This window comes from Alligator mississippiensis, chromosome 6 (assembly GCF_030867095.1).
Source record: "Alligator mississippiensis isolate rAllMis1 chromosome 6, rAllMis1, whole genome shotgun sequence".
NCBI classification, from domain to species: Eukaryota; Metazoa; Chordata; order Crocodylia; family Alligatoridae; genus Alligator; species Alligator mississippiensis.
Window position 1 is genome coordinate 88,731,516 of NC_081829.1, and position 72,089 is coordinate 88,803,604.

General features: G+C 38.8%; 1 protein-coding gene across 2 annotated transcripts; it reads left to right on the plus strand.

The window, feature by feature from the left end:
- The first annotated feature begins 6,630 nt into the window (after nt 1–6,630).
- On the plus strand, nt 6,631–52,527 carry RAB11FIP2 (RAB11 family interacting protein 2). 2 transcript variants are annotated; one of them, XM_059730088.1, is made up of 5 exons: nt 6,631–7,211; nt 19,778–20,220; nt 20,977–21,445; nt 43,627–43,672; nt 43,857–47,287. In XM_059730088.1, the coding sequence occupies exons 1-5, from the start codon at nt 6,862–6,864 to the stop codon at nt 43,968–43,970; spliced, it is 1,422 nt and encodes a 473-aa protein (XP_059586071.1). In that variant the 5' UTR covers nt 6,631–6,861; the 3' UTR covers nt 43,971–47,287. The 2 variants fall into 2 exon arrangements, with proteins under 2 accessions (XP_059586071.1, XP_006262764.1); XM_006262702.4 differs by lacking the exon at nt 43,857–47,287 and adding an exon at nt 47,557–52,527 and having other exon boundaries at nt 6,633–7,211.
- The last annotated feature ends 19,562 nt before the right edge of the window (nt 52,528–72,089 follow it).

Here is a 72,089-nt window from a genome sequence, read left to right on the forward strand (position 1 = left end):
AATTTATCCGATGAGCTAATTTTTCCATTTCTTGTGTTTGTAAATTGAGAACTTCGTGCTATTTTGGAAATGTATTCATTATTTGGAATTATTTGCCACATAATTCCGATGAATAATTCTTGTCTGGCAGAGCGCTCGTAACCTGTTTGTTTTCAACATTTTATAGTTGGCAAGCATTGGTTGACCAAACATGTATGTCATTCAGTATGTTTCTGCTTCCTGATTGGATAGTCATAAATCTTGGTAACGGTTGCAAAAACTCACATTGGAAATTCTGTTTCTGTAATGAATACTCAAATTTGAGGCTGATAATTGCCTTCTGTAAATATTAGTGTGACACTCATTGTTAGTGAGCTATTCAGTCAACTGTTTTCAGATGAGAATGTTACAACTCTGACTAACCAACCCTATCCCTGCCCTCCATCACCCATGGCACTATTGTAGCCCTGGTGCACACTTACCAGGTTGCTGCACTGGACTTAGACCTTGGGTCCAACATGCTCATGCCTTTCTGGGGGTAGGATGAGTTAGAAACATAAGACTGGAAGGGACTTCCTGAGTCATCAGACCCAATCTGTTGTTGCAATCATGGTGTCATATAATAAGGTTGAACATGAGATCCTTTTCTTAAGCTCATCTAGTTCCATTTTAAGAAGATTTAAGTCTTTGACCCATTTCTCTGAATTGGAAGGCTATTCTAGAACCTAATTGCACAAATTATTCTAATTTCTTATTCTAATTTTTCTAATGTTTAGCCTTAATTCATTTACAATCAATTTACACACTTTTAGTTAATGTGCTTATATTGTCCTGTTAGATTAAAATTGTCCTAATAGGTTAAAATGTTCTTTCCTGGTGTTCACTGCATAATGCGTTTAGAGCAGGGGTATTATACTCATCTGGCCCTGTAGGCAGAATGAGTGGCAGGGGCCTGGTCTGTGGGCTGGATTGGACCCATGAATTCCCTCTTCTCCTAGAATACCTGCTCCAGCAGCCACTCTGGCTGGATTGGAACCTGCCCCACATGGGGCGCAGATCCTGCAGTGGCTGGAATGGGCACCACGTGTAGCACAGTCCAGCTGAAGTGGGCACCACACTGGACACAGTGGCCACCCCAGCTGAACAGCACTATGTGTGGCTCCTGCCCTGGCAGGTCCAGGACTGCACTGCACATGGTCCCTGCTCCAACCAGTGTAGGATCCTTGCATGTAGTGTTTGTGAGCACCACATGCAGCACATGTCCTAGAGTAGGTGCCACATGTAGCATGGTCCAGCCAGGGTAACCAACCATGGCTACTGCTTTGGTTGGACTGTGCCACACTTGGTGTCCATTCCAGCCACTCCAAATCAGGTAGGATGGAGGAAGGGGAGGAGGTCCACGAGCCCAATCTAGGCTGCAGACCGGCCCCTCACCACAGGTGTACACCATGCCCTGTGTGGGTCTGATCAGACCCAGGAACAGCACTGGGGACTGGATGGTGGAGTTTGAAAGGTTGGATATGGTCTGTGAGCCGTATGTTTGAACTCCTGATTTAGAGGGAGCAATCCTATTTTCGCTTTCTTTTTGCTAGGATAAGAAAACCATGCTTTTTAAATTGCCTCTCATATGACAGACTCTTCATTTCTCTGATCAGAGGAGTCCTTCTCAGTACCTGTTTCAGCTTGAGTTCATCTTTTTTTAAAAAGGGTGACCAGAATTCAGAGGCAATGTCTCTGGTTCTGTCCTCTAAGGCTCACATCCAGAGTGCAGTCTCTGTCTATAGTACCCTCTTAGAAGTCTGAACCTACAGGCCAGTCGACCTAGGCCTCAGCACCAGTCCTGAATCATGACTCTTCCACAGCATAATTATACCTTCCCTTCATTGACACTCCTGCTTACACTTTGAACCTTACGAAACAGTTACAACAGTTGCAACAGGAATTGCAGACTTTGGAAAGTTAACATAAATGCATGCATACACACTGGAAATCTTTTGAGTTTTAGAGAAAATCCATGCAAAAAAATAAACTGTACATAAAATCCCTCTCTACTGGCCTCACCATTCCAAGATCGCTTTGGATTTTGGTTATGTAAGAACAGATTTTAACATTTGAGACTTTCAGTCCAGTCAGTCATGTGAGTTTCTAGCTAGCATCAAAGACCCCATTAGGTGATCTGTTCCTTGATTACTACTCACTAGAAGTCCAAACTGGAAAAACTGGTTTCTTGTAGTTTAGCCATTCTCATTAACATTCCCATTGTATTGCTAGGGCAAAGTTATTCCATATTAATGACCTTGCCTCATTCTGCATTGTTTGCCCTGTGTCAACAACACAGGTCTCAAGGAGGGGGCAGGGGAGGCTATAGGGAATGCCCTTGTATTGCCTCGCAACCAAAGTGGTGCACACACAACAAAATGTTCACATACATACATATATGCATGAAATCATCACAGACAGCAACAAGAGAAACTGTGACATGTAGATTTTGATCACATCCTGTTGGTAATTTAGAAAACAGGAGTGGGAATCACACTTAGATTAATGATCCAACCTAGTGCAAGGAGGCACACTTGCTGGAGATGGCATTCTGAGGGGAGAGGTCTTATAATAACCTATATTGTACAGTAAGACCCCTATTCCAAAGAGGACACAATCAAAGGGCACAATTGTAACCTGACCATAAACAGGTGTAAGAAGGAATAAGATGTGTGTGCAGATTCACCAGTTTCTTTGGGTGTAGACATGGAAGAAGTAGGGGTTGTATAGCCAATAACTTCCCAACCACATCATATAAGTCGGAAACTGGAAAACAAAAATGTGGAACAGGTATAACCTCAGGTGAGGTGCTGGAGGTGTTGGGAAGCAAGACTAATATTCTGCTACAGGTTTGAGAAGGTAGAGATGTGCCAGTCTAATGCACAATAATTTCCATGGGCTCTTTCTATGTTGCTTCTTATTCACGGGACATAACAGTTTACATTAGATACATCAGTATAGTGAGAAGTGATAGCATACCATGGGGGATTGAGGATGGGAAAACTACAAAAGAGCAGGGAAAAACAAAGGTTTTAACTATATGTTAAAAATGTTCGTGGCACTTTCCCCAAGAGATAGCAAGCAATTCCTGATGTCTACCTTAAATGTCAAATGAGTAAATATAGTCGATCTAAAAATCCCCTGTAGTTATGGTTGGAGAAGGTGTTCTTCATGCTTGTTTCAGAAGTAATGCAATGTAGAATGTGTCCTTTAAACAGAATTTGTATATGGTAAAATTAATTTTAAGGAATAAGCCAACTATATGTTCCTTGCTAAAGATATAATCAAGGTTTCCAGTGAACTGCCTCACTAAGCCAAGCCTTCTGCAAAACACCATTGTCAAGTCCCTATAATGCTTCCAAAAATTATCTATCATTCCCACTTTTTATAAAGATCCTGGCTAACTCTCCCTTCCTCAGTCATGGCCATTCATCCTTCCATGATGCTATGCTCTCACTATTCCCCCCTCCCAAGCCCCAGATATTCACACACATCTGGGGCAAGAAAATTGAGGAAGCTGGAAGGGATATGAAAGAGGCAAGGGATATGCATGTGTGCTTATTTGAGAAATGGGGTGTAGGTTGTAGCCGTGTCGGTCTAAGGACATATTTGAGAACTGGTTGCCCATCCTGCACGATGAATGTACAACCTTAACTCTGACCATAACCATAGTATGTCCGTGCAAGCACACATGCAAACTTACAATGATAGTTTATGCATAAAATGCTGAATGTGTAACAATCTTTTAATACAGATCATTCATTCAGGTAAGTTTTCTCAACCTTACTAGGAAAACAATTTGCAGTCTGACACCATTTCAAAGCACATACCAACACAAAGCTACATCCATTGTAACTGATGAAAGTCACACTGCCGCTATATTAATCAGCAAAATACATGAACAAATCACCAGCCCACAGTCAAAGCTTGAGGGCTCCTGGAACTTTTTTGAGATAACTGTGACAATGCAGAAGCTGTGGGCGTAAGAAATGAAGCTAAGGTTACAAAGAGGAACTGATGACTAAAATGTGGACAAAGCATCAAATGACTTAGCTGCTGATTCCCTTGCTTGTTGTGGTTTCTTTGGTGGAATGTGCAGTACTGCAACATTAAATGTGTCATTTTTTTTATAGAATAACAGTTAATACTGTGCATTAGTCTACACCCTCTCCCAAGCTTCCAGAGATCCTTTAAAACACGTTATGTTTTAAATTATTTTTTTATTTAAAATGAAAGTTATCAAGCCAGGATGACATGCAAAAAAAAAAAAAAAAATTAAAAAAACCCTTAAGAAATGGCGTTTCTCTAAACTAACATTGCAAAACCCTTAATCACAAGATGGAAATGATTTGGAAAACTTCCTTTAAAGCAGCAGAAAGGAGTGACAAGTTTGGGGTGGCTCAGACCCTCAGATTAGCTGCATGAGCCTGTGGACAGCCAGGACCCATTCCTAAACAGACACTCAGACCCCACCGTCGAAGACTGTTTTAAAATGGGACTGACTAAGTGAAACATACTGGTACTACAGGAAGACAGAAGAGGATGATGGGAAAGAAATGGCAGACCTCAACTGGTGGAAAGGGGTCTGGCATAGACTTTTACAGGAGTAGACCCTCTTAGCAGGGTAGTGGGTGGTGGGGGTATGGGTATGCAGATGGGTACATGGGTGTGCGGTTGCACGGTGTGAACTGTGTAACAGGTTTTTAGTGTGCTTTGAGCTGCCAAGTCAACCACAAGGGCCACCTGGGAGAGCGTTGGAGGTGGAGTTATATATGTATCTATCTCTATCTAGATATCTATCTCTATTTCTATATATAGAGATAGATCTATATTTAGATCTATCTATATATTTGCAAAAAAACAAAGAGCAGACAAAAAAAAACTAGCTGCCTGAGCCTTGATATGGCCTTTTAATACAGAAGTGCAGTGACTGGGTGGGGGGGAAAGTTTCACAACAGGAGCTGCTGAAGGATGCGAACGGGGGCAAACTGGGGGAACATGTTCAGTGTCTTGTTTAACCCGTGCTGCTGGATTTTTGGTTGTAGCCATGTTGGTCCAAAGCAGCTGTTCCCAAACTCTGACAGATGGCATGCTGCAAATTTAAAACAACACAACCTTATGTACCACCAGCAAATTTTTCAGTTCAACCTTAAGTACCAGCTGCAAATATTTATCATATAAAGTAATTCTAATAAATCTGTTACCTGACCAGTGGCCTGCGTACGACTGGTTTAGGGTGGTCATCAGAGAACAGTCCGGTTGCCCTCTGTCCTCTATTGATACAAAACCAGATACCTTGATGTGTATCAATAGTGGACGGATCCTCTATTGATACGAAACCAGGCACCTTTATGTGCATCGGTAGCAGATGGATCCTCTATTGATACAAAACTAGAAGTCTTTGTGTGCATCGATAGTGGACGTTTCCTCTATTGATATGAAACTGGACGCATTTATGTGTATCAATAGAGGATATATCCTCTATTGATACGAAACCAGACGCCTTTACATGTATCGATAGCAGATGTATCCTCTATTGATATGAAACCGGGCGCCTTTACATGTATCGATAGCAGACGTATCCTCTATTGATAGGAAACCAGATGCCTTTACATGTATTGATAGCAGACGTATCCTCTATTGATAGGAAACCAGACGCTTTTAAGTTTATCGATAGCAGACGTATCCTCTATTGATAGGAAACCAAACGCTTTTACGTTTATCGATAGCAGACGTATCCTCTATTGATAGGAAACCAGACGCTTTTACGTTTATCGATAGCAGACGTATCCTCTATTGATAGGAAACCAAACGCTTTTACGTTTATCGATAGCAGACGTATCCTCTATTGATAGGAAACCAGACACCTTTACATGTATCGATAACAGGCATATCCTCTATTGATAGGAAACCAGACACCTTTACATGTATCGATAACAGGCATATCCTCTATTGATAGGAAACCAGACGCTTTTACGTGTATCGATAGCAGACATATCTTCTATCGATACAAAACTGGATGCCTTCATGTGTATCGATAGCGGACGTATCCTCCATTGATACGAACCCGGACGCCTTTATTTCCTCTATTGTTCTCTTCAAGAAAAAGAGCCATCTCTATTCTTCTCTTCATCAAACATCAAGGCATCCAGTTTCGTATCAAGAGGCCAGAATAGCAGAAAACCACGATGGCCACCCTCCCGGTGGTACCCGTGCCGCACACCGGGACACGGCCGCCGCGTGCCCCCGGCACTCGGTGACCACCGCAGACGGCGCCTTTCCGCAGGGGGTGCACGCGCAGACCCCAACACGTTGCCCATGTCCTCTACGACGCCCCCTACAGACGGGGCAGCGCGGCTGTTCAAGTTCTCGACCCTCATAAAAGATGACCCAAGAGCCCGGCTGCCACCTTGTTCCCCCCCAAGGGGTGAAGATCCCACACTGTGGGGGGAATTTTCCCCTTGCCTTGGCTGTCACCTCCCCCTCCCAGGCGGTCTCCGCAGCCCGCGAGCGCGGGGCGCCCCCTGCCACGTGCGTCCGCGCTCGCCCCGCCCCCTGCCCGCAGCCCCGCCCCCTGCCCTCTGCCCCCTGCCCCCTGCCCCTGCCCGGCGCGGCGGCCTGAGGGACTGGGAAGGCGGAAGTGGCGGCGCGGTGCGGCGCGGTGAAGCGCCGGCCCCGGCGGGCGGGCGGGCGGAGGCCTCTGCACATCATCCCCGCGGCTGCTGATTTGGGAGAACCCCCCCTCAGGGTATGAGCAGCGGCTCCTCGTCTGCTCCGGGGCCCCGGGTTTAAAGCCCCCCGCGCCGGTTTGTATTTGCCCCCCGCCCCGCGCCGGCCGAGAGGATGCTGTCCGAGCAAGCCCAGCGGTGGTTCCCCACCCACGTGCAGGTCACGGTGCTGCAAGCCAAAGCCCTGAAGCCCAAAGGCAAGAACGGCACCAACGACACGTACACCATCATCCAGCTGGGCAAGGAGAAGTACTCCACCTCGGTGGCCGAGAAGACGCTGGATCCGGTGTGGAAAGAAGAGGCCTCGTTTGAGCTGCCGGGATTACTGGTGCAAGGCAGCCCCGAGAAGTACATCCTCTGCCTGGTGGTCATGCACAGGTCGCTGGTGGGGCTGGACAAGTTTTTGGGGCAGGTGGCTATCAATTTGAACGCAATCTTTGAGGACAAGCAACGGAGGAAAACGGAGTAAGTGCCCTTTTCGTCTTGTTGGGCTGGCTCGCGTTGATCCGGCTCCGTGCCCCAAATTAAACCGAGCAGGTGCATAACGCGCTGTCCTGCCGGCGGGACCCGGGTGCGGGCGTAGCTGCCCCGAAGTCAGCGGGGCTTTCGGACATCTCCGTCCTTTAAAAAAAAAATGTTATTTTTAATATACGCTGTGAATGTTATGTTTTTAATTTTTCTCTTGCTTCTGAATAGTGCCGCTGTTATCAAGGTGGGCGGCAAAGTTTGAACCGGGGTCGCAACTCGGATTCGTTCAAACTCCGTCATGCGTGTCGCATCGCTTTGCCTAATATAATATCCGTATTGGATTCGTTCAAACTTTGTCGTGTGTCGCATCACTTTGCCTAATATAGTCTCTGTTTTGGATTCGTTCAAACTGCATCATGTGGGTCACATCAATTTGAATAAATCTAGTACAGGCGTTATATTCGGCAAGCTCCATCACGTGTGTCGCATCACTTTGCCTAATACAGTGTCTGTTTTGGATTCGTTCAAACTTTGTCGTGTGTAGCATTACTTGGCGTAATATAGTGTCCGTATTGGGTTAGTTCAAACTCCATCATGTGTGTAGCATCACTTTGAATAAATCTAGTACAGGCATTATATTAGGCAAGCTCCATCATGCATGTCACATCACTTTGCCTAATATAGTGTCTGTATTGGATTCGTTCAAACTTTGTCGTGTGTAGCATCACTTTGCCTAATATAATGTCCGTATTGGATTCGTTCAAACTCTGTCATGTGTGTCACATCACTTTGCCTAATATAGTCTCCGTTTTGGATTCGTTCAAACTCCGTCATGTGTGTCACATCACTTTGAATAAATCTAGTACGGGCATTATATTAGGCAAGCTCCATCATGCGTGTTGCATCACTTTGCCTAATGTAGTGTCCGTATTGGATTCGTTCAAACTTTGTCGTGTGTAGCATCACTTTGCCTAATATAATGTCCGTATTGGATTCGTTCAAACTCCATCATGTGTGTCGCATCACTTTGAATAAATCTAGTACGGGCATTATATTAGGCAAGCTCCATCATGCGTGTCACATCACTGCCTAATATAGTGTCTGTATTGGATTCGTTCAAACTCCATCATGTGTGTAGCATCACTTTGCCTAATATAACGTCTGTATTGGGTTTGTTCAAACTCTGTCACGTGTTTAAACTCCATCATGTTCAAACTCATATAGTGTCCATATTAACATCTGTTGCAAACAGCGTGATTCTAGTTTGTCCAAGCTTATTCATTTGGTCGTCTTTGAACTCTGGTTCAAGCTTGCCGTGGTAGCCTCGTACTTTTCTGATGCTCAGTAGATCTTGGGCCTTAATCTTGCTTGCTACTTTATGCTGCAGGCCCATGCAGAGTAACTGGTAGAGAAGTTTCTGCTCTAGCAGGAACTTCCATGAGTTTTGTTAAATCAAATTGTGATTTTTTTTTTTCCCTTAACAAATTCTGAATGCCAAATGGAAATAATGGCTCTTTTAGGTTTATAAATAGCATTTTGTGCAGTAAGGGTGCTTAATCAAGCACAGCAATGTAAAGACTGATCAACACTCAGATCTTTGTTTTGTAATACTAATTTAAATTGTGCTGTTAGGGCTCTGTGTCTTTTTTTTCCCCTTTTTTACTAATTAACTGTTATGGCCCCTAATGTGGCCACAGTTACATTGGCATAAAGGTACCAGCATAGGTTATTCCTGTGCATTTATGTTAAAAACTTGTATACGTATGCAGAGCTTTATAGCAGAGTAGCTGTCTACATTAGAGACGTATTGTTTTAACTGTACTGGCCCCAAACACAATATAGTTAAAGCTCTAAGTCACTAGTTTCTACATTTTTAGACGAGAGGAATGCCTTGTTCGACTCAAGGCACCCCTCCATAACTTCAGAATTGAGCAGCATCCCATTTCAAAACCTGGTTAGATGGGGACGAACCTGAGCCTGCACTTACCTTCTCACACCTGCTTTTCTCCTTGCGGCATCCTTCAAAAGATCTTGCTGCACCCCAAGGTGCCCTGGCACCCTGGTTGAAAATTACTGCTTTAAGTTAAAAATATGGTTTTGAAACTCTGGGCCTGCTTGCATGCTTTCTACTCCAATGAATCAATGGTAGGAGTGTGTTAGGGTGGCATGGGTACTAAGGTGCACGGTTAACAGCCCAGAGGTCTCAAGTTTGAGGCTGCCCGTAGCATGGTCTGTCTGATGCCAATGAATCTGAGTTATGCTAAATACCTTGTCACAAAGGCACAGGAAAGGAAATTTGCAAAAGCAAGGTGTAACTTTATAGATTGAATGTACTCTTTTTTTTTTTTTAACATAAACTATAACAAAAATTGTTCCTTGTCTCACTGTCTTGACTTCACAAACTGAGGTAATTAACAGGGTTTTTATGATAACTGAATTAAACTTTAGGTCTTTTTCACTGTTTCTTTTTTGTGTATTTGTGGCTGTCACAAGTTTCCATATCCCCTATATCTTAGAGCTCTTACTGTCAAAGTCTGATGGAGAGACCCTTGTACTGCATTTCATAGCACGTGAGTGGCCTACTGCAGTCCTGCAGAGCCTCACTGAAGTCAGAGCAGTTCCACAAGAGTACCAGAGTCCACTGCTATTTACCCATTTTAAGACTGGGTCTATGGGATAAATTATTGCCCCATTTTCCAAGTCACTTAGGTACCTAGGAGGCTCAGCTCTTTAAAAATCACTGAGACTTTGGCTTTTAGGTGCCCAAGGGCCAGATAGACTCCTGGGTGTATTTTTCAGTAGCCCCTAGGCATCTAACTCCCATTTGAAATCCGTGGGAAAAGGTATTTAGGTGTTTTTGAAAATCCCACTGTATACCTCTCTGCATCTTCAGGTGTTTCAACTGCATTGAAACATCTGGCAATAAACCATTTTTTGGAATAGGACTTATGCTTCTTATGAACATATGTGCTTTTGAAAATTTTACTCTGAATGTGTGCATACATGTTAATGCTGTTTCCTGTTACTCCTGATTTGGAGATCTATGCATGTTTCAAAGAGGACAGATCTGTGCATGTGTGTGTGAGAGGTATGTAGATGTGTGTGTGTATAATATGAATTTAGCCTTTCAAATAAAATGAGTGTTGTTTACATTCTTTTCTTTCTTGACTTTCCTTTTATTAAATGCCTATCTTCATATAATATTCTGTTAACTTTGTAATTGCCACTTGACGTGGGTATGGTATTTTCAGACATGAACTTCAATTCCAGTTATGCCAGTGGGAACCAAAGCTGCCTAGTGTCTCAATATCAGGTCCATTGTTCTTAGCTGCGTAGAAACCTCATACCTAAACGCTATTTTCTTTGTTTCAGAAACACTAATCTGTTTTATTAAACAATGTTTCTGCTTTCAAATATGTTCAACAGGCTTGTGGTATTATTACATCCAGAGTGATTTTTCTTGTGTTGATGTAACCTTAACATTTCTTGCTTTGTTTGGGGATAAATGAGATCCAGTTATTTGATGAAGTGTCTATTGGTAATATTTCTACTTTTTAATATATTTAATAGCTTCCTCTTTCCAACACAGCTGTACATATGGTGCTGCAACAGACAGACTCAAGAGTCACTAGAGTATTACAAAAAAGATATTTAATATTCTGCACAATGCTGAACCTTGTCAGCAATTCCCCAGTGCTTTTTAGAAAATAGGTATGAGAAGTGAAGGCTACCAGCTGATTTTGAATTCCTAGGAAAACGGCAGGGTATGTGACATGCAGGTCCTATTTTATTAGACAGAAGTATGTTTACAGATTCTCTTCAGCTTCAAAAACACATTATGATAGGAAAAATGGGCTTTTTTCATTAAGGTTTTTTTTATGTGCTGCCTGTGACACCTTAGGAAAAACATGCAAGTTTTTCAAAATACTCCAAGCAATAAAGTTTTCAAGCAGAGGCATAGCGATAGGGCTTGTGCATCATTCTGGCTCTAGACTTAAGAAAATAAAGCAACATAATTTGATGGAAAAAATCTTACATAATATCACACAGTGTATTTTCTCTTTCTTTCCGCAACTGATGATTTTTCAAACTCATGAAAGTGTTAGTTATAGGAGTGGCTGGATCCAAATATGACTCAGTCACTTTCCAACTTTATTTCAGACACCTCAGCCAATGCACCTGCAGTACTGTTATTTTAGCACTTCCTTGGTAAGAGAGTGCCAGTCGTGTAGTGGCAGCGTGATGATTTGTGTATTGGTCCTTTGGGACCTCTAATATGATCATCAACTCCTTTTACGTGTTCATTTTGAATCCACATCTCCACAGGTGAAAACCTAGAATATTGATCCACTGCATTGTCCAGGCTTCATATGCAAAGTTGTTGTTTTTATATTTTAATATTCTCACAGTATTGAAAAATGCTCAGATTTATTTAGAAGACATCTTTGGAATAGGACTTCTCATTAAGATTTCTGCTATCCATATTAAAGGAGCTATTTTAGCAACTGGTAATTTTGTTTCTTTTTTCCATTCCTATATACAATAAAATTTTAAAGCCAGGTGTAAGTTCTTATCAATGCTTCTGTTTATCTATAGGTCACTTCTGCCCAAAAGCTTTTGGCACCCAACAAAGCATGACATAAATGCTGATAATTTGATGTTGCCATATTTTTGTACAGTAGTAACTTTTAAAAATGTTTGCATTTAGTTCTTATTCTTGTGTGCCGAATTGATAGAGCTGTCTAAGAATAAATTTTGACTCAGTTTTGCTTTTGATGTTACTTGTTCCGTTAGCAACTTCTTCTTTCTTGTCACCATCTACCTCCATGCCGTTTATTACCAATTCCTTTACTGCTTTTCCTGGAGAATTAATTTATTACACAGAGTTATACTTCAAAATGCAACATTTATCTGAATTGTTATAACTTGGGCTTCTCTGTTTCTCACTGCAGTTTTGAGGATGATTGATGCTTTATTTCCTTTTTGTGACCTAACCAGCAACAAATCTTTGCTTGACACTTGAAAAAAATTATTTAGATTCATAGTTTTAAAAAAGTATGTATCCCAAGCCTGTGCCATTGATATAAAATAGTCAGATGAGAGAGTCACTGGTAGATTTTGCTTATTTGAAACCAATAGAGTATTTAAAGATGAAATCAAACCCAGTCAATATATCCTGTTGTGCAAAAGGTTGTCATTTTATTGGGCTCGCGTGTCCTTAGTAGCCTTTGTAAAAGTTCTTGTGGTGGGGCCTAATTCTTTTATCGATAGAAGAAGGCTGTTTCAAACCAGTGGTTCTCCCAAGGTTAATAACTGCTTTTGGTGAACGTCCCTTTGAACAGACACCTTACTTTTATCCTGGGGGGAGTTAGGCTATGGGGTCTTGACTGTAGTTGTGTCTGGATGACATGGGAAAGAGGCAATTTCTGAAAGAGGTATCTTCCAAAAGCAACCTTAAATTCAACCCTGAAACTAATTACCAGTGCATATCACTGTGAATGGTTGCCCTGAGCTTTCTGTTCAGCTTCTCAGAATTTTTTTGTGGTTGGTGCCTTTTCTGTTTTTAAAAAGTGAAAAAAATAAAACACAACAATTTTTACCAAGTTTAACCCCTTTGACATTACATAACACTTTGGCTGCAAGAGGTAACAATCATAATATTGTGATGGGGTGAAGAGTGGGGAGGTGGGGGCCGGACTGTCTTAGAAGCAATAACTTTGATCATCCAGTAGTATCCCCAGAATGAAAACTTGAACAATGAATGGGAACATATTCTCTTTTTAGGCGAAGCAAAGGTAATTCCTGCCACATCTGTAGAGACTCAATCCTCACATTTATAACCAGAGTTATCTGGATTGGATTCTATCCAGTCTTCAATTTCAGTGACATGTTAGGGGCTGGTGTGCATAGAAATTCAACCTGAAATGATTATGTTGGTCTCTGTTTGCACTTTTAGTTATTTTAGTTCTACAGCAAGTCTACTTGTGCAGTCTTGAACCAAAATAAGTAGTAGTGTAAATTAAGGGCAAATCAGGTTTTTAGATTCTGGCTGGTGTTAAATCCAGAGTCAAACATTCTGGTTTGTCTCTATTAATATGGCTTTTGTAATGGTGCGATACTGCTGTTGTATAATTTATTTTTAAATTCTACATAGTAGTATTCCACACATTGAATTTGCGTCCAGAAATAATGGCATTCATTTCTCAAAATTTCATCATAAATCTAATTTTAATAATCCATTTTCCCTTCTATTTAATATACTTAGTGATGTACAACACTCTCCTTTTTTGTCCTCGGTGTATACTTATAAAAGTGGTCTAACACACTGGTACGCTTTTTGTTTTAAATTTCTAGATTATTATGTAGAATCAAAAGCTTTGGAACCACAGGGACTACGGTTATTGTATTTTGGTGTTAAGCTCACTTTTGCAAATCAGCTTGCATATTTAAAATCAAACTCAGGATTCATGCACCTGATTTTAGACTCCAGTTTTTAAACTCCTTTAAATTTTGTCCTTAAAAACAAAGTAAAACGAACTGAAATCTTTAACTATTTCACTGGTAGAGAGGAGGTAGAGAGAGATTTTACGAAGTAGTGTGCTCATGGGACAAACCTCCCCACTCCTATTCAGGTCTGGTAGTAATAAGAAACTGATACAGAAGACCAAATTTCACTTTCAGCCACATGGTGAGCATGCTGGTCAACAAGGACCCAATCCATCTTTAGTAGAAATGCTCTCATTGCCTCTTCTGGGAATGGTATTAGCCTTGATGTGTAACCAAATTTCCACAGGGATTTCCTCTACCCATAGCTTTATTCGAATAGCAAACAGAGTATTTTCAGTTAAACTCCTTCCACCAGAGAACAGGACTCATAGTTGGAACTAAACAGTCCTGTGGCTTGGAAGAGAGAGATAAAGACAGAAGGAAGCACAGAGGCAGTAATGGGACCTGCCACCAAGAGCGGAATAGAGATAAAGTCTAGCAAAAGAGGTTGTGTGCGAGGGAATTAGAATTGAGCACGCAAAACGAGTTGGAAAACACAACAGAATTAGAGAAATGTGCAATCAAAGAAAGGGGGGAGAGAGAGAGAAAGGAGCAGTTTGAGAATCCTGTCGAAAGCACAAATGCACTTGTAGATCCGTGATGCATTAGGTTAAGGTTTGAATTGCTGTTTCACTATTGCTGCGTTTTGTACACAATGTGCTGGTTGCTGGAGTGTGCATTAGAGAAATAACTGACACCTTTCAAATGGTCAGAAACTCGAGGGGAAAATCTTAAGAAATGGAGATGAAAAGATAACAAGGGCTGTTCTGATGGAGGTATGAAAGGAAAGGAAGAAGAGGGGAAAAATAGGAGGAGGTAGGAAAGGACATCTTTCTCCAAAGAATGCAAGGAGTTTTGGATTGGATTTAGAAGGTGAGGGGTCTGCCTTTGAAGTTGAGAAAATTTGCCAGGCTTTATGTTAAATCTATTTTTAAAAAGAATGTAATATAATTGTTAAATAGAAGGGCAACTGCTCTCATAAAAATGCCCCTTTTGTTTATGTAGATTGTTGGCTCTTTTCCTACCTTGTGTAAGCTTTCTATGGAGTCAGTTCATGGCAGTCTGACAATTGCAACATTTACTGTGGTTGAAAGTGCTGTAAACAAAACCAAAACAACAAGTTTAATAGTGTTTCCTAATACGTTATCATTTAAAAATTTGCAGTAGGGTAATGGAATTTAGTATTTGAAGATCAATATAGCGTTTTCAAAAAGCAGCATTCTTTATTTTCCAGCTCTTTCTCTTGGATACAGTGCAGTTTTTCTGCTCCTTCCCCTTTTATACTATAGGAACAGGATCTAATGAGAAACATTCATAGTCTCAGTATTATTGCTTGTTCACATTCAGCTTCTCACAAGACTTATTACTTTACATTGACTCTCATCATTGTAAAAATTATATATTTCACTCTGAATAAAAAAAATATCAGTTGAGTTTACTTCTCATATTCTCTTGTTTGAGCTAGAGCATATGGAAGTTTCATTATAACTAAAACGTAATATCCAGTCTCCAAGGTAACCAAAATAGCTTTGTAATGACCATAAAAGTTAAATATGTGTGTGTGGGGGGGTGGGGGGGTTAATACTAAAAAAGGTCTGATCTTGCAGTTATTACTCAGGCAAAAAATTCCATTGAAGTTAATGGACATTTTGCTTGAGTAAAGTGTGCAGGTTCAGGCTCCACTGGCCTGAACACTGACATAGACCTCAGGGGTGGAGGAGCAAACCCAGGTAAGCATCAGTTGTTTTGCAAGGGTGAGAGGTGTTTTGGTTTGTATTTCCACCTGAACTCGTTTCTGGTGAGTTCTTCAGGGCTCCTACACACGTGTGTCAAGCCTGCTCTGGAAATCCGGTGCATCGGAGCAGACTCGATTAATCTGCAAACTGATTAATCACGTCTGCTGGAGATAGACATGCTCCAGCAGCCTTCCACGTCACGCGCATCAACATCTCTGCACTGAAAAACTGACAGTAGGGTGCTTTGAAAATAAAACACACTTGATGAGCTTTAGTTCAAAGCACCCCGCTGCCACTTTTTTGGCACGGGGACACTGATACACGTGACGCGTGGGCACTTTTAATTAGCATGGCTTGCTAATTAAGTCGCCTGGCGCAGTGTCCCAAACCGCATGTGAAAATGCCTTCAGTGTCTATTTTAAATACGGGCTATGCAGGCTCTAAAAGCAAGTTGTGAACACGCTACAATGAAATTCTCTCCTTCAGGTTTAATGAATGTCAAATTAGTTTGCTCTATGTATGCTATTAGCAGGTGAATACTGATAGTGATACAGATTAATTGTTAACTCATGATAAAAATGTCAACAGTTGGGTTACCTTAAACTATAAAAAGAAAAGGGCAGGCCTGTAGAAGTACACCAACACTTCTGTTTTTACAATGCATTTATTGCTGCTATTACAAAACAAGTTAATGAGCAACTAATATCAATTTAAATAAAAAAAATGACATTCTTTTAATCCCTCAGTTTAAACATAATAACATTTTAAAATCCCTTTCCAGGAATTTTGTCAGAGATAACAGTCTTCCCATTTGAATTCTACTGGGACGTTAGACTTTCCTCACTGATAGGACTATTAAACTAAAAGGTGGAAAACCCAGCTCTATGTCAGGAACGTAGCATACCTCTTTCCCATTTAGAGGGGCCATAATCCCATACTAAATTTGGGGCATCTGTGCAAATTTTGGGGAATGGTTATCTCATCTTCAGCTTGCATTTGTTACAGAAGCAGGATTTCCTTTCATTTGTAATGTATAACTTAAGCTTTATGGGAAAACGACCTTTTCCCCCTCCAAAAAAACATCAATAGTTGTTCTGGGGGAAAAAAATGCAATGTACTGGGAGTGAGCAAGCTTCCTTTTAAAAATGACCTGTAAATGGTGAGTTGAATTAATTCCTTCTTTTGCTGATTTAATAGAGTGCTGGACAGGGTTTTTTTTTTTGTTGTTTTTTTTTTAATTGTGTTGTTTATACTAATTCTTGCTTATCCTGATTTTTCCTAATGGCTGTGGATAAACTAGTGGGTTAGTGACATCACAGATATTCAGGGAGCAAACTTTGATTAATTGAAAGGGGAATTGTTGCTTTCCTTCAGGTGGTTAATATATCACCCCTTTTTGCTTTTAACAGAAACGTAGATAAAATGTAAACCGAACAGAAGAAAAGCTGTTCTGTTAAAGATTTAATTCCCTTAGCCCTTTTACTAAGGGATAAGAGAATTCTCAGTCCATTTCTCTGGGCCCTCACGTGTAAACCTTCAATAAAAATAGAGAAGAAAAGACTGGGTATATCTGATATCACTAAACTGTATAAAACCTTTTGGCCCTTTATACATCACAAAGAAGCAAAAAGCCATAATTCCTCCTTTCCCTTTTATTTTTTCTTTTAGCAGGTAACTTTTAAACTTAAAAGTCATATTCCTATCTGAAAGCTTTATTTACCTGTTGCTTTAAAAAAAAAAAAGAGGGGGTGAGGAATAAAGGAAACAGAGAACTTAGTTTCGTCTTTTTTTAGGCTGTTTGCTCTGTGTCTTTGACAGTACTGTGTGCATAATCAATTCCCATCTGTGTTGATCATAGAAGAATAAGGCTGGAAAGGACTTCAGGATGTCATTGAGTCCAACCCCTTGGTCAAGGCAGGATTATCCTTGATAGAGCTATCCTAGTCAAACGTTTAGTCCATAGTCCATCTGACTTCTCAGTACCCTGTTCTAAAAAGGTTTTATTTTGTGGGAGTATGTTTGTGTTTTTCTCCTGATTCTCCATGAGTGCATGGTGAGCCTCCTGGCAGTTCCCAATAATAGAGATGAATGTTGCTAGCTTATCTAAACATATAGGCTGCTTACAGATGGTAAAAAAAAAATTTAAAAAGAGCTTTACTGGAAGAAGCAGCACATTACTTCGGCTTGGTTCTGCAGTGTTGGTATAGATAGGACACTTAAGAGGGGCTTTTTGGTGCTTTTATATAAAGCTATTCGATAAAAGTGCCAAACATGCCCCACTAAAGCCACCCAATCTATACAGACATTGAATGAGCTGGGTCCAGCTAATGTGCTGCCTCTTCTGGGCATGCGTTGGGCTTGGTGAGGGAGGACGCAGAGTTTAAAGTAAGTGCCTTTTATTTATTTATTTTTTTTAATATCTGCAAGCAGCTATATATAGTTTAATTCAGGGCTGTCCCATTGTCAGAGGATGTCAGGCTGCTCACAGTATGCATGTAGCAAGTAGGAGGCAACTGCGCTGCCTGCAGGCAGGTAGGGGGGCGGGGGAGTGGGGGGGTTTATAGCCCATGTAGCACGTAGATCTGGGGTCTGCTGGCCACATGGCATGTGGCCTCCTGCTACCACCCTTAAGTTGAACAGCCCTTATTTAATTCTTTCAAGTTTGTCATAGAAATGGATTTGATGTTGCAGGAATCATGGGGTAGCATCTCTTGCAAGTCAACTGCAAGAACCATGGGTGGCTGGTGTCACCTGAGTCTGGGGGTCACCAGTGGGGCATGACTGGGGGGCAGGGGTCAGCCAGCAGGCAATCGGAGCAACCAGTGGAGCCCATTTCAGGGGGGACACTCTGTACCCCCCTACCAGCAAGAGTGCTTGCTGTCAGGGGGAGCACCAATGCTCGCAGGGGGGCACATGCCCCGATGTGCCAACCCCCCCTCTGTATCCTCTCCTATGCATCACGTTGCCTATGGCAAGAGCCAAGAATGGGGGAACAGCCAGATGATTTTCTTCTCTTCCTTAGACTCCTTCTGAATACAGGTGGACAGTTGTTTTACTGAATCTAGTCCCAGCTCAGCAAGTGAGTGAGTCTCTGTACACTCCTTTTATACTTCTCAGTTGGCTTGATGAAGCAGTGGGGATTAGAGGAAATCTCAGACCTTCCACAGGGTGGGAGAAGAGGGGTAAAGAGGTAGGAACATCCTCATGCCGGTGATAGTCTGCCACTCTCCTTGGTTCAGGGATGCTCCCCAGAACCCTGCTCAAACCAGGAGAAAGTAGCGTTTGAAGGATGAGATACTCATCTTCACTGATCACTGCATACAGGTGGAGTTAGACTTGAAATGTAAAGGTAGTTTTTACTCCAAAGTCTTCCATGGGACTAGGGAACACAACCAGAGAGCAATAAGGTGCATATAAAAAGCCAGGGAAACTTGACGAGGAAGCACCATTGGGCTGGTGGTGTATGACAGGAGGTGATATTTTTTTCCCTGTTCCTGGAACAAGCTAGGGCTACACCATAAATCCAAAGCCAGGCAAAAAAGGTGGACTATGTTTATAGTTTTACTGATGACCCTTTAGAAAAAGGATTAAGGCCTTTGATATGGAGGTGCATCTATTTGGGCCCATTTATGCTTATGCAGTGACCATTAAAGTTATTGGATTTACACTTGTATAACTGACAGAATGATTGGCAGGAAAACGCCTTCAAAGACTGTCCACAAACACTTCTTTACCAGTACATCCGTATAAACCTCATCAGAGAAATGAAAAAGGAAATGTATTTACTGGCATAAAAACTTAAGCAAAACCAAAAAAAGGAAATGGTATTAGGTCAGCTACTTGGCATGCGATATGTACTCAGGTAATGTATTATTTACACACAAAGCCATTTAGAAAAAAACAGTGTTCTTTTAAGACGCAAAATAAATTTTATTTGTAGCTTTCATTAATTTTGGATACCAAGTTTAGCTTTATAAGCAGGAGCAGCACCATTTACTTCAGTGAAATTCAGTACATTTCCATCAATTCTGACTTCTGGTCCTTGAAATGTGAGAGTAGTTAAAAGTATTTTTTTTTAAGTTTTTCCCTTCCCAGAACTTATATAGAAAAGGAAGGTTTGTCAGTTGACATCTTAAGCATACAGTAAACCTTACATTTTATTTATGGAATTTCTGGTTTCCATATTACCAATGTTCAGTTTTGAGTAATGGGATTAACTGAACTGTAAAAAATGTGTAGTTTAATGAAACACAATATAACATATTTTCTTTTTCCTTTAAGGTGGTTTAGCCTAGAATCCAAACAAGGCAAAAGGACTAAAGACAGAGGAGAAATAAAAGTCAGTATTCAGTTTATGAGGAATAATATGACAGCAAGCATGTTTGACCTGTCGATGAAAGATAAAACAAAATCTCCTTTTGCTAAACTAAAGGACAAAATGAAAGGTCGAAAAAGCGACGGGACGTTTTCGGACACATCTTCTGCAATCATTCCAAGTACTCATACACCTGATGCAAACATTGAAGCATCTGGTAGTGAAATGCAAATGAAATCAAAACCAAAAAAACCTTTCCTTTTGGGACCTCAGCGACTATCTTCAGCCCATTCGATGTCTGATTTAACTGGGTCGCATGTGTCTTCAGAAAAATTGAAATCCAGTGCAATTGGTCACACTCAACTTTTCCGACGTCAGCTAGAATCCTTTAGTTCTGTTGATGAAACAGGTAAGTAAAGCCTGCTTTTCTGAATTGTGGCTGCTATAGTTGCAACTTAATTGTTATTTATTTGGGAGAACTTTTAAGAACCTGTTGTTTTTTAGCACGTTTTAACCTGAAAACCAAAAAGTTAAGTATGAATTTTCTTTAAAATCTTGCCTTTTCATTTTGATCAGCAGGTGATCCCTATTTCTTGTTCATGCTGTTGCCAAGAAATAAGGAATATTCTGCACCTGTCGCACTTTATGATTATTTTTCATCATCCTTTTTTTTCCAACATGCTGGTAATAAAACACTACATTTTATGTTGCAAAAAGTATGCGAGTAATTTTACCCCTCAGAAATATTTAAGAAAAAACAAACTTAATTATGTTTCATTTTTTGAAAATTCAGAATTGGATAAACCTGAGATAAGTGAACAATTGAAAAGTCTTTAAGTTGTTCAAAGTTTTCTTGTATACCAATACATTTTTTGTAATTTTTCTAAAACTCCATATTAGTTGTAGCCACTTTCTTTGTGAAGCCTAATTTTCCTACAAAGCATGTTTTACTGTGGTGCCTGTATATACTTGAAATGTTTCTTAACCAAAAATTTCAGACCACAGCTCTCTTGCATTTTTTTTAAATCAGTAAATTATTCAACCTCACATCTTTTGAAAGAAATCCAGCTAATACTAAATCTGAACTAATATGAGCTCTCCACTTGTCATGAAGTATGATGATAATGTCTTATTGATTATATACTAACAGCAAAATTGTTTGCAGGAAGTATAAAATCTCCACATAGGAGGACATTGAGTGCTGATACTTCTAAAGTGAATCAGGATGACAGCACAGTTGGCGAAAGAGAATCAGCTTTTGAAGCACAAAATGATCCATTTACAAATGTGAGTGCTTCATTACCCCAAAAGTTTGCTACTTTGCCAAGACAAAAAAATCCATTTGAAGAAACTCCTTCATCATGGGATCAGAACATAAATCTGTTTTCTAAACCTGTTGAAATCAAAAAAGAAACCAGAAAAGAGAAAAAGGAGAAAGTTAGTCTTTTTGAAAGAGTGACTGGTAAAAAAGATAGCAAGAGGTCGGATAAACTTAGCAATGGGGCATCAGAAAGTTCTACTGACTTGAAATCACCTAGTGCATTTGGTGAAAATCATCAGGAGAGTTTTAATTATGATTCAACTAATCCGTTTACAACAAACTTCAAGCCTACAAGCGTGTTGCCATCGTCTAGGTAGGTTTTACTTTATTTGGATCTGATATGTTGAGCATCTTACATAAATGATAACATGAAGTGTTCAAGAATATCATCTTTTTTCTTTATATATGTTTATACCATTGCTTATCTGTTTGTAAGTAAAATATGAACTTTATGTATAAATTTGATATCTTCTCTTTCCAGTTTTCAAGGTCTTTTTGAAGTTATAAATAGTAATATACTGCGTGAACCTTTTAGTGTTTGGGTTTCTAAAGGTATTCTGCATGTGTTATCATGGATTGTCCCCAGAAGTCTTGACTTTAGCTGGATGCTGGTTTACCACTGAGTTTTGGAGAGCGATCACTTTTAAAAAGTCACTTTCAAATTATTATAACATTCAGATACATCTACATGGGTAATTTGGGAAAGTTAAGAGATATCAATGAATAACATGAAGAAATATGCTTAAGTTAGTTTGCTGGAACCTCCCAAGGGGGCTCCCATTCAGGGGCAGAGAAGCAGAGGTTCTCAACTCCCAGGCTGCTGCCCAGTATCAGACTATGAAGGGTTGGCTGCCGGTCCACAGGAGGGTTGACTGCTGGACGTCCAGAACTGACTGGCATACTGCAGACTGGCAGTATAAAAAGGGCAGTATAAAAAAACCAACCCTTTTTTATACTTAGTATAAAAGAGGGTTGGCTGCCAGTCCGCAGTATGCCAGTCACTTCCAGTCTGCAGTATGCTGGTCCGCAGTTTGTTACTTCTGGTCCATGGTTTTCCAGTCTGCGGTCTAAAAAGGTTGGGAACCACTGCCTTTGTTTGTAATGACATAATTCATAGCAATCTCTCTCTTCTGAGAAAATTCTTCTCTTTTCAAAGGGAGCATCTGCATGAGATTTAATTCTCCATAAGTTATGCATATGTTTTCCCACCTTTCCTGATTTGCTGTAACTTTTCTGAGAGTCCACTGTAATCAAGTCATGAGTAATAAAGCATCTGTTTCCTATGCTAGTGCTGTCCAACTTCTAACTCCTCCAGGTGCTGCTTTCATCACGGGCTGCACCAGTCAAGCCACAGGCCACATAGCCATGGGGACACTTGCCTCCTTGCACAGTGTGGTCATGCAAGCACAATTGGTTGCCACCATGACTCCCAACAGATGCCCTTTTGGACACCTTTCCCGCTGCTTTGCAGACTGCCGCTCCCTACCCCTCCGTTGCACCACCCAGGCATGATCTACCACACATGGCCATGTACTTGCCCTCAGTTTCCTGTGCCACTTGTCGCATTGTCCTGTCCTGACCCTTGGGGCAGAGGCAGGAAGCAGCAGCCAGAGAAGGGTGGGGGGCCCAGAGACTTCAGCTGCTGTTGCAAGCTAGAGCGAGGGTGGGAATCAGCAGCCAGGCAGGAGTCCAGGAGCCACAGCTTAATTCCTTGTGGGTTGCATACGAACCATGGGCCACCAGTTTGAAACCCCTGTCCTATGCTCAGCAAGTTGGAATGGTTTTAAAGCAGCCAGTGGGAAATCTTGATGTCACTCATATCTTTTATGTTTTGGATTTGTACTACTTTTTAAGTATTTTCTTCAAGAAAAATTGTTTCTCCTTGCTTGCTATAAATTGGTTCTATTTTTTGCATACCAGGAGGATGCACTGTATACAGGTGCCTGGCTGTGTGTAATTGTATGTCTAAAATGATATGTATAATGTATCCTTCCCTTGAGAAAAGTGTGTGTGTATGTATTATATCAACCAGAGAAAGAATATGTACGTATATTTTATATATTATACTGCATGCATGTGTATATATATGATTTTATGTATTTATATTAATCTATCATTACAATGTAGCTGCTTATTTAAGTAGTTATACAGTTTAACCTCCATTTATACAGTTTTGACATTTTGCATAGAAAAGGCTAGACAACAGTTTAAAATACGGTTCTTATGTGTAAAATATGATCAATTATGTCTCCAGAAATGCATTAATCTTGGAAATTGAAATATAAAGCAGCATTTTAAGATTTATTGAACAAAAAGTTAGTTTTAAATGCAAAACATAATCTTGATGATCTTTGTTACTTTTTGATATATATCCAGTACGTTTAAGGAAGTTTTATATTATTTAACTGATAAATACATTTCTGTTTTACTTAATATTTAAAGTTAGTGAATAGAATTAATTTGTTCTAATCATCATGTCCTTTTAGATTTTAGAACTAGTAGGTCTCATTCTCTCACAGGACAATTTGAATCACAGATAAGAAGAGAAAAACAAATCTTCCCGTTTTCATTTCGGTGGTGGGTTTTTTTGGTTTGTTTTTTTCTTTCCCACCCCATTTCTGGTCATTTTACTGAATTAGTTGAAAAAACTGAAATGCTTCCACTAACTTCCATTATTTCAGTGTGTTTTTTCTCATTAAAATATTGATAACGGACTACTTGAATATTATCTATTAATCTAAATTATTTTGATAAGAGTGGATACATCTAGATGTGAAATGAATGCAATGCAATAAACTCTGGAGCAATTCACACCAGAATCACTTGTTCCCATGTGCAGCAACTACACATGCACCTAAGATAGCAGCAATTTGAACGTGGGCAGGACAAGCCCCCGGCCGACTAGGCCCAATTTATGCCCCTGGTCACAGTTTACACATGAGTTTCGGCATATGAAAGTACTCGGCTAAAAGATAGTACTATGCCCGACACTGCTATCCTACAGCAGAGTTAATTAGTTTAAGGCACCCTAATACTGGTGCATGTGTAGACAGTGACTCTTTACTGCAGAGTTAATTAGTCAACTCCACAGTAAAGCGCATGTGTAGATGTATCTGGTAAGTTAAGATACTGACCTAGGTTGTAATAAATTAAAGTTGAATTTTGAGTAGGTTTGTTTTTTAAAAGTGGAAACATTGAATTTGAGTAAAAATCCAATTTATATTTCAAATACCAGAATGCTGCAGGTTTTCATAAATGTTAATCTTGAGTGGCAGTGGCTACAAGGCTATAGAATAATGCTTAATTTCTTCAAATTTATTGTCACAGCACATCACAGTACCCATTTAGTAGATATTCTTACTTATTCCACTCTTCGCCAAAAAATGCTGTCATTTTTAGAAAAAAATGTTTTTCACTTTTATTGCTTATATACATTTTACTAAAAAGGCTCTTGGATGACTTCATTTAAACTTTAATATGCATTCTATTATTTTTACAAAGCCAAAATATAAATGTTGATCACATTTTATGATAAGACGATTGCTATAAGGAAATATCCATCATGTATTAGATATAAATGAGAATCTCTATTTTTACACATTCCATTCTTAGAAGCATATAAACATCTTTATAATCTCTTTGTTGACATGTATGTTATGCATGTTTCCTTTTGAAATTAAGTCAAAATGTTACTATTTAAGTTTCCGGTTTGCATATTCTGACTGTGGAAAGTAAGAAAAATGTTCATTTTTAGAGTTGGTGATTATATTAGGGAGCTCAGATGTATACACCTATGGACAAAATATAAATTAGGTTGAGTAAACATCAGCATTATTAATATGCATGTTCATCTTTGAATTGGGATGCATACACTGAGAATTTAGATACGGAGTTGTGTTGCTTATTTGCTCGTTTCCTTATGCCCCAGATTTTAAGCTCTGTATGGCAGGGACCTTTTCTCCCTTTATCAGTAAAGCAACTGGCATGCTTTTTTATTCAAATTATGAACTACTATTATTTACGTAGAAGTCTTTTCCAGTGTAAGTTGTAGTACCTTCTGAAATATTCTGAATTTTAATTTCCCAAATAGTATTTCTCATAGCTGCTGCGTATACTATTTGCCACTCATGCAATGTAAATGGGTACCATGCTACAGAAGTAAAAATATTGTGAAAAGACCTATTCTGATTTTGAAAGAGATGCCTCACTGTACTTCAGTGCAGCCAGTTCTGAAATTAGCCAATTCAACTAGACAGATAGCACTCATTCTCCACTCTAAGCATTATTGGCTTATTTTATTTCTAAAGCAGCTTAGTGATTTAAACATCTGCCTGTTGATTGTGTTGACAACATATCTCCAATATACACTAATGGGGTAGAGTCTACTTTCCATGCATCAGAATGGTTGGCCTTAGACAACTCTAAAATTTAAAATGCTGAAAAGAACATACATCCTTTTCTAAGACCAAAGGTTTCCTGACAGCTGAGAATGGTGGCTTTGGTTTTGATACTGGTTCTAGATCAGTGGTTCTCAGCCTATTTGCCATAGTGGGCCACACTTGCAGCTCTCAATGTGTTTCATGGGCTGCCCCCCTGCAACTTCCGGTGTATCCATTTAACGTGATGTCACATGGGCTGGAGCAGTGTACTGATTGGGCCGCATGTGGCCTGCAGGCCACGGGTTGAGAACCACTGCTGTAGATCATCGGAAATAAGAACAATGCAGTTTTTTTCATCTAAATCCAGTTGACTATGAAGAAGATTGGCAATGAAATTTGGGATTATGCTTTTTATGTTGACTTCTAAAAATATATATTTATTACTGGAGGTACCTGGGTACTGAATTTGTTGTCACAGCTTTGAGCACAGAAGCACTGTGTAGGCATTAAAAATATAACTTGATGTTGGTGTCGAAAGTAGGCATGGCTTGCGTTGAGTGTTTGAAGGATCTTGTGACATCAGCTTGCCCTTTTGCTATGCTCATCTTTGCATTTGTTTGTTAATTTAGGTGTGATAATAAAGACTGTTATCAATCTCATGTAAAATATTCAAAGAGAAAAGTTATGCCAGTGTCGCTGAAAAAAGTTAATGAAGTCAAGTAAATCAGTGCTATGACAGCAAAATTTGATTTTAATTTTTCATGTAAATGACCATGCCCTCCCTCTTGGTTGAAATAGCAGGAATCCAATTGTCCTGCTTACATAAATTGGGAAAGGAGTATGTTTAAGACTGCTTGCAGACATTAAAAAACACAAAAAATGGTGCTTTAAATTAAACTTGGCACATTCCCATGCCGAGCCCTGTACATGACCAGAATAGGCAGCATGTTACTTATAACCTGGCTGTGCAGCGTCTGTAAAGATGGGGTACTTTTATCTAATAACTGATTGAATGTGCTTTAGCTAAAAGTGCCAAAAAGTCCTGCTGAAGTACCTGATCTTGTTTTGGGGTTTGTTTGTTTTTTAATGTCTGGAAGTAGCCATAGTCTTAGTGGGAGGTAGGTAGGGCAGGTTTTGACTTAAAAAATTGTTAGCAGTGTTAGTCTTAAGTTTTAGTGATAAATAATAATTTAGTATCTCATAACTAATTGGAGCCCCCCACTTGGAAATTAGAATTTTTTGGAGAAATTCTTCTAGTATCCAGCTTTCTCCGTTGAAAAACAACATTATGTTTCTCTTTCTTCTGTTTACCAGGCATGGAGTTATGCTTTCTAGTCCTAATATGTTTGTAGAGTGAGCAACCTCATGGAGTAACTTAAAATAGGAAAGTGCTATGCTGAATCTGACCAACATGCCTCTGTTTCAGTTTCAGTATCCTGTCTGGACATAACCAGATGCTCCAGAGGAAGCTGAAAGGCACCCCATAAGGGACAATTATAGGATAACTTGCCCATGGGGGAGTTTTTTTCTAACTCCATGCAGTTAGTGGTTGGCTTACAAGAATTTAATTTCCCCTTCTTGTTGTTTAAAATCCATATGTGGCTGTTGTTAAAGTTATTCCCTTTGCCAAAAAGCTGTGTTTTGACTTGCTTATTATCCCTGATATTATTAATGTTGAATGATATATTCATACTTTGTATTTTTTTTAGCCATGGTCTATATATAGCAGTTTATTAATTTGTCCAGTTTCCTGACATATACTACTTGATGGAAAATTAAGGTTTTGATTCATTGTGGTTTACCCTGTTGCCAGAGCTGTCCCTAGGGGTGTCCCTAAGGGGGTGCATGTCAGCCTGTGCAGGGCCTGGTGAGGCGTGGTGGGTGGCAAGCGGCCGTAGCCAGCAGTGCTTGGTGACAGTGGCAGAGCCAGTGACGCTTGGCAGCAGCAAAGCATGGCAGCTGCATCAGGACTTATGCAGCCCTGACCATGGAGTCTCCCAAAGCACAGGGCCTGGGGCGGTTGCCCCAATTTGTCACCCCCCCATCCCCCCCCCCCCCCCCGCCAGGGACAGCCGTGCCTGTTGCACTTTTCCTTATAACTGTCTTCAAATTTTAATTAATTTAGGAGGAAGCAAGGAAAGGTTTTGTTTTTCTTTTCCACGCGGAAGTGATAAGGACGATGGGGCAAGGGCATTGCTTTATTCAATAGATTTGTTTTTCTAATTTCAGATTTTTTTTTAAAAACATGATGAGGTGTCCATGTGTCTAATTAGTGATTGAAAACTACTAGACATTTTTCCATTGACTTGCAGTTTGAGGTCCGGCCCAAATTTCATCTCAATTAATTTAGGTTGCTATTTTTTTTGATCAAGCAAGAAGGATACGGAGAATAGCATTTTGTAGTATACATTCATAGTACATAATTAATTACTGCCTGGATGAGCTGTTGGGATGGTAGGTTGGCCAAGAAGGTGCTCATCCTTTCTGTCATTATTGACATAGTAAAACAACAGTCTTAGAAAATCAGAAAATTTTCTTTTCTTTTCCCCCTAACAGTTAAATTGGTACAGTAACCATTTAGAAATAATGGCTTCAGTTTCATTGTTCTAGTAAGGCTGATAAGGATTAATACTAGTTGTAAAGAAATTGCTGTATATTGGCACAGAGGAATAGTCTTCGGTGCATCGCAAAATACGGGATATAGAAACACCTGATATCTAATAATCCAACTCTAATAAGAATTATTTTCTATAACTTTGAGCTAGTCACTTAATTTCTCTCTGCTTCAGTTTTTTTGCCTGTAAAGTAAGTATGATTCTTCCATACCTCTTAGGAATTTGGTAAGGATTAATTAGTGTTTAATGAGGGTTTTGAAGCTATACGATGTTATGTAAATCATAAAGATTTTTACATGTTGTATTGTTAGGCATGACTGAGAATTAGAGATATCCAGGGTAGCTTCACATTTTAAAAATACTAGGTCTTATAGTAAAAGAAAAAAACACTCTTTCCATAAATTATATAATATCTAATAGTTCCAAGAGATTTGCATCATGCTGTCAATGAAGAGCTAGTAAGCATCAATATAGCCTGGTATGCTTAACTGTCATTTAAACATAATGAGATTTGTCTTAATAAAACTTAGTCCATAGCTTTAAAACATTTGCCGTATGTATAATTTATATCACATTCATTCTTATAATTGCTCTTATTAATTGATGTGCTTCTTGAGGGTTTAATTTGCAGGGACCAGCTTTATTGCCTTTATAGTGAACATATTTAAGTAAATTGATATTTGTCCTTCAAAATAAAAAGTTTTAATAAAATAACCAAACCTTTGTGCACCATTTCTCTAAAATTGTTTGGTGTTTTTTAAAAAAAACAAAACAAAACACTATAGTAGGCTAATAAACTGATGTGAAAATTTCTCAATTTACACCACTTGACAGGTGCTAAAAGAAAAGCATCTTTAATTTTAATGTGTTGTTAGGACCTCTTTAGAGAGATTGTACAAGTTATTAACAAGGTCCTCTGAGACAGGAGACGGGTAATTAACAAGACCTACAGAAAGAGAGTTTAGGTAATTAATGAGCTCTTAGGCACTGGACACAGGGTAACAAATAGTCCAATACTTAAAGCTGACAGGTTGTTACTAGTATGATCAAATGCCAGATTGAGAAAAGTGAATTGATAGGTGTCTGTGAGCTTTCTAAGAAGCCCTGTTTTGTTCTAAAAATATAACTCTTCAGATTACATTTCCATGACAGAGCAGTAATGATATTAGTAACTCATCACTGTTACCATAGCTGTTTCATTAGAGAAGTTCAGTAGATAGAAATGTTGTATTCAGAAATGGGTTTAATCCTCCAAAAGGAAAATGACGGTCTCAGGAAGCGTGAGGGAAATTGCGGTACTACTCTGTGACATGCAAACAGTTGGTTGCACCAATGAATTTACTTGCTATGACCGTTTCCAGAAGATTTGAGCAGATGTAAATTGAGTTAACTGAGTAAAGTGGTGTGGTGCATTGAGCAAAATTACAAATGTCAAACCTCTTGGAGAAAATAAGAATCTGATTATGTGTCGTTTACATAATCTCTGGTGCGTTATAAAAATAATTTTGTATACCATGTTTTAAAGAAAAGTAGAGATGGACACAGAAATGTGGGAGGCAGGGGGAAGCTTCCAAACCTTTGTAGAACATGTATATGTGTATAGTTGCACCAGCCTGTTGGCCAACTGAAGTATACTAAAAATATTTGACAATGAAAACATTTTGAGAGAAAAACTACCATTAGTTTTGTGGAGGTGATTGACATGGAAAGGGCACATGGCTTGTGTTGGATGGAAGTGTATCCATTATTTCTGTAGTGGTTCCAAAAAAAGAAATAGTGCAGATGGTGCCTGTAGTGTAGATGTTGCTGCTGTACTAACTTTATTACATTTTGATACTTTTACAGTACATAATATGACATTCCTACTTGCATTCAGGGAGGATATTTACATAATATCAGTGGACGTTCTAATCTCTTTTAATATATTATTTTATAACAAATAAAAGTAAAACCTACTTTGTTTCTTTCCTATAATCTATATTGACAGCCTATCATGTCTTTTAAATGTTCTTCAAACACTTAAAAATTGCAGCTCAAGGAAAAATAAATAAGGTTTCTATTTAACAAGCTCTCTGTTTTGCTTATCTATTTTGTTTTGTCTGTGTTCCCAAATCCGATGATGATTGTCTTAACAGTGTATCTCAGCAGTTGTTCATACTCATCATACTTAACAGTGGCAGCACTGGCTGCCCCTGTGGTGTCAGGTATTACTAAAAATAAATAGTGACAGCTTCCTCTTTCACAATTTAATGCAAATAGTTTTAATGCCTGAAATACTATTAATTTGGTTTGCTCCTGTTTTCCCTTAGCTTTTGCGTTATTGCATTGCCACCAAACATTTCTTATTGTCTATTTTAATTTTCAATCTGCTAAGCATGAACTTTTATGAGAACATTTGACTGAGATGCACAAAAATACTAGAATTTTGAGCGCATCATTGTGTTCAGATGACAGCAGTTGAGGACAAAGGGCAGCATATATTCAGTATACTGTTAGGCTTTAATATTTCATTAACATTTGCACGTGTGAGTGTCACTGTTATGCTTTGGCAATTTTGTCCTTGATTATCAAGCACTAGGGGCTCCTGTACAATGAGTGCCTTGTGCCTAAACCCCTGCATTTCTACAGAGCTCATTGCAGAACTGGAGCGAAGGACTGCGATGCTGTTTATTCCTTTTAAGCAGATGTAGTGTAATTTTTCAATGCTTTCCTTTCTATACTTTCTCTAACTCTCTCACCCTGCCCCCTCTCCTTTTCCCTATCCCTTATATTAAAATTCCTTTATTCCTTTCTGTTTTGTGTCCCTGCTCTTTGCAAGGCCTTCTGATTCTTCCTGAGAAAATAGGGCAATCAGCTGGTTACCTCAGGTGTCTGTACTAGCTGTTTGAAGAAAGTCTCCTCCTGCTATAGTGAAAGTTTCCTGATATCCACTGAGAGGGCAATACAGCAGGGCACAGGCTGTCCAGGAAATTTTTGCAGAGTCTTGGGGACATCTTCCTGATGGAAGAGACCAACTAGAGACCGTGTTCATTTTGACCTCCTGCTCAGGGAGGAATTGGTGGGGAATGTAGTAGTGGATGGCAAGTTGGGCAGCAGCAACCACAAGATGATTGAGTTCAGGATCTTGAGGAAAAGAAGGAAGGAGAGCGTTAGAGTAAGGACCGTGGACTTCAGAAAAGCAGACTTTGACTCCCTCGGGAAACTGATGGGCCCCGCAGGATTCCCTGGAAGCTCGTCGGGGCAGGGGAGTCTAGAACAGCTAGTTGTATTTCAAAGAAACCTTACTGATGAAAAAGGAATGAACCATCCCAACATGCAGGAAGACTAGCCAGTATGGCAGAAGACCAGCTTGTCTTAGCAGGGAAGTCTTCAATGAGCTAAAACATAAAGAAGGAAGCTTACAATAAGTGGAAACTTGAACACACAAATGATGTGTAAGTGTTGACAGTGCCAGGGGCACAACTCTACACTGCAGCTGCCACCCACAGTGCTGCTGCACCATTGGTGCAGAAATCTGGGGGGCACACACCCCCTATCCTCCCCCACCTGTCACCTATGCTTTCTCAGGAGGAAGGTAGGAAAGCACTGAAACAGGCTACCTAGAGAGGAATCTCCATCTTTGGAAATTTTATATGACATACAGAAAGCACAGTTTAAGGAGGTGGGAGAAATTAAAATACAAGACACAAGGGAGGAGGGAAAAGAGAGAGAGGAGAGGAGGGCCAGTGCTGGGATAGGCAAACAAGCAGCAAACCCATAGGAACAAAGGAGTCACAAAGGCTAATCCAGATAATTGGATAAGAATCCATAGTCCCTGTTTTAAACCATACTTAACACAATCCAGTTTGTGGATGATATCTTGAAGGTGGCTGTCTAAGAACAGCCACCCTCAGATCAGCTGTGGTGTGTCCGGGGAGGCTAAACTGTTCTGCCACAGGCTTGCATGTCTTTGCAGTGGATGTCAAATCAGTGTGCATGTATTTTGTCATGTAGGGATTGCTCAGCCTGTCCAATGTAGCCAGCAAGGGCACTGTAAGCAGGTGATGGCATATATGATTGGTGAAGTTGCAAGTGAATGAACCTTGGATGTTATAATCTGCGTTTTTGCAGTCCAGGGATGATGTGGTTCTGTATTGATGTTGCACAGAAGGCATTTGGATCCATTACAAGGACTGGTGCCTTGATGAAACTGGGAGTTAGATAGCCTGGTGCTTGAAAGATGCCGTTTGAGTTTGGGGGGTTGCCTATAAGCCAGGACAGGTTTGCCTCTCGTAACTACATTGAGATGATTACCTGTTTCCAAGAGGTGTTGGAGCTTATTAATGATATGCCTAAGGTGTTCAAGCCGGGGGCTGTTGATGACAACCAGAGGGACTCTGTTGCCCTTGCCCTGGGGTTGGTATTATTTTAGGTCAGAGCAGGGTTTGAACCTGGCTTTGTTTTGAGTGGCTACAGTTTTGGGGTTGTATTATTATAATTGTAGGAATCCCTGCTCCAGATCCATAAGGTGTGCTTCCCAGTTAGTGGGATCAGATCAGATACAGCTGTAATGAGCTTAGCCATAGATGATCAATCTAATGGTGTGCATAGGGTGCAAGTTGGTGAAGGTAGTTGTGGCAATCATTTAGTTTCCAGTAATCATGTGGTGGCAATATGGCCATTGCAAACTTTCACAGTAAGGCGTAAGACATAAATTTGCTAAGTGGAGTATTCCAGAGAGAGTTTTATGGAGGGATGAAAGTTGTTAAAGTCCTGATGAAATTTCTCTAGGGATTCCTTTCCCATATGTCCATACAGTGAAAATGTAATTCATACACACACACACACCCCTTAGATAATCATAGAGATGAGAGGGCAGCTGCACAGGAAGTATTAGAAGGCTATATGTGTGTCCCTGGCAGTGCCATTCATTTATAAGATATAGGGAGTCCCCAAACCTGAACTAGTTGTAAGTGAGGACAAAACAGGAGCATGTAATGGCAGCTGTTGCCTACAAAACCTAATGCCTCTCTGAATGAGTTGCTCTTTAAGGGGCCACCCTGCTCTGCTTTCTGTCTTTCTATGCTTTATTTAGGAAAAACTGCTTAAAGAATATATGTAACTATGCCTGCTTACAATAATAATCAATTTTGACATTTCTATCAGTCATTAACAAAGTATCTGTATATAGGTTACACGATTTTGCAATGTTTTATTCTCCTTCTTGCATTCTTTACATTTCTTCTTTCAAAAGCAACACACCCTCTCCCTGTTACTAGAATTTGGGTGCTATTTTATTTATTTTTCTTTCACTCTTCTTCACTTACAGTTGTGGTTATAGATGCATATTTGCCACCTTTCTAGTTGAATGAGATTTACCTGTTTGATCTCAGAATCGGTTCAAAATATGAACTAATAGAATGAAATACTGCATAGAATGAAATACTATGTTATTTGTACTGCAGAAATCTTAATATTTACTAGAATTTAGTACATAAGGCAGCGGGTCTGAGACTTCTTAAGCACAGAATAAGTACCAAGCAAACAGAAACAGTGCAGGATTTGCTCCCTGCCCTGCTAAGGTGCTTAACTAGTGAGATGGATAGATCATCTCTTGTCGTGAGAGAGTAATTAAATCTATGCCTTATCTCATTTTGGACTTTTGGGTTCAGCCTGCCAACTGTTACACGATATGGATACTTCTATGCGGCTGAAACTACCACCCCTAAGGTTCCCACCAAGCAACCATCAAATGCTTGGGTTGTTATTTATGCTGTATTGGAGCCATAGGGTCCTACAGGATATTCTGTGAATTGTTTTTATAAGTCTGGACTAGGGGAAGCTGTCCCCACCCAATTAGATATTTCTAATTAGAATATTTATTTTATAAAAGTTGCTGTGCTTAAAGTTCATGTTACTGAATAATTAGAAGATTTTTAGAAATGTTGCAATCTTGTAAATACATATGAAATCATTTGAAATTGATGTACTGGGTATACAAGGAAAAAGTCCATCCAAAGTATAATGCTTTGGCTATTGAAGTAAAAAAAAAAAATAGAAACAGATTTTTTTTTTTATTACCAAAGAAGCACTTTTTTTGTTTTTTAGCAAAAGAACCAAACTTCATGTATTAAAATGACATTCTTTTTAAATATAGTCAATGTACAGAGTATTTGAATTGGAAAACTTCTACATTTTTCTGTTTCAGCATGTTAAGAAACAGTTGTTTTAAGTGAAAATTGTTTTTGAGCTTGAGACTTTAAATGCCAAGTTTCAATCTGGGGTGATTTTTTTTTTTTTCCCCTAGCTGAGTTATAGATCCCTGAAAGTAGGACCTTAAAGTAGAAGTGATGACACAACTTAAAGTAGAATGACTTAACGGGTGTATAGTAGTTCTCCTGTGGATAAAATGTCTTAAGTCGTTTAGCCAAAGCACCGTCTGTTCAATACTTGATCTCGTCTCGTAGCTTAGTATGAAAGTGCATAGTAAAAGAAATATTTAAATGCCTGAAAAATTTCCATTTTATTGTTGTTAGCCAATTTTGCTTGTAAAAACTATAATAAAACTCAATCCAACGTATTGCACAAGATCACTATAGCCTTCTGATCTGACTAACAAAAGATAGATTTTTCTTGCTTTTTAAGCAAATTATGATTTACAAACAGTATTTTAGAGGAGTGTGACACATTATATTGGCAGATAAAACTGTTCAGCTAGTAACGGTTGTAGAGTGTGGACATAAAAACTATTTAATGCAGAATAAATGGGGCAAAGCTTTACTATGGTGCCTGTGGTAGTCTATGATGACTGCCCACATGCCATTCTTATCCCTTGGCAAATGGAAGCTAAGCCATGGTAGGTCTGCCCCAATTTCATTGTAGGTTGTCTGCAGATGGGCAGTTACAGCAAAATAATTGATGCATATTAAAGCCCCAGTTTCTTTCTATCCAGCTTCAAATTCTCTGTTTGTCCATAACCTTATTTTCACAGTGAGTTTTTTTAAAACACTGTTTTAAATCTTCTATTTATAGATACTAGAAATTCTGTGGCCTGCAATTTTAATGTTTAAGTTTTTTACCATCATAGAGTTTCAAAATTTGATAAAAACCTAATCATAAAACCAATAAAATAAATTTAGGCTACTTACAGATGTAAAAAAAACCCAACTCCCCCCTGCCTCTCCCGAGCTTTACTTTAAATTCTGTGAGCCCCCATGCTGAGCCCAGCACATGCCCAGAAGAGGCATTGTGTTAGCTGGACCCGGCTTCCCCAGTGTCTGTATAGATTGGGCGCTTTAGTGGGGCTTTTTTGGCACTTTTATCTAAAAGCTGATTGAATCAGCTTTTAGATAAAAGCACGAAAAAGCCTCACTGAAGCGCCCGATCCATACAGATGCTGAAGAGCAGAGTCCAACTACCATTTTGCTGCTTCTGGTAAAGCACTTTTTTTCCCCCATGTCTGTAAATAGCCTTAAGTGTAACTCTACAGTTAGGTCATGTACTTCTAGCAGCTTACCTATGACAGCACAGAGCTCAGTGTGGGTTAACCAAACCATGTATTTACCAGTTTCTTCAGTGAGTTTTGCAGCCTTCGTAGAGCTTTTGCTGCCTCATGTAAACTGGGATGGGTACCTAAGCTATCCGTTTTTTAAGTAAAGTCTATACTGCACTGTCGTGTAGTTGAAGTGTAGTAAGTGTCATCACTCAGCCCAATGGGCTAAGATCAAGTATAGAAAATCTTTGCCTATACTATATTACAGTCACTAATGGTGTATTTCAGTCTACAGATACCCTTAGAAAGAGCTATTCTGATCCATATAGCTATTGAGCAACCTAAATATTTAATTGCCTGATAGACTAGGTAAACCAGGAGGCTGCAATGAAGGGAAAACTACAGGCACAATAATTTAACTATAAAATAACATATTTGTTATGGTTAATGCAGTTTAAGACAGACAGTCTGCAAAAGCTGTCTTCTTTACTAGCTTATACTACTTTTTCCCTGGTTACTCTTCTTCCCACTGTGACATGAGGAAAGGGAAGGAGTCTCAGCTATGACTTCAAAGTAGAAATCCAAATGAATAAAAGCCAGGAAATTCTAACAGGTTTTACTATTTAATAACATTTGGGTTTAAAAAATGTTTCAGTAAAATAAGAAGGTATGATTTCACCCATGGGAATCAGTGATCCAGCCTGCGTAGAGCCCTATCATCTGGCCTGCAGTGCTGCTTGGGGGTCTTGGACCAGCCCTGCACTCGGCCTGCAGCAGGCGCTGGACGAGCTGTACAGAGTCAGTCTGGCACATGCTGCAGGTGGTGCATGGGGATGGCCCAGCCCTGTATGCTGGATTTGGGACTAGTCTGGATGAGGCCTGCAGATGTGGATCCAGCATGCAGGGCCAGTTTAGCACATGCCCCAAATCAATCCCATGCTTCACTCAACATGTGGTGCCAGTCCAGAGTGTGCATTGGGCTCTGGGATGTGGGGCCAGTCTGCGGGCTTGCTCCAGCCCATACATTGGCCTTGTGCCCCTCATCTGGCCGGTGAGCCTGGATGAGCTTAATTACCCCTTATTTAACCTGTCAAAGAATAACCGATATAAAAGAGCCCTTGGGAAACTAGTTGTTTCCCAAGTAAATGAGTCAAAGGACTTGGGTCGTTAGTGTGCAAAGCAAAACAGGGAAGGTATATGGAGGTTGGGCGAGTTGCTTGCTTAGAAGGATGCCTCTTTGTGCACCATTTCACTGTCGCTGATGTTTTTGAGTCCAGCCAGTTAACCTAATTTACTTCTCAATGGGATGACCTACCCCTCTTTTGGAGAGTGGAACCAGTGAAGGAGTGTTTGAGTTGAGATCAAAATGAGATTTCTAAGGAAGTCAAAATGAGGTCTGGGGGGACAGTACTGAGCTGTCACCAGCAGCAGAGCTATGGGAAGGGAGCATGGGAGTGCTGGCCCTTATGCTGCTCCGGATAAGTGGAAGATGATGAAAGAAACAGAAACTTAAGGAAATGAGCATCCCTCAGTGAAGAGGACATCTAGTGCAATGAGTGCTTATCTTCTCATTTTCTTTAATATAAGGGTTATATCCAGTAACAAACTTAAGATGCCTACAAGTTATCTAGTACAGCACCCAGCTTTTAGGTAACTGACCTCCTCGGTAGAATCCAAAACACATTATAAGATAGAGGTTGGCCCATGGGGTAGATTTGACCCATGGTGTTTCTTGATCTGGCCCACAGACATGGGGCTTCAGTAGCACTTGTTTTCCTGTCCCTCCACAGGAGAAAGCACTGGTGGCAGGTACTCTCCCTGTGGTGCCACTGGGAAAAGTGGCAACGGCACTTGGGTCACATAACATCCTTCTGTCTGCCCACCTCTGACCTGAACATGTGTCAGTCTGGCCCAAAGCCTGAAAAGGTTGCTAGCAGCTAGTATAAGGCATCCAGGTTTCCTGTACAGCACCTGAGAAGAGTTAAGCACCTCAGAGGTGCAGTGTATTAACAGCATGCCACATAGGGAGTCACATAGTGCTATGTAAAAATGAAGCACAGGGATGCATCTAAAAACCTGCCCCTCTTTATTCTTTGAAATAATGATTCAGGGCACACACTCTACTTCTAAAGAAGAGGAAGAGCTCGCCTATTATATAATACCTTAGCAGTTAGAGCACTCACCCAGGAAGTAGAAATATTGGGGTCCAGTGTCCTCCACTAGCCTGAGGGGGTTTAAAATCACCACCTCCCACATCTCAAGAGAGTGCCGTAACCATTAGACTATATAACCTACAGTGGGGTGATGACTTTCTCCAATACTCCAGATGAAACTGTGCCCCATGAAGAATGATAGCTCCTGGGTGAGTGTTATAACCATTAGGCTATTATATAAAAGACGGACACCACCGTCAATATTTCTGCCCTTTTGGACACCCTGTTTTATGAGGGGCCTAATTCTCTTGGTGTGTGTTCGGTGTGCACAGCAGGGAGTCACCTGCAGCGTGTCAATAGGAAACGTTAATCACAGGGGGGTGGTATGCCTACCACAGGGGCAGGCAATTATTTTGGGCAGATGGCTGCTTACTGAGATTTGGCAAGCCATCGAGGGCCTCATGATAGGCAGCCAGGGGCAGATAAATATTAATTTTCTAAATTTTGGGGGGCCCCATGGGCCAAATAGAATGGCCTGGTGGGCTGCATTTTGCCCACCCCTGGCCTACCAGGTTTGGCCCATTGGGGTGCTCTTCCATCTAGTTTCTAGATTGCACCAGGTCTTCAGCCATGGGGTCTTAACTCAGCTGAGGACATTGTGCAGCTCTGGACATGCACAGAAGCCTTTATGGAAAATGTCATAGCCTTCCAGCCAGGGATGTGCATAGTAGTTTAGACACCTCCAGGATGAGAAAGGTAGTGGGTTGAGGGTATTTTGGATTGCTGTTTTGGATTTTATGGCGCTAAAGGTAGCATTCTGTTTGTTTTTGAGTGTTTAGATGACCAGATTTATCTACATGTTCATCTAAGCCTCAAAAATGCTCAGGTGGGCATTATTCCTGAATGTGTGGCCCTACCCATCTGCATGACTACATACATGTCAGAAATAGGCTGCCAAGCTGTGTGTAAGTAGCATTTTGGGCATAGATGACCATGTAGGTGATCAGGTTTGGTTGTCTGGGCATCCAGATAGATACTTAGGTTGGCATGCTAAGTCAGTGGTTCTCAACCTTTTTAGAATCAAGGCACCCCTTGGTAGTGCCAGCTCTTGTTTTCACTCATTGTTCTGTAGTCCAACAAAAAAAAAAAAAATAGAGCAGTTCTTCTATTGCAAAGAACTCAGAAAGACCACACCAATGAATTTCTATTTGAAATTTCTGGGTTTTGTGAATCTCAAGTCATCCCAGGGTGCTGCAGCACCCTGGTTGAGAATCACTGTTCTAAGTAATATTGTACATATGGTAGGTAGGTCTCTCTGGGAAGTCCTTGCATAGTAACTATCTGAAGCTCAGGACAACGCAAATATAATTTTAAGTATCATATTTTGTTGCCTTGACAATAAGAGCAAAAGCTTTCTAAATTGTTTGTATGTTTTTCCTTTTCTTGTGACACGTTTGTCCCCAGTGAACATAGAACCATAGAAAACTGGGGTTGGAAGGGACCTCAGGGGGTTACATCCAGTCCAGTCTCCAGCTCAAAGCAAGACCATCCCTAACTATATCATCCAAGCCAGCCACACCATTGTATACTTGGATCGTTACAACCTCCAAGGATGGAGACTCCATAGCCTCTCTGGGTAGCTGTGCTTTACTACCCTCTTCATGAGAGTTTTTCCAGATATCTAACCTAAACTTCCCTTGCTGCAACTTGAGGCCATTGCTCCTTATTCTGTTATCCGCCACCCCTGAGAACAGTCCAGCTCCATCCTCTTTGTTCCCACCCTGCAGGTAGTTGAAGGCTGTTCTTAAATCCCCATTGATCTTGTCTCTTCCAGACTAAATAAGCACATTTCCTTCAGCCTCGCATAAATCATGTAGACCCCTAATCATTTTCATTGCCCTCGGCTGGACTCTCTCCAATTTGCCCTCAGTAAACTTATGTCAGATAGGTTTTTTTTTATTATTATTTGACCATCATTGGTATGCTTTTCTCTGTTCATGCATAAAGACAATATGGTCTCTGCCTCTGCACGTATAATCTAAAGTCCTAGGCTTGCAAACTCTTCTAAGTAAGCCTATTCAAACCAATTGGAATACCCTGATGTAATCAGCTTGCATGATTTTGACAGCCATGATACTAACGCTTTGCCTAAGCTTGAAGCCTTGCCCCTTTTAACTGTGCTAACCTAGTTAAAACAGTGAAACCCTCTGGTTTAGTTGTAGTTTGCCAGAATAAAAGATAATTATGCTTCTACTAAATAAAGTAGGCCATACTAACGTAAAGTGCCTCATACCAACACAGCTGTATGGTTGAGTTTATAATGGGGTTGATTTAAAAAAAGATTCACCTTACCAGCATAGTAATATTAGGAATTTTTTTAAGCATAAATTGGATCATAACAAGGCAGCATATTTTTGTGAATTGTTTGAAAAACTTTGTAGGCATTATATATTAGATGCAAGAGATTTGTAAGGAGGAATCTTTGGTCATTTGACCATACCTAGACACAAGAAGGATTAAAGTAAGGAGCAACTTAGAAGAAGGAAGCAATATTAGTGATACTAAAGACGACGACTTGAGAGGCAATAAAAGAAATGAGAGAAGAGAAGCATGTAGAGGCAGAATTTTGAGAAACCCTCAGCTGATCTACTGTTGATTTCATACGCTGTCCTGTGTGCCTTTAGGCACAATATCATTTCAGCGAAGCTTATTTTAAAGTCTTAATTACTCATCTTGGATCATAATAGCAAATTTAAACCACATTTGACATGCTGTCCTTACTAAACTAAATAGATTATTCACATTATAACGGTGTGATTTTTATTGAGCAGTAAATACCCTGTGTTCTGGAACTTTTATTTGAGGAGATGCAAAATCCTATTAAAATCAATTTTAGTGTGCCTTTCTAATAGCACTTAAAAATAAATTTTGGAAAACAGTAATTATGTGTATACACACAAGACAGTTTTAATAGTGATGTTTGAGCCAGATAAACCCAATTTTGACTTTCAGTTCCCAGGATGAGCTGGCAAAAAAAAAGCCTGCCAGTTAGTGAAGAAACATCTTTTCTTACTTGCAAACTGAGCAAATGTAGTTTGGAAGTAACTGAAAAACAATAAATATAGAATCCCACAATGCCAATGCTTACAATTGTTTTTTACAGTGGAACCGCACTCTAAAATCTAAAAGGAAAATATGCTTCCAAGCTATGAACATATTTTTGTCATGCTTCCACAGCATAGATTTGCTGCCAATTTATCAAACCCAGGGCAAAAAAGTAGGGATAGGATCTTAGCTATTATAACTGTGCTGTGTAGTCCTACAGTGATAGCAGAGCATGGCATTGACATCCACGTTGCTTTTATCGTTCAGATATACATATTAATTAGAATTTGGATATTGCTGACATCAGCGGCTTCAGTTAAAATCAGACTGACCTTCTATACTTAAGAAAATAGTTGCTTGAGAGAGAGAGATGTAGGCTTACTTAATATACAATTTATGATTCCTATAATCCTAGGTGTATGCTTTTTTGGCTTGCTTTTACATGGTTATTATTAGCCAACTAAGATGTCAACTTTAACTTCAAGGTGTATTATTATGATGAAACTTAAGAAAAGGCCTAGGAACTTTAAATACACAATGCTGCAAAAATGTATTTTTGCAGTTTTACAGTATATTCTTTAAAGGTATTATTAAATTCACAAATGGTGAATTATGAGTACAGCTGGGAGAGCCTGCAATTTCTCATACTCACCTCAGGCTAGAAGAGCTGGCAGGAAACCATGCTAGGCTCACTGAGCCCATGGACTAGTTAGTAGACAATCTGATTTAAAATATAGATAGATAACAATCAAAACTACTTCCCTGGGAGGGGGTCTATTTCCCACTTTTCTCTTAAAATATGTACACAATCAATTTTTTATTTGTGACCCTTCTGTATTTAAATGTAGACAACTGCTTATGAAAGTACCTACACTTGCTGGTTTTGTAGATGCAGTCGGGAGGTTCACAATAATGCGGTGTGCATGATTTTTTTTCCGTTTAAAAACATTATTTAGTACTCCCAATCCTCTGCCTTTCTAATTTTAAAGTTCAGTTTTTATGTATAGTCACTGTTCCTGATTCTTTTTTAAGTTGCTGTTATGAAAGAGCATCTCAGAACGTATTTCACAAAAACTATTAAGTCATTCCGTTCTATAAAAAATCCTGCTTTCTTAACCTTTCAGAAACTCACTCAGTTGAGCAGTCAGACCGTATTATTCTATATCTTGTCTGACACGAGGAAATGGTCCCAAAAGAAAGGTATCCCAAATTAGCGCCACACTTCGCTAAATAACGACATTCTTGGTTTTCACCAAGCTAATTCGATCCAGTTCAGTTCACTCATTTTTTTTTTAACACAGAATAGATCACAAAAGGCAGCCATGAATGAGTAAGTTCATCATGTGTTTGACACATCAGTGTGAGACTAAAAGGCAGACCATGAGGGAGGGTTCCTGCCTTTAGATTTTAGACAATACCCGATGAAAGAGGCCCCTCATTCAAAACTGTTCTCTAGTGAGCTGGGCAGAATGCCTCAGATCACTGTTACAAGCAGGTATAATGGGAATTAGCCAGAACTGGATTCATCAGACACCTTTTTCCTTGCAGTTGTGACTGTTCATGTAATCAAATCTTCATCTAATATTCCAAGCGCTACAGGTGGTTTGCTGGGTGTCTGTATAAGCAAAGACTAGAGCTGTCCTAGATTGATTTAGCTTTTTAATTTCATTTTATAATGGCAACATTCAGAGCCTTGCTTTGCAAAACATGTCCATTCACCTCTTGCATATCGATGGATAAATATGTATAATCCAAAGTTACAGGCTCGAAAGAATGAGATTGAAGGGGAAGAATATTGCTTGTTTTAAGGATGATTTTTCTGTTAAAATGAAAAACAAGGGGACAGCTTTTTCATACTTTTGAAAGGTGTCATTTTTTATTTTTTTCCAATACCTTTTCAGTGGCTTAAAATTGAAACACTTTGTTTCCAAATTTATGTTTCCTTCTTCTTGAATTGATTTATCAAGGTATAATCTCTGACTACAGAGATGATTTTTTTTTTCTTTCTAAAAAAATAAAGGCAAATTCATGAGCCATGAGAGACATGAAGGGTTTGGTCTAATCATAAATGATTTGTTACATGTTCAACCAAGCCAGGTTGAACTGAGAAGGCTCTTTTGTAAAACCTCTTTCAACAAGCCTCAACTTTGACCTTCAGTACAGGTGTGCTCCTTTCCAGCATCACAGAATCACTATTTGGTGAGCTAGAGCATTAAAATGCTACTGCCAGGTATCAGCTGTGCTTTGGTCTCAGTCACTTAAGGGAAAAAAAAAATGAAAACTTTGTAATGTTGTATGTAGAATAATTTAATAAATCTATTGAATAGTTGTTCATTGGATCCACCTTAACTCTGTTGGGAATTGAGCATCATGAACATTAAAGAACTTTTCAACCTATGAAAACTAGTGATCTCAATTTAGTTTATGTAGGTTAGGTCACCTATATCAAACCCTCCACGAAGAAAGATACCAATTGGTACCTTTCTTGACAATCTCAGCCTAGACATCTGTATAGAAAATGGGTATAAAAACTGAATTAGCATCTCAGTTTCAGAAATGGTGGTTCTTGTAAAAAAATAAAATTAAAAAAAATGAAGTGGTAGGTTTATATACCAGCTGTTTTAAGAGCATTACCTTAAATTTGGGAAATTGTCCCTAAATTTTGTAAATTCTTGAAGTCCTGAATTATATGCACGTTGCTACATTTGGTATAAAGTTACCTTGACAAAGGACACATTAGTAAGGGTTTTTTTTGTTTGTTTCTCCTCCAGTTTTAAGATGAATACACCAAGCATTGAAGACCTCAGGAAAACAACAGTGAGTAATAATGTTATGGAGAACCATCAGTAAATGCCATCTATTTGTTGCCTGAAACAGAATAAATAATTTTCCCTCCTCTAATGCAAAAAAAAAAAAAAAAATGCTGGAATTTACTTATTTTGTTTTCATATATGACTGATATTTCCAGCACTCCTCACCAGAAATGCTCTCCTGATTACAGATGTGGTACAGTTCAATGAAACCAAGAGAAGGCCTAGACCCGAACCTCAAAATACGTGGAATAACCTTGAAGATACCATGTAGAACAGATGTGAGGATTTCCACCTGGGAATAGCGGGCGATCTATTGATTTGGCCATTTAAAATAAGCTGGAACTAAATAGTAGAATCCAGTCAACAATTTTTCATTAGCAGTGTATTACCTAACCGATCTTTCTTACCACCGTAGCCTATGGCTCTTTATTAAGACAGTTATTTAGATGGGTATTCGGAGGAAATAACCTGATTTAGGAAATAAATATGAAGGGGTTAATAATAAAAATAAAAAATTAACAGCCTCTTATGAAAATAATAAAAAAAAGAAAGAAGACATTTTATTCTAAGATGCAAAGAATCATTAAATAACAGAGAAAAGACCTAGAAGGGTCCTCAAGAGGTTATCTAGTCCCTGCTTGAGATAGGATCATCCCTGTCTAAACCACCTCAGATATATATTTGCCTTACTTTCCCTAACCACTTCCAGTGCCAATAATGCCACAACCTCTCAAAGTGATCTCTTCTACTGCTTAATCATGCTCATAGTTAGTAAGATCTCCCTTATTCCAATTTAAGTCCATTACAGTTTTATTCTGTCCCCTGCGGACTCAGAGGGAAAAAATCCACACGTTTTGTAGTTTCTTTGTTTAAAAGAAACGATGGTCTTACTAGAATTTTGTTCTATGAGCAGATTGTATCTTTAAAAGTGGATTTGTTTTCCATCTTAAAAAAAAAATAGAAAATAAGTTGCACAACCAAATAGGATTTCTGCTGTTTGTATTTTGCTGTGTTATGTAAATGATTTATAACAACTTTTGATGTTTCATAATAAATACCCAAGTTTGTATAATGTAAGGAACTAGAGGGAGATGTCAGAGTATATGAAGGCTGCCTTTGATCAGATAGTAAACTGAATTCTACCAGTCAGTTACTTAATCTCTGACAAAAAGCAACATCAAAAAATTGATTTAACTTAGCAGCTATTGTCTGTAAAGTAACCTTAATTACAGTTTCTATGTGCTTGTAAATGTACTATCCCAAATCGTGTAATTTATTGCTGTTAATAATTCTTTTAAGAAATAAGATATGAATTGTTTTATTGAAAGGATTTAAAGGTGATAAAAGAAATCCTTGATATGCTGATTTTCTTTTGGAATACCAACTATCCTAAATGTCAGTTGCAGGATTATAAGGTTATGTTCATTTAATGCAAGATACAATTAAGAGGAGAAGGCACTATCTATGTACCCTTAGTTTTTGAATGAAACTATTTGAAACATTTTAATGCTCCAGATTATTTTAAAGATGTTTGAAGTAATTTATATTAGGTTCTGCAGTAATAGCCTTCTACCAAGTTGTTATTTTTTTCTTTCCTTATACCTAGTGTTTAGAAATTACATTTGTATGTCTTCTGCTCTGGTGCCAACACCTGTCTCTGGAAATAGTGCTTAAATGGGAGCAGTAGCCAGTTGAAAGGGCAGCGCGAGCTCTTTACGGCCTAATTAAGAACTGAAAGGGAGATGAAGCAAGTAGGACAAAAGATGTGAAAGTAGCTGAGATGATATTCCCAGAGCAAAATTCCTCATTAGAACAATAAAGATATGATCAGAGAACGCCAGGCCTTCCTCTTATCTCCCTCACTCTCCTCCAGTTACTGTGGATGTCAGTTTGTACCCCAATAACATATAGTTACCAAGACAACCCTCCCTCCAGGATGTTGCTGTTTAGTACATTTTACTAAAATAAGATAAATATTTTACAGTAAAATTTTAGTAGCAAGTTTTTGTCGAGTGGATACTATAGAGCAACGTGTTACTTTTGTTCAAATTAACAACATTAACATCAAACGTGAGTTACCCCGTAGTGCTGTTAGTGTTCACTTTTAAATTTATGAAAAACATACTGGTAGGCAGTTTAAATTTGTATTTTTCTGTAAGCAGTATTTCCCTTTGCATTTATGTAACAAGTTATTACAAGAAAAGTTTCATGTGGAGCATGAACATAAGAAAACAACTTTAAAACATATGTATTACACAACTATTTGGGGGAAAAGATATAATAATTAAAAACAGTGTTGTATACCAGTTTTATGTCTTTTTGCAAATGAGAAAATTGAGCAAAAACTTTATTTTTAGATATGCTAGTTTTAGTAATGTGTTCTCTGAGGTGTCTGAAACATTAGTATTGTAATGCCAAATTTCTAATTTACTGTGGAAGAAAATAAGCAAAGTATACAAATAAGAATTGGAAATGCTTTCTATTATGCATACAGCATTGGGTATCTAATACTAAATTATTTATAAATTTCACCAAGTTAGGTGTTTGGGTTTTTTTTAATGAGCTTTGTGAGTCATCAAGAATGACTGGCAGCTTTTAGTGTTACGGATTGTCAAAACCAAGTTAATTGTTAGTGACTAAATACCGATGGGTAAAATAATTTTAAATCTCACAAATATAATAAGTCAAAAACCCTTAAATAATTAATATTGCTAACAGAAAACAATTGACTGGGGGAGAGGCCAGATAGCTTGTAGCATTCCCACTGAATCACACAGTATGCCCTCACTTTTAATTAGCCTTACTTGAAAACTTTGACCACCTGCATATTTTAATGATCAGATGGATGCCAATGTGTAAATATTGAGCTATGCCGAAATGCAAAGGAGTGAAGCGGGCTACTTGTGTATATATCTACCATGTGGTCTACTTCCTAATAGAACCTGATTTATCATTTTTAATGAGAAGATTTCAATGTAAACAAAAACTGTCTCTGAAGCATGAATTACTTCAGTTTATATTCCAGTCAAAGGTTCAAGCTTTGAGGGGTTAGATTATTTTATTTAGTAAAATGTTCCATATCTTTTAAATGCCTCAGCCTCTGAAGCAGCTAAAGCTAATTATTATGTGTGTCTAACAGTACTATTACTTTTATAAATCAACTCTTGCTAACTATCCTTTTCTCAATTATATGTTTCCAAATGTATTGTAATCTTGTTCCTTAATGTTACCATTATCTCTCCTCAGTAGAAAATAAGACACTCAAGGTTATAGTTTCTTGGCTCATGCTTTGTTCCTTTATTTTGGGAACTAAATTTTACTTCTCTTGATACCTACATTTAGGGAATCATCAGAAGTCGTTACTAAAAATGTTTCTGTTTTCATTGCTTCTGCTTTTAGGATTTGGTTAACCACTTTTTAAACTTGTAATAGTTCTTTCTAGCTGAGTGCTCTAGTGCAATGATAATACAGCCTTTTAGCATCCTCCAAAATATGAAATATAAAGTCACAATATATAATAAGTGTGGACCCTGACTTTTAAAAATTGGAGGACTACTAAAGGCCAGGAGTGGAAAATAACAGACAGATGAGGCTTGAGGTTATTGAAGAGCTAAATGAATGCCTTGCTGCAGATTTTACAAAAGGTAAACCAAAAAATGAAAGAGGACTCAAGAAAGAAAAGAAAAGAGAAGGTAGGGTTTGAGAGAAACTGTCCTGAACCTTTCCTCTTTCCTTTGTTGACTCCATCTGGGTTAACCAATTTAGGGTAATTAGGAGATTCTTCTAAGTATAAAGATCAGTACCAAAATGACTTTGTTTCATACCTCTCAACTTGCTCAGAATCTTGGTTAATAAAATGTTGAAATGACTTTTTTAACTTATTTGTAGGATGGAAATCCTTTTGATGCTACTGCAGGGTACCGTAATCTTACATATGAAGAGGTCTTGCAAGAGTTGGTGAAACACAAAGAGCAGCTTAAGAAGAAAGACACCCATATTCGTGAACTTGAGGACTACATTGACAATCTTCTTGTACGAGTAATGGAGGAAACGCCTAGTATTCTCAGAGTGCCATATGAACCTTCCCGAAAAGCCGGCAAATTTTCCAAAAGCTAAAATCACAACTTTTCATGTTAATCAATATTGAATGCGTTAGTGTAAGGACATCACACTACACGTCAGACTTATTACATTCAATTGTATATTCCACTCCTCTTTTCCTAAGAAATCCTTTTTTTCCACTCCAGGTACTAGCAGGGACTGCCAGAACTAATACACTATTATATATATTAAGTTAAAGAACTTCCTGAAGAAAAAAATGAGAGATATGGTAAGTGAATGTCTCTCATTTGTTTTTGGAAATTGCATTTAGCTGCAGAATGTTGCTTACAGTACTGTAAAGAATATACTTTAAAAATGGTTGTGCAGTTTTTTTACACAATGGCTTATAATGTTCCCCATTGCAGTTACAGCTATGAAACCATGTTGCTATTTTCTTTATGAATTACTTGGTACAATATTATACAAAGTCATTCTTTTTGGTATTACAGCATAGCATTAAGGCTGCCTTTTAAGTCAGCATTGTATATTTTGCCAATCAAAGTGTGAGCTGTTGCAATGTGATATTTTAACACAGTTCATTCTCAAGTTTATCAGAGGGAAACGTGAGACCCACAAGTTGAGAAGAGGAAATGCTGCATCATATACAGTGAGATTGTTGTGTCAGTTCAGCAACGGCATACACTTCAGTCAATTATTTTATACTTAAATTCTGAATTTTGTATACAGTGAATGTTTGAACTTTCAAACGAGCTAATTACACAATGGGTTTTTGCATAAAGTAACAGCATGCCTCTGTATGTGTTAAAATGATACAAAAATGTTCATGGAGTCAGAAGCAGGATTGAAGAAGGTCATGGATAAAGAGTTAAATGGTTTGTTCACTCAAAGCCTAGAGGAGTAAAAATGTAGGAGATATAAGGAGACTGACTTAAATAGATGTGGCAATTCTGAAGAATTAAAGTAACTCAATTTCAAATTGAGTTTTTCATGTTCTGCATCTGTTCTTGGATGTCCAGATCATGTGACAAAAAAGAAAATACTGTTAAGAAAACATTAGATTACTTAGCCATATCTAGAGTATTTTTTAAAAAAACCACTACCTAAAAAGACACGGTCTGCATTCCTTGTCAATCACTTTAGAAGTCTGTTTTTAAATGTATTAGTCGGGTTGTAGTTGTAATCTGATGTACAAAAGAATGCAGCTGTAATTCCACTCATTGGCAAAATATCTTCTAATGGAAAGTAATAGCATAGGAAAAATAATTGGTATTAATATCAGCTGTATATTACTTTATTTTAATTTCCTTCATATAAGTCCCAAGTAGATTCCTTGTTATTGTGAAATGCCAGAAAGATATCAGAATTTGTAAAGAGAATATATTAGCCTTGGACTTACAAAGTTAGATTTACTTAAGCTTTGAGGGAAAACTGTGTCCTTTTTTCCCTCTTCTGTTCTTGTAAAGTGTGTATTTTTCTTGAGCTGGTATATAATGGGCATGTCCGAGGAAGAAAAAATCCTAAAATTAACTTCTGATTTATTTTTTGTGGTTGTAAAAAAATAAGATGCATTTTCCTTTTTAAGTCTGCAAAAAAATTAATAATGCCATTGTGACTGTCGATTTTTGGACGTTACTTGACCAACTTTTCTGAGTACGTTTAACTATGTAGGTACACTGCAGCAACATAGATTTGCACTCATTAGAAGAGTTAGCTATACGGTGTAACTAACTTTCAGGATTCCACACTAACTTTATATCTTTGTTGTCTTTTATTTAAAAAATACAACTTTTCACTCCTCAGCATGAGGAGAACAGGTAACTAGGAAAGAAAAAAGATTGATTGTTCTAGATTCACAAGAAGTGTTCGGCTTGACAGTCCCAAGCCCATATTGGGAATCTAGTAATGCAAATAACTGTGCTTGGGTGGAGCCTCGGGGCATTTGTACACATGGTTGCACTGCAGCTCCGTGTGTTTTTAAAAGCATCCAGCGCTGCGGCACATACATTTGTATAAACAGCAAAATACACGTCAGCACTGAGAAAATGGTGGCGGCGTGCTTTTGAACTAAAACGCATTGAAGGTGTTTTAGTTCAGAAACGCACCACCGCCATTTTATCAGCGCTGACGCACCTTTTGCCATTTATACCAATAGATGCAGTGCAGCACTGGGCGTGTAAATGTATGTGTATAGATGCCCCCAGTGATTATTGTCAAGCTCTTCCTGGTTGTTGTATTTTGCTTTAGCAGCCTGTGCTGTACAATTAAGACCTGATTTACAAAGTAGTTGCTGTTAAGGCCACCCAAGGATTCAGCAGGCATTGTACCTCAAACTAATATGATTGTTCTTTTGACTTATTTCCAGTCTAAATGACTACATTTATTCTACCATACTTAAAGTGCCAAAGGATATATATATAAAGTTACGATTCATTTATTGTAGGAAGTCAGATTTTGCACTTGACGTGGATTTTAGCTTAGAAATGATACCAAGATGTGTTTCAATTATTCAGTATTACCACAAAGATTCTAAAACGTTAAGGAATAGTTTGGCTAAAGCCAGTGGTTTTTACTTGCTATACTTGTAGAATTGTTGTACCATTGAATTTTTGTTTCCCTTCAATTAAAAAAAAAATCGCTGGTACAATATGAGTCTGATTGTGTAGGGACTGTCATCACTAGGTCATAAGAGTGGGAGTTTCACTGGTAAATCAACAGGAAAACTGACCCTGATGAGTTTTTACTTCTACAAGCCAATTTATAATTATTAAAATTAAGCTCTACTATATTTAGCACCTCTGGAAACACTTCTATTAGAATGTTAATGTGGAATATCGAAATGCATAATTGACTAAAAGTAGATCCTTTGACATATTTGCATACCAGAAGTGATAAGCAGATTAAAGGTAGCAAAAAGATTATTTTTATGCTTTAGCGAAGAAATTTAGTGAAGCTTTTAATGCACCATCTAGGTCTTTATCTGATATGTAAGTGAATAAAAGCACCTTTTGTTTCTAATAGTTGCTAACAAAAAGGCGGGGGGGGGGCGGAGAAGCGTAATGTAAGGAAGGAAAGGTACAGTTATTAAAATAAGCAGAATGAAACCTTGACCAATGAAAATATTTTAACGAGTTTGTGTATTTTAAGGTACTAATTGTTTTTGGAATAATTCTGGAAAGAAAATGGACATGATTCTCTGTTTAAAAAAAAAACAATTAATTGTTTCTGTATTTTTCATAACAAGTTAGTTTGAAAGGACATCTTCTCACTCAAAGTATTTACGGACCTTGCAGCTTTCAAATCACACTGCTTCACACAGAATATTTCATACATCTGTTGGACACAAAGAAACTTCTGTTTCACCCTTAGTGGTGAGCACACTTTCTAATAATTTCAAACCTGTAGTACCATGACACTTCAAATCTGTCTTTTAATACCCTGAAACCTAGGGATAACAATATTAGCAATCTGCACATTGTTGTTGATCTTTTCTTTGAAAAATTAACATGAAGGTTTGTTGATATATGTACTATACTTTAAAATGTTCCTTTGAAACAGCTATGCTAATAGTAATATATTTAACTACGTACTTTATAGAGTGAATTTCAAGGCCATATTTTAGAGTTGTAAATAACAAATTAAAACTTATTGCCATTTAAGAAGAATGTTTAATATTTATATTATGCTGAGCTTGGTTTTGCCACCTACCAATGAATGTAGCATTATCCATAGATTATACATAACTACATCTATTGCTGTTGGCCACAAATCAAGAACTACTTGTAATTTTCCAGCTGTGAAAATGTTGCCTTGTATTTGAAAAGGTTTCACAGATTGGGGATCTAACCCAGAACCAAGCTCATTAGTGACCAGCTTGTACTTTTTGCTGTAAGGATCCCTTTCCTTTAACTAGATGCATCTCAAAACAAACAGAACTGCTGTCTTAATCTATCTGCTGCTGCACTGGAGTTTTATTTACATGTCTAGCTTTAAAAAAAAAAAGAAGCTATTCCATACCTAGGTTTTAAAGTAAGCTCATGCTTTTTGCTCTTTATGCATCCATAACTGTTGTAGATATGGTAAAGGTATTAGCTGCGTGTTTTTCCAATGGTGATATTTAAAGCATGTTGGTTCACTTCCTCTTTTTTGAAGTAAATAGTGAAGGATTATAGCGCTGCTGTGTTCATGAGGCTAAATTTAAGGGTCTGTCAGCACTTCCATTATGAACCCCCATTTTCAATGATTTACAACATTTACAAATCTAGATACAGTCACTGGAAGTATTTAATATGCAATAGGTAGCACTTTAATCTCTTTCTGAAGGGTTTTAAGAGATTTCTGTTGAAAAAGGCATAGTCTTCTCAAACATATTTGGCCTTCATTTTATCTCTCATGATTTGAATGATGAAGAATCTGCTATATTCGCTGTTAAGTATGTTACAGATGGTACAGCCGTTCCTTTTTGTCTTAGAAGCTTCCAAGAGGCTTATATTACATAACGTACAATAAAATGCTGGAGATCCAAGTTTATATAGGAGGTCTATAAAGATGTGAGTATTGCTTAAAGGATTGATTTGTCTTGTGCAATGAATGGTTTGTGCAAATTTCTTAAAGGTACACAACTATATGCACATGACAGCTGTAGACATATGATAATGCATGAAAAACATTATTTTCGTCACATAATATGCAATAAGTCTTGAACTCTATTTAGTTGATTAAAATATGTAATCTCAGTATTTTATTTTTTTCCCATTTAATATTGCATGTCTAACACTAATAAAACACCACAGTGCACTACAGCAGTCTCTTGAGGTTTAATACTACTATCTGTGCCTAATACGTGTGTAATACATGCACTTTCTTAATGGTTCTAATCAAATGTGGATATTTATGTTAAAGGAACAGTAAGGGCTGTAAAAAACCAAGGACTACACTTCAGCTTCGGCAGGATTGACATTTTTGAAGGGCAATTCTGAAAGTGTTTCCTAACATCTCTATTGTAGTCAACAAAAAATGGAATTATTGAAAACCCATCTTGCTCTAATGTGCTAATTGGGTGTGTCTTCTTATATAAAGACCACAATCACCATTCCTCTCACTTCACATTGTACAAATGTTATATGTATATTACAGTGAGATTTTTGGTAGTAACGTCTGGGGTGCTACCAGTCATCTGTGGAAGATATTGTTGGAAGATGCATGTTCGGTATCACTTTCCCAGGATACCAGCTCCAGAACAGAATCTCTCTAGAGAGACTGGCAGCCAAAATCCTCCAGAAATGTTTTCTGTCTGTCTCTCTCTCTCTCTCTCTCTCTCTCTCACATACTTGTACACCATTAATAAGGCTTATTTTTTCTCCCTATAATATGATCTCATCCCTTTTCTTCTTTAGAGGTAGTATGATGGTGACAGCTATACCAGGATTGGAGTCATTTCTTTTAATTGTGTGCTGCTCATGAAGGGAACTCCTTTATTTGTGAGTCCTGCACACTCCAAGTTCCTCTGCTGTCTGAATTTTGGTTTGGATTTTTATCTTCTGTATTTTGCTGACTGGCTCCCTCAATAAGGCATGCAAAGAGTTTATTCCACCAATCATTTCCATATTTGAAGATCTCAATATTGTCCTGACAATGACTCTCTCAAAGGCTGGTGTGCTTTATTGAGGCATCTGTGCCCTGCCATGTGTTGGCCATGGAAATTTTACTCAACTTTTGCCGCATGTTTTCCCACCTTTCTGCAACCTTCTATCAGTCCTAATTCCAGTCCACTTCTTGACTTTGCAACTGTCAGTGAATATAGAGTTAGAAAGCCTTTTCTTTCCAGGATGGAGGGAAGAAAATGGTCTCTAAAGCACTGAACTGCAGATATAGGTTAAATCCCCAACTCTGTCACAGATGTGCTGAATCTTACCTCTCTCAACCTCTGTTCCCATCTGTAAAACAGAGATAATGATATATATGTTCCCTACTCATGCTATTGCATAGATAAAATAATTTGTTAGATGCTCAGAAACTGTAGTTATGGGGGCAATATAAGTTGCTAGATACATTCACTAGTTTCCAGGTTCCCCATTGTTGATTTGGCTGCATGATTTTTTTCAACACCTTGATAAAAGTTGTTACAGATTTTTTTAAAAATAAATTTATATATCAAGAGAAGTATAGAAAATCTCTAGATGTAATCTAGAAGGGACAGTAAATGCAGCACCCTGTCTTTCCAACGATATAAGCTATGGTTGTTGAGTAATTTCTGTGGTACTTGTCAGAATGAAGTTTAAGGGTTTTTTTCTCCCTCATTTCCCCACCTCCCTCTCCCAAAAGCATGCTTTTTGGTCTGGTATAATTTAAGCTTTTTTGCCAGCTTTGTCTGCAGCTTACTTGCAATATGTTGCCCTTTTCTGGAACACTGGGTATTTACTAAATCTATAAATAACAATGATAAAAACAAATCCCATCTGTTGTTCTCCGCATATAAATTAAATGTTGGAATTATTTTACAATGGTGTCATTTTGTGAGAGGTAGGAGTGGGACTGACTTAAAGAAATTTGATGTCCATAACACACACAGAATAATGTGACAAAATGCTTTCAGCTCAAAATACTCCAGTTTCTCCCATGCAGGTGTCACCATGCAAAATTCAAAATAATTTTGAAAAGTGTGTAGCTCTAAGATACTATGTCTAGCATAGCCACATAAATATCTTACATAGATTATTTCTGTGGTCTAGTTGTTTTTACTTCTGGATTTCACTATATTTTTATACTGTGGTTTCTACAAAGCTTTTAGATATAATCAGTGCCTTTTATATACTCTAATCAGTGCAGTGATTGGTGGTTTATGACACAGAAGTACTCTGTGGCTATATTTGGATGTGTTTATAGCTTAAAAATAAGCCTTTTTGAAAAGTATTGAGGGCATGCATGCATTTTGAAAGGAGGAAAGAAAAACACCTCCTGTGACTCTTTTCTTTTTCTACCAGGCATCTTATTTCTCAATTAAAGTTGTAAAATGGTGCATACATCATTTTTTTCTGATTTATATAATGTACAAACTGATTAAGTGCCCCCCACTGAGGACAGGAAAAGCATAGAGTTTGGGCTTGATACCAGAAGTCTGATTCAAAAACACACTCAAGTCAGTGGGACCTGGATTGATACTTAAGAGGACCTCTTGCCAGACATGTGCTAGAATCTTTTTATAATAATGATATTGAATATTGCATTCTTTTTTTATTTTTTAGCTGAATCAGTGTCACATTGAAAACCAGAGAAACAAAATAATGCAGCAGCAGCTAATGCTGGAAAGTAGAGCAGATGGATTAGTTACTAAGGTGTTACCTATAAGGCAGATGTCGAGGAGAAGTGGAGAGATTCAACCAGCTGTCACCTCTGTTTCCCTAGTCTCTCGGACACTGTTTTATAATCTTTAGGGATTAAACTAACCAGCTTCATTGGGAAGTTAGAAAGGGCCTCAAGAAATCTGGTGTTGGATACACCACGTGGCAGACCAGATTGCCTCTATTGTTGCCCCATGTAGGTGTCTGTCACAAGGTGTCAATGGCTCTAACAAGAAAAATGCTGAAAGGTGTCATATCACCTCCTTCTCTAAATGATTCATGCGGGGGCTGCTTAGGTGATGAGGGATGCCTTCTCAGATATCTGCTGCTTACATTAAGCATGCTTTGAAAATTGACTCCCCAGGACGCCTTTAAAGGGGACATCAGAGGGTCTCGTTTTAAAATTAATGAACATCATGACGTTTGTAGACAACTTTTACAATAGTATTAAAAAGACCTGTCTTCTCACTGGGCTTTAGTTATGTCAATATATTGGCTTCATGATGTGCCGAGTAACAACTAGTAAGTAGTCAATTACTAGTATTTTGTACCACTTCTTTACAGTAAAGTTTTTTTCCCCAGTAAAGTAGTACATTTCATTAATCTGCCATTAGTGAACAATGTTTTCCCCATCATATACACAGACACTGATGTTTTGCTCCTCATAGTTTACTTGATAATTATTTTTAAGAACGTTGAAACACATAGAAGACAAGAAGATCTGTTAGGTAGTTTTATGTTTGAACCCAATGGAGTGATGTGGAGATTGGCTCTCTTTACTACATGCCATGAGAAATTTAATCACTTTGAAACTTGCATTGAATTTTTACACATGGTTCTGACACTGATCATCAATTATACTCTATAATTGTATAAACAAATTATTTTGGCTATTTTATGGCTTTAATGTTCCTTTATGGAAGTTTACTCCAATATTCCATAGTAATGGTTCACAACGCTACATTTTAAAATGCTTGAATAATTAGTGTAATATTGTGAGACAATACTGTAAAATACTTTGGGAGCTCATACATAAGTACCGTATTCATTTCCATGCTACTCGCACCTTTTCCCCAAAAATTAGACTTCCAAAATTGGGATGCATGTCTTAAGTAAGGAAGCTGATTTTTCTGCCCAAGATAGAAGCATGAAGATATAAGATGGTAGCTGCTGCCGCTGTTTTTCCTTCTTTTCCTTCCAGAAGTTGCATGGAGTGAGGGGTGAAGTCCTGCAGGAGCAGATCTTGGGGTGCAGTGGTGCAGTTGGACCCCACTTGATTTCAGCTCAACTCAAAATTTATAATCAACTGACCAGCAGCAATGGTGGCATTTCAGTATAGACAGTGAGGAGGGATTCATTTGATTTCTTGGGTCATGGTAATGTATCTGATTCCTGCTAATTGTTCTTCACAGATATTAGTGACCTTCTCTCCTTTTTAATTATCTTGATCAGCGGTGGTCAATCTTTTGGCTTCTGAGGCCAAATGAGTGGCTCAGCCAGTCCCCTGTGTGCCAGGATTGGGCCCTGAACTTCCTCCTTTAGCCCCATGCTGGCAACTGGTTAGGGTCCCATGCTACCTCCTTCAGCTTTGCTCAGGACCTCGTGGTGTTTCCTGTAGTCTGGTACTGCCAGATAAGGGCCCTAACTTGCATCCCCGGGGCCCACACTACCAGGTCAGTTTTGGACCACTATAGCTGCCGAATACGTGCAGACCCATGTGATCGCTACCTTGCAATAGCGCGCAATACAGCAACATAGCACTTCACTATGGCAATGTAAGGCAACGTGTAGACGTGACCACAGAGAGCAGAATTCATGTTTTGCATGCATGTATAAATTAAAAATGTCCTAACTGGGCACATCTACACGAGTCACTACAGTGATGTAGTATCGGCGGCCACGAACCGTGATGCCAAAGCTACTGCACTGTAGCTCGTTGCTACTGTGCAGTAGGATCAGGAATGCCCCGTGTACACTGGGACTCTGCGGTTACTGTGCAGTCATTTATTACTTGCTAAAGCAAGTACTAAATGCTTTATAGTAATAACAACTGCGCGGTTGGGCACACTTGTAGATGCACCCACTGAAAATAAAACAATTTCCAGCCAATTTATTAAACATGAGATCTTTAATTTACTTCCTCTTGATTTCTTTTTAAATTCTTTTTTTTTTTTACTTTTTATTTTATCCTTCAGTGGCTGACTTCCTTCATTTCACCACCCTTCCCACAGCCGCATTTCCTTTCTACCTCCCATTTCATTACTCACGGCCATCCGATTAACTCTCTGCCTCCCAGCTTCATGTTCCTGCCCCCTTCTCCCCAACCCCTGTCTCTCTCTTGCACACCTAGAGCAGGGGTAGAAGCCTGTCCTGGGTCACCAGCCCTGTAGTGGCAAGTCACAGCTGTGCAGGTGGGGGACAGTCGGAGAAGGTTTTTAGCCATCCCACTCCCACCAAAATCTTATTTTTACACCTACTGAGACGTTTTGACTCTTTCCCTGTGTTTCTTCTTAAGAACAAAAGAGTTTACATGTATTTCCAGGTCTGTACGTTGTCAACTTAGCAGTAGGACTAGTGCCTGTTTCACTACATTTAACTAAGCCTTCTTATGTGTGAAATTATCTTTTAAAAATGGGATTATACTTGGCTAAACTAGTTGCATGAGAATTCACTTCACTAACATTTCTGCAGTTTGGGATTTCTTTTCTATTGACCTCATTACGTCCCAGAACAAAATGCACTAGACTAATAGAAATTAAGTTTAAAAGGCTAAACAAAGGGCAGAAACAACAGAGTGAGGGAAATAAGCCTAATTTTAAAAAATGGACTTGGTTGTTCTGAGTGGGAATGCAGTTAGTATATACTACTGACATATTTTCTCCAGTAAGTATTTTTGTTTCAACTCACAAGCTCTTTTAAGCACAAATAAAGCGGGTTTCAAATCTAGTTAAGGATTTTCATTTTAACTATTGGTTCAGTTTAACTTCGCAAAGATTTAGGTACTGTCTGGTTAATAGAGTAGATCTGTATTAGATTTATCTGTATGAATGTTTTTAATTAATTTGTCACCTGCTCCAGGACTTTCTCTAGTACCTTGAGTTGTGAACATATTACCATGTTCTGTTCATAACAGGGTTTAAAACTCGCCCTAAAATTCAACTTTCCTATGAATGCTGACAAGTTAAATCAGCTTCTTAAAGGAAAAAAATCTTTTGATGCCTAATGTACTAGATGATGTTTCCACAATTTTAATGTATTGTAGGGTATTTTTATCTAAAAACACAGGTATTGAATCCTACATCATTTGTAAATCATTGCAGAGAGATGAAGTGGAAGAAATTTTGAAGAGTAAAAACAGAATAATTTGATTCTTCTTTCAGCAAGAATACAATAATGCTGATATAAGTAATAGTGTTTTTTGTTTTGTTTTGTTTTAAATAATGGGTCTGTATACCGTACCAGTCAAGCATAAATTTAAGTTACCCAAGAAGCTCTACAGTAAAGGCATCATTTTAGGAAGATAGTTGGCTCAGCATGTGGCTTGTGCAGTATTTTTGGCAGCACGTTGCGTTTTGTTAGTTTGCATGAATATACCTTTAGGCAGCAGCTCTGAGTTTAGAAATAAATTAGGATGGAGGAGAGTGAACCAGAGGAAGGCAGACACAAGAATAGACCCACGAAGGCAGAGCAGACGACTAACAAAATCCTTAGCATCTAAACCAAACTCCATCTAAACCAAACAAACCAGCTGGTCTTGCGAGATCTAACTTCTGTTCCTTCCGATAGGGCAGAGTAGGAGGAAAATCTGCAATAGTGCCAAATGGTGACCTGTGATAAAGCAAAAAATGTGAAACCAAATTGAGTTGACATGCATGATTTATTGTGTAGATTAGGCTCACTAATTTGCCAAAATTTTATTTCATTTTTCTTGGTGGGGAAAAAAGAAAGTTATGTGCTCTGCCAAAAAGCCTGTGGAGATATACTGTAGCCTAATGTGTCTTTCTCATTTAGAGAACATCAAAATGCACTACAATTATATTGTCTCAATTTAAATATGAATCTCATGTGCACAATTTCACAGATTTGATTGTATTTGTATAAAACATTCTTAATAAGGGAAACAGATGGATTAGGTTCAATAAAAACAGAAGCAGAGTCCTGAATGTGTTTAAACAAGTTTTTCCACTGATAAACAAAACTACTGGGTATCATTTTCAACCACACAGACAAAAAAAAGTCATCAGTTCTGCTGAAGAATTCATACAATGCTCAGGGCAAGTTACAGCTGGATCCTCTTAAAGAGCTCAATCTTTTCTAGTAAATGACTCATAAAACCATTACATCTATGAAGCTTTTCAACAAATTTATTCAATTAAAAGGGATTTTCACCATTATAACAAATATTAAGTTACTGTAAATTCCATCCCGTAACTTAAGAAGAAAATGTACCTTGGTTTTGTAAGCTTTTTCTCCTGCAAGGAACTCCCATTTTTAAGTTGGAGACGGTCCTTCCCTGACTTCTATGATTCCCTGGTTTGTTATAGGAGTCTTGTCTTGCCCATTTTTTAATAACCTTATAAGACAGTTTCTTTTATAAGAAATTTTAGACTGTGTGGTGACATCTAAACTAAATAAAAAGTTACTTCATTATGAAAAGTAATATACCAAAACCTGTAATAAAGCAAGTTAATCTATCCAGGATAATTTCACTCTTAGATATTTTAGATTTACTGTTGTCAGGACAAGTATGTTGAGTTTTACCTTCAAAATATTTGTAAATGCTCAAATCTACGTAAGCATGTGCCAACACGAGAAAAACCCAAGCCCTTTAGTCCTGAATAAGTAGGCATGGGCATGGGCATCTGTTGGAGGATTTTTGTGGCATTTGATGGTATTGATCAACAAATGCACCCCTTGTGCTTTTTAGAGGTCGTGTAAATGGGTGGTGCTCTGACTGCAGCTCTTCCTTCCCAAGGTTTTCATTGGTCTTCGCCTCCAGAGCCCTAACTGGTGACATTCACAAGACTTCCTCCTCTCCTATTATATCTCTGCCTCTAGTGAAAGAGCAGCTCAGACCACAAGGGCTAAAGTGGCAGTTGTACTTATCTAGCGCCTGGCATCTGCCACCTCTATGTCATACGTCAGCAGCCCTACTCACCAACTCTATGAGTTCAAGCCAATGACCACTAAAATCAGCGTCTTCCCTGGACTTTAGTGATTGCTGAATCAGATCTTTGTTGATTTGTCAAAATCAGCGCCAGAATGAAGAGCAGCTGCCTGACCTGGCTTCCAGGTGAGAGAGAAACCATGTTGGCTGGCAATAGGGAAATGCTTCAAAGGCATCTCTTCTGTACCATTCCCTGCTGTTGGGCATGCAGGCATTCAAATGGAGTCATCCCACAGCCTTGAGGTCTCCCTGTTACTGGTGCTGGTTTCTTGGTTAAACGTGACTTGTGTTTTGCTTTCAAATTACACAGTGTATTATTCTATCGTTATTGCAAGAATATTCATATTTCTCAAAAAAGACAATAATAATTGGTTTTAAAATATTCAATTCAGTAATCTCTGTGCCCAAATTATGAGAGGAAGGCAGTCTGTGGGATAAGACCTTTAGCGGCTCTAATCACAAGAGAAGGGCATGAGTTGAATAATTTCTTAAAGACAGAAACAATAAATGAGAAAGAAATCCCTGGATCAAATAGCCTTTGAAGTGTATAATGACTCATTGGGATGGGGGGCAGTTCTTTTCATTGAGCTCTATCAGGACTCTTCTATCCCTGGACAATGTCACCTTTCCACACTTTTTTTTAATCGTTAAGGAGCTTTTAAAGTGAATAAACCAAAGCCTACCATTTCTATGTCTATAAACGTACGGGAGTAATTGGAGGATGGAGTCCAAATGCCTCTTTATAGACAAAATACTGGGACCAAACCCTGCAAATTTTAGGTGCTATCCCCCTGATTTTAGCAGGAGTATACTTATGACTACAGGATACAGAATTGTGCCAGTGTTCCACCCAGCAAAGTTATGTCAAATAACTATTACAAATGATCTTATAATCATGCGTTTAACAGTCTTGGCCCTTTCAGGAAGACACTGTTATCTCCATACTGGCATTACTACCCTCTAGAAGTTGCAGAGAAGCTGTGCATCCAGGGTGATACAGAACCATACTACTAAATAATGCAAGGTGCATGGTGTTCTTATGTTAATAAACCTTAGTAAAATTTGAGGCTAAATGCTCATGTAGGTAATAGCTATAAATCTGAGGTGTTGTTATTATTTGATTTTGCCACGTCAAATTGGTTATAAAAAGAATAAGTTACATCTAGCCATATCACTGAATAAAGATCTTGTTGATACTGTGAAGGAAAACAAATCTTCTACTTTAAATCATTAAGGATCTGAATAATACATTGGAATTAAATTGGGGAGTATTCAGATTGTTAACCTAACTACTTCTGATACTAGTGAGATTAGAAAATAAATCCGGAAAACCACAACCCTCTCTTTATGGTATCAAAGACATTTAAATTTAGTGTTTTAAATGCTTGAATGCTCCAACTATTTAAGTTGGTCTAATAAAAGGTATCGGATTCACCCAAAGAACCTTGTCTGCCTATGGCCTTAGACTAACACGGCTACAACCTACACCCTTGTTTAAAAATGGCATTTTCAGGATGAAGGGGGGAGAGCAGGGATTACTTTTATTCGAATATTTTGAATGCATTAATTTGTACAACTTCTTTAGTAATGGAATCGTACCCTTGTTTTTGTTACTTCTTGAACGTAAAGAAGAACTAGTTATGATTTGCTGGCTTCAGGAAATTGAGCAACCTTTTTCTAGTGCTCAGTAAATTTCTAGATACAACACAAATAAGGTAAGTACCCCAGTCCCTAAACCTGCAAATTTATCTTTCCTCAGAGTGGAAAATATCAAACTGAAAATACAGTATTTGGTAAGAATACATACAGGAGGTCATCAGGATCATAGGGGAGTTATCTCAAAATAATATCCTAGTTAATTTTGGGGAACCAAAGCCTGATTTTTGATCTGCCAGATAATCAAGACCAAAGTTATGAGGGGCTTAAAGCTATGCTTCCAATATTCCCTTTGAGTTCCACCCATTGAGTCTACTGAAGCTTTAAAGGTAATTAAACTGCCTGCGAACTCCCACTTGATCTTTAACATACATACTTTTGTACAGGATTTATCATATGCAATTGAATCAATACAGCTGTTTAAAAACAAGCTGCATAGAAAATTGAACATGCAGTTTAATATGTCAGTAAAAACTGAGTCCCCTATTCTCTTTGTAAAACATCTGAATTCATTTGAGTTTTTTCTCAGTTCTTAACAATTATATGATCCATTTGACACTTGCATTGCCGGCAAAGATAGTTGGGCAAAAGGGATGTAACCATGATTTCATCTGTTAAATATTCCCCGTTTTTCTCTTTGTTCATCTTTCAACCGATTGTCACTTTGTCAAGTGTATTAATTGTTCAGTATTATTTACCATATTTATTTTTAAAATGTTGGTCCTGAGATTGAATACTTTTTAAAAGCTTCTCCTAAGCAAACTGTTTTAGTTAGATGTGCAGGAAGGCCAGTAGAATTTAGGAGGTTCTAGAGGTGTTTACAGAGCAAGGACAAGATTTTCAGAAGTGGGTAGTAATTGAATTTTTCAACACCTGAAAATCCTTGAAGAGGCCTGCATTTCAGAATGCATGGAGCCTTCTGGGAACAACAATTAAGAGGCCTCAAATTGAGCGCACAAATCAGTCTTTTTTTTTTTTTTTTTTAAATCTTGACCCAAATTCCTAATCAATCATCCAGATCAGCTAGTAAATACATCAGGATCGAAGTGTTGCTGCTGTTCATGCTCTGTGTAGCAGTGAGGGGCTGTAGGACACCTGATACATATTCAGTTCCTTGAGTCTTTGCAGCTAACTGCAAGGTCAGGTAAGAGCAAGAATTTTAGTGCCATGAGAACTTGTCTACACAGTGGCAGTGGTGGTACTGGCATTGAAAGGGACCCAAGTGTGCCCTTCCTACACATATCTCCATGCATGCACCAAATCCCAGAATACAACAGCAAAACCACTCCACGTACATCTCTCCCTATCCATCCTCAAGCCTTTAGCCTTCTGCATGTCTAAGAGTAGCTACTAGGAGTGAACCCAGAGTTACCTCCCCAGTAACCAACTTTCCAGTTTGAAGTACATCAGCAGGCATGGGTGGGTGAGGCCTCTTCGGGCCTCCCAGTACTGGGACACACTGCTGTCATGGTGTAGACGAGCTCTAAAGAACTAATTTTAGGTAGGTCTTATGTGCCTAGGAGGCACTCAGCTGAGGAGAGGTATGTCTTAGCAAAAGCCTACAAAGAATGGGAAAAGGGACTGATCAGCAAAGAAAGGTGTCTTAGAGTCAGGACATATTAGGATAAAAGTGAACTTTTCCAAAAGTCAAGATGAGTTAGACACTGCAAAGGAAAATTTTAAAAACTGTAAAAATAGTAAATTCTTTAGCTGTACTGGGAAAAGAAGAAAAAAAGGAATGGGAGACGGGGCTGTGAGGGTGCAGGCTGATCTTAAAGATGATCTAGAAATGGCCCAAAATTAAATGACTACTTGGCTTTAGCTTTTTGGTAAGAGGTGGGATGTTTAATATGGATGCAGGGTAGAATGAATAACCCTATCTAGAGTTTCGTTAAACATTTCACACAGTGCCACATTGGAAAGTAAAGTGAGAAAAGATAGGGATTAGTTCAACACTTGTAAACTGGGCAAGGAATTTAGCAGAAGGAAGACAGCAGGTTGTGCTGAAAAGGAAACTGTAAGACTGGAGGGAGGTTATTTATGGAATTTATCAAGGATTGGTTGTTTGATCTTTATTAATATTGTCATTAATAGCTTTGATACAAGAAGTTAAAATATGCTAATGAAATGTGTTGATGACACCAAGTTGGGAGGGATTGTTAACACAGAGAAGGAACGGAATATCTTGCAGGGAGATTTTGAAGACTAGAGCAGTTGAAATTCTGTATTATTCATTTATTAAATGTATTAATACAAAGTGCAAGATCATGCACTGGAACTATCCATAAGAATTTGTGATGTAAGAGCATAACTCATCAATTGGAAAGAAAATTGGTGGAGAAAAATCTGGGTGCATTAGTCAATCAGGATAACCATGAGCCACCAATCAATCTGTCCTTCTCACAGTCTCTTTCCATTGTCTGTTCTCCCTTCTTTACTCCTGTTGTTGTATTAACTTCCTCTTCTCCTTTGCCAACTGCTTTGCCTTCCCTTCCATATAGTAGATCCCACGTTTATACCTGGCTATTCATCCTCACACTTATCTAAGCAATCAGTACCTGGGTTGGGGTTGTTGCTCATGTGTTCTTCCTGTCCTACAGAGCTCTCAGACTCTGTGGTTTCTTCTTGTGTCACCTGTGTGCCTTATAAGAGGGGAGAGAGCATTCAGGGAAAAATTGTAAATGAACTAATTAAATAATTAAATAAGACTCTCCCTAAAGGGCTGGATGCATGGGAAAAAATATCAAAATATGTTTTGCATTAAGAAACCCTTTATTAAACAAAGGTATTAACTGTAGATCACAAATTAAATTCATTTATGTATGGTCACCGTTTGTCTCAGAGGTCCCTTCCTCTGACACCCCACTTTTATACTTGGATCAGAAGAAGAAAATAAGCTTCCCAGCTTTTTTCCAAATCCTAATTGGGTTCCCAGCTTTGAATTAAATGGTTCTTGATTGGAACTGGTTGAATAAACAGAACTGAAAAAATATTGATTGGCACCTGAAGAAGAAGTTGCTCTGTGAAAAGCTGGTTTAATACCTCATCAACTGGTTGCAGCTGGGGACTTCCACAAGTGCAGTAGCTTGACAACTTTAAAATTTTAGCAACAAGTATACTGCTTGAATATTTTAATGTAAACTATTTTTATCAATTATAGTAAGATTAGACTTTAGTGCAAGCTGTTGAAAAACTAATTTTAAATAGATTAATTTTGAAAAAATATACAAGTAAAATTGTCAAAATTTAGTATTTTTTATTAATTTGTTTTTATCCACCCTGATCTAAAGTTAGGAGAGTGAAAAGTATTTAATACAAAGCTGAGAGATACCTAGGTTAAAGATTCCTGGTTTCTTTAACAGTCAGAGCTCAGTTCGAGCTTAAACCAGAAGAGACAGCCCTTGCAAAACTGGATAAATGAAAACACCTGAACATCAGCACTTGATATTGGACATAGCTGTACCCTTATTTCCTTTGTGGTTGAGATCAAGCTACTTGGGATGCAAAAAGGAGGTTGGCAGAGCGGGAGGGAGTTGGTATTAAAACACAGTTGAATGTGACCCTAGTAACAACTAGATGTAGGCCACAGAAACCCTAATAGCCACTAATCTTCCTTTCCTGCTATACCTAACGGGTCCCAATCCTGCATTATTTAGACTCCCCAAACTGTTACTGAAGTGAATATGGTGTCATTACCAAAGCTTACACCTTACCAACTACTTGACTCTTTATCTCATGTAAACATTTAACTGCTTTGGTTATAGAGATTACCATCTTTAACCTTTATACGTTCCCATGGGGTAATTTCCTAGCCCAGATGCATATTTTGTGTAGTATATTAAAGTTAATTAATTCTAAAAATTTTTGGTTTTAGGACATTGTCACTGGCACCGCAGTGCACAATATCCCCAAAGAACAGCTATCTTACATGAATGGTTTGCTCTCTGGATGAAAAACTACCTGGGGTAACATGTTTTCCATATGGGGTAACAATTTAGCCCAAGTCCATGTTAACTTGTTACCCCAGTGCAATTTCTGTATAAGTGACAGGCCTAAACCTGTTTGGCCACTTCAGGTGGATGCACCTGAAAGGTCAGCATTCGTTCACAACTCATTCATGTCGGCGCCGGGTATCCATGGTAACTAGTGGATGACCATCCTCCACTCTGCTTTTGCAGAAGATGTGGTAATCCCTTTTGCTAAACACTGTGTTTACAGGCTGCAAGGTCATCAAAACATCCTGCCCTTTGCCAAAAAAAACCCCAAAACCCTTTGTCGCACCCGTATCCACCTCTGCTCTCTTTTCTCGTGGCAAAACTCCACCTCACCTGCCCCTTCCATAACATGCAAGCTAGTTTGCCCTGCCTTTGTGGGAAGTGAGGACAAGGAGCAAAGGGACAGCAGAGAAGAAAAAGAAACAACATCATACGGCAATACCGCGTGCACTATGGAGTCCCCTTCAATGGTAAGGGCTTGACACCCCCCATGCCCCTTTTACCTCCTCTCAATAAGCCCCTGCATGTGTGGTTTCCAAATAGCATCCACCCACATTTGGCTTGCCTGCAAAGGGTGGATGCTGGTCTCTGGCTTCTGTGCCCAGGAGGAGAGGGTGCTACCTGCGCTCCCATAGGGCAGGGCGAAATTGCTTCTGTGACAGCATAGGTGGACAGGCTTGTCTTCATTATTTATATGCATTCAGCAATAATCATTTTTTTTCCGCAGTCCAGGATGGGAAGGCAGCACATATACAGTGCTGAAGCCTTTCTTGCACAGGTAATCGGGGATGACAGCGACACATCCATTGATGAAATCTTATCCCAAGGCAGTGAGGATGCTGTCTTTGTTCCAGACATGGGAGATTGTTCAGAGCAAGAAGACCGTGTGTCTATGGAAGCTTCATCCAGCTCAGATGAGGAGGAGTTGGTGCCACAAGCAGAAGTGGCCGCCGTGGAGGACCGAGGAGAGCTACAGCAGGATGTGGAGCAGAACCAAGAGGAAGTAGTACAGACAGTGCTGGAAAGGTTCAGCCTGTTTCTTACACAAGATATCCTGACTGTTATCATAAGAGAAACAAACAGAGCGGCAGAAAGAAGATTCAGGGGGTGGAATAACAGCCATCCTGAAAATAGAAAGGAGTGGAAAAAGCTGGATGAAACAGAGCTGAAAGCCTGCATTGGCCTCCTGTTGCTGAGTGATCCATACCACGGTGGTTATGCAGCACTGGAGGAGTTGTGGGAGCAACGCACCAGGCATCCTCGCTTCCATGCCACCATGAGTTTAAAATGATTCCATCAAATCACCAACTACCTGAGATTTGACAACAGACTGACACATGAGGAAAGGAGAGCTGTGGACAAGCTTGCTACACTTAAAGATATTTGGACACAATTTGTGGAGCAGGTTAGGAAATGGTATATTCCAGGAATACACCTAACGGTTGATGAGCAGCTCATTGCGTTCAGGGGTCGCTGTCCCTTCGGACAGTATATGCCCAGCAAGCCTGCCAAATATGGCTTGAAAATTTGATGGTGCTGTGATGCAGCAACATCATTCCCCCTGTCTGGAGACATCAACCTGGGCAAGCAACCAGAAGTTCCACACGAAGGTAATCTTGGTACCCAGGTGGTTGAAAAACTGGTTCATCCCTGGTACAAGATGGGAAGGAATATTGTAGGTGACAATTTCTTCACAAGTGCTGACCTGGCAGAAAGACTGCTACAGCAGGACTTGACCTGTGTGGGTACAATTTGGAAAAACAAGGTCGATATCCCAAACAGAATGCAAGCAGCTTGAAAAAGGGAAACTCTTTCATTCATTTTTGCTTTTGATGGGGGACTCACCCTAGTTTTCTATGTTCCAAAGAAGTCCAAAGTTATGCTGTTGCTGTCAAGCATGCACCGTGACCCCTTTGTCAGTGGAGAGCAAAGAAAGCCGGACATCATCCATGACATCATCCATGACTACAATAAAAACAAGGTTGGGGTGGATAACCTTGACCACTCAGTCCATATGACCACCTGCAGACAGAACATCAACAGGTGGCCAATGACACTATTTTTCAATATGCTGGATGTGGCTGCCATTGCCAGCCTCATAATTTGGCTAGGCCAGAATTCAAACTGGAAGCAAAGATCACATTTAAGAAGATGGCGCCTTTTTTTGCAGGAGCTTGGACACCAGTAGATCGATGGACAAATAAAATGAAGAATGATAGATATATGTAATCCGAGTAAGTCCATCAAGTCTGGTATGATGGTCCTAAATTACAAATTGTTACAATGCCCACCAGTCGAACCTTCTGCAAGCATCAGTGGATGTTGTGCTTTTTGTCCAAGGACAGATGACCGCAAAACTCGGAAATGATGCGAAGTTTGTAAGCAATTTACTTGTGTGTACCATGGTACATCACTGCTGCTTTGTGACAAATGCAATATTTAGTTAAAACTGTTGGGAAGTGTTTTTGAAAGTAATTGTTAGTTTGAAAACAGTGTGAACTGCAGACTTAGCAATTTGTTCATTCATGTTTTGAAACTCTAAAATAAATTTAAATTTTGTTCATAGTTCTAGTTCAATCATATTTTGGTTTCAAATCATTATAAATACCCTTTCAAACAATCTGTATGTTTAATAAATAGTTTTTGGTACATTTATACTGTTATCATTGATTCAATTTTGTTTATGTGGGTGGAGTAACAAGTTACCCCATAAGACCAAGAATGTTGAATTATGGGGTAACAAGTTACCCCATGGGAACAACAACAGTTACAGTTTCATGAGAACGGCTTAAGGTAGACGGATGAGGCTTAAGGTAGAAGGATAGCAGTATGCAACAGTTCAAGAAATGAAGAATGTAATTAGCAGGGCAAAAACACTAATCATTCCACTACTATGACAAATGCAATGGAATTTTAATGACTGTAAGTGATTAGATTCTCTGTTGTAGATTGTGTGTGATATAAAGCACTGAATCAGCAACAGCACTGTGCCCCTAATATGCACCGGCTATTGAATAGTTACACTACTTCAGTGGATTTAAGCATCCAGATTTTCCATGGAAGCTCCCTGTCTGCTAATAACCAAGGCCTACAATGGCCTTGTTTAACATGTATGGTGTGTTGGAAATGGAGTGCAAGCCCACAGGCCATCGCAGTGCTGTATATCTAGTATACAGAGGACTCCAAAGCTTAACCAATATGCTGGATGCAGTAAGAATTCTAGGGTTCTTGAAGGAAATACTAGACATTAAAATTCAATAGTATGAACATAAATGTTCAATAGTATGAACATAACAATAGTATGAACATAAATCTATGATGTCTTCAGTGGCAACACTTTAGTAAAATCCAAAATTACTGCCCTGAAGCAAAACTCAATAATTAGAGGTGGCATGACCATAAGCAGGCCAAAAAGAGAAGAGGAAAAGTCCCCTTTTGTTCTGGTCAAGTGTATTGTTGTTCTTTGTTGGAAAACAATTGTTGTAAAAGAGGCCTACTATATTTTAAATACTTGAACAAACTTTAGGATTTATTTTGCTACTTCCAAATTACATAGCTTTAGGCAAAACAAAGTTTAAATCATAATGGACCTAGTTACTTGGAGCAATTTAAGCTGGAAAGAACTTCAAGCATCACAAGCTAGCTTTTATGAAGCCCATTTGTCCCCACTGGGTCAGTCTGAAAATTATTAGTGGAAGATTTTATTAGCTTTGGCTGGGATCCACTTGGAGACTAGAATTGTGAGGGGTCTAATCCAAAACTCAATTAAATCACTGCTCTTGGATCATGGCCTTACAGATTTATACAAACTAAGTTTATCACACAATTAAACTAACGGTGACCTTTAGTAACATGCATATGCACTAACTTTTCACAACCACTCTATGCAGTCTTTCTTGAGAAACAAATATCTGGTCCATTTGCCATCCAGTAACAGTAGGAAATCATGATGAAACCTGCAGACAACAGGAAGACTCATCATGGGACCTAAACATCAAGGCATTTTTCATTTGAATCACAGTTGAATTTTGCAATAGTAATACTAATAAGTTCTAATTGTTGGACTAAGTTTTCACCAAAGTTTATAATAACATATCAAAGTGCTAGGGGTTTAGAAACATGCCATTTGATACTAGCAAGTATATACTATAGATATCCTGTTCATAATTTGGAAAGAGCATATTATAAATAATCTTTGATTTCCCTTAAAATTATATAAATATGGCAATTTTATGCAGTTGCAGTATACGGATTAACTGTGATGCATCACATTTTAGGAAGACATCAAACATTTATTGGCCTGATTCATTACTGCTTCTGTATACAATTTATGTAAGATAGAATTGGAAAAGAAGCTACTTTAGAGGGAATACAGACGGCACAGAATATGTTTTTGGAGAGATGGAGTTGGAAGTAAGTTGTCTTAAATCTTACTCTTACAGTCTGTATGTCTTTTTTGAGACCTCTATCATGGATTGCATCTTGCTTTGTTTTTTATGTACACTTATGCTCCCCTTACTGCAGTAATGGGTGCCTCACAACTTTAACATATTCATTCAAAGCAGTATCCCCTTTTATAGACGGGAAACTAAGGGATAGATCCACAAAGGGACTTGAACGTTATGATACTCAGTATTGCAGGCTGTTTATAGATGCTACATTTTTCTAGCTTTATTCCAGACTACAGGCATCACTATATTCACATAGACATTTGTAGTCTGAATTAAAATTGGCTCCAGTCCAAATGAATTAATCCTCACTGATTGAGGATTAAAGTTAATACAGAATAGGACAATCCGAACCAGGCAATTTATTAAACTGTATTAATTAACAAGTGTATACAGCAGTTATCTAGTAGGGCTGTGCGAAACACCATCGTTTCGTTTCGACATCCGTTTCGCCATTTCGAAGGGACAGTATTTTGTTGCGTCATTTAGTTTTATTTCATTTTGTTTTGAAGCAATGTCCCGTTTCATTTCATCAAAACTGTTTTGCTGCTTCGATGTTTCACCCATAGGCTATAATGGGGAGTCATGAAAATGCCTAAAACTCGGTCATTTCTTGCCTGATTTGGATGAAAATTGCAGGGATGGACTCTCCCTATGCCTATGGAAGGGTGTTTGCGCCCAAAAGCTTACAAAGAACATTTTTTTCAACTATTTAGTTCGTTTATAAAAGATTTATCCAAAGACCCTTGTCTGCCTACGTCCTTAGACCAACAACCCTATGGGATAGGAAGGAGCATTCATTGTTCTGTTGCATGACTCAAGGTTCCTGGGCTGGAATCCATAAGAGGGAATAGGGCTGGTTTCCCCAATATGCCTTGCAGAAAGAGAAATAGGAGCCAAAAACTAGGGTGCCTCAACCTTGGCAAGGAACCTGGGGCCATCTGGACACTGCGGAAATAATTTGATCTTTCAGTTACCCTGATGGAATGGGCCCTATGTTAACCAGGGACAATGAGTTGCAAGTGATAGGACTGCTATGCCACCCCCAACCCCCATCCCGGGCCATAGGAGGTTCCCTGAGTGCTGGCCGGACCCGTGGACACTCATCTTTTCACAATGTCTGACATCTGTTTCTCCACCCTCTGTGAAAATGTGCACATTACCTTTCTCTTGCATTCCCTTGGAATCCAGACATCTTTCCCTGACCCCTTTCCTTGAAAATGAACTATTTATCTTAAACCTTGAAGCATATTTTTTATCTCCTTTTTGTTTTACATTTTGGCCTAGACACAAGACAAGTTAGCAGAGGGTGTTAAATTACTTCAATTTATATCCAGTTAACACTGGAGCAGGCAGGTGGCCAGTGCTCCCAGGTAACTGCTGCAACAGATGCTGTTACAGCACTTTGCTACTGGGTGGTGGGAAAGTTGAAGTTTACTTTAAGCAAATGACTACCCCAGAATAGAAGTAGACATTGACACCTATACTGTTTTAGTTTTACCCTTGACGTTTTTTCCTGGGTAAAATTCTCCATCCATTTCTAGTAAGTTCATGTAACTCTGCTTGCCTGTTCCTTTTTTCCAGTCATATAAGGGCAGGTTGTATTACTAGGGATAAAGGTTGTTATGCTACTATACATTCATTGTGTGTCCAGTCCATCTATAACTTGAGTGTCTTTGTTCATTTTATGCAGAAGCTCCTGCTAAGAAGTCCAGTTGTCTGTACAGTGCCAAGTGCCAGTGCCTTCATAATGCTA

Coding starts and splice junctions, on each gene's coding strand:
- RAB11FIP2 (XM_006262702.4), top strand. CDS start 6,862: ATGCTGTCCGAGCAAGCCCAGCGGTGGTTCCCCACCCACGTGCAGGTC. Junction 7,212..19,777: donor AAGCAACGGAGGAAAACGGA/GTAAGTGCCCTT, acceptor TTTTCCTTTAAG/GTGGTTTAGCCTAGAATCCA. Junction 21,446..43,626: donor AGCGTGTTGCCATCGTCTAG/GTAGGTTTTACT, acceptor TTTCTCCTCCAG/TTTTAAGATGAATACACCAA.